This window comes from Eschscholzia californica, unplaced genomic scaffold (genome assembly GCF_041429995.1).
Source record: "Eschscholzia californica isolate CP2 unplaced genomic scaffold, dmEscCali1.0.p SCAF_3, whole genome shotgun sequence".
Classification (NCBI taxonomy): Eukaryota; Viridiplantae; Streptophyta; class Magnoliopsida; order Ranunculales; family Papaveraceae; genus Eschscholzia; species Eschscholzia californica.
The window spans coordinates 30,278,206-30,348,820 of record NW_028238420.1 but is presented as its reverse complement, the minus strand read 5'-3'; the positions used below and the strand labels follow the sequence as shown (position 1 = coordinate 30,348,820).

General features: G+C 36.3%; 7 protein-coding genes and 1 long non-coding RNA gene across 15 annotated transcripts in view; 5 read left to right on the top strand and 3 right to left on the bottom strand.

The window, feature by feature from the left end:
* The window catches only part of LOC147549459 (uncharacterized), an 8,446-nt gene extending 6,451 nt beyond the window's left edge, over positions 1 to 1,995 (bottom strand). Inside the window, exons 1-3 of one of the 3 annotated variants that reach the window (XM_086665806.1) lie at positions 1,717 to 1,995; positions 983 to 1,578; positions 345 to 690 (exon numbers count right to left, since the gene is read on the bottom strand). In XM_086665806.1, the coding sequence (XP_086521932.1) occupies positions 345 to 690; positions 983 to 1,414 (778 nt within the window). In that variant the 5' untranslated portion in view covers positions 1,415 to 1,578; positions 1,717 to 1,995. The remainder of the gene's footprint in view (positions 1 to 344; positions 691 to 982; positions 1,579 to 1,716) is intronic. The other 2 variants (XM_086665807.1, XM_086665808.1) reach the window with 2 other exon arrangements.
* A 20,727-nt stretch (positions 1,996 to 22,722) lies between these two features.
* Positions 22,723 to 31,511, top strand: LOC147549458 (Beta-ketoacyl synthase). Of its 4 annotated transcripts, none has more exons than XM_086667122.1 (15): positions 22,723 to 22,927; positions 23,472 to 23,607; positions 23,686 to 23,915; positions 24,090 to 24,197; positions 24,284 to 24,355; positions 24,514 to 24,600; positions 25,239 to 25,390; positions 28,520 to 28,600; positions 28,694 to 28,727; positions 29,060 to 29,126; positions 29,210 to 29,286; positions 29,597 to 29,657; positions 29,785 to 29,864; positions 30,684 to 30,755; positions 31,022 to 31,511. In XM_086667122.1, the coding sequence occupies exons 2-15, from the start codon at positions 23,484 to 23,486 to the stop codon at positions 31,184 to 31,186; spliced, it is 1,410 nt and encodes a 469-aa protein (XP_086523248.1). In that variant the 5' UTR covers positions 22,723 to 22,927; positions 23,472 to 23,483; the 3' UTR covers positions 31,187 to 31,511. The 4 variants fall into 4 exon arrangements, 3 of the variants coding, with proteins under 3 accessions (XP_086523248.1, XP_086523246.1, XP_086523249.1); XR_015237192.1 differs by having other exon boundaries at positions 22,757 to 22,927; positions 23,364 to 23,607; positions 29,785 to 30,043; positions 30,259 to 30,755; XM_086667120.1 differs by having other exon boundaries at positions 22,757 to 22,927; positions 23,364 to 23,607.
* Positions 31,512 to 32,178: 667 nt separating this feature from the next.
* On the bottom strand, positions 32,179 to 35,197 carry CPZ (Metallo-hydrolase/oxidoreductase superfamily protein). Its single transcript, XM_086667119.1, has 8 exons — positions 34,548 to 35,197; positions 33,980 to 34,142; positions 33,829 to 33,899; positions 33,582 to 33,677; positions 33,312 to 33,425; positions 32,881 to 32,949; positions 32,616 to 32,690; positions 32,179 to 32,504 (listed from the first exon to the last, which is right to left on the bottom strand). The coding sequence occupies exons 1-8, from the start codon at positions 34,956 to 34,958 to the stop codon at positions 32,412 to 32,414; spliced, it is 1,092 nt and encodes a 363-aa protein (XP_086523245.1). The 5' UTR covers positions 34,959 to 35,197; the 3' UTR covers positions 32,179 to 32,411.
* A 2,558-nt stretch (positions 35,198 to 37,755) lies between these two features.
* LOC147549456 (uncharacterized) lies at positions 37,756 to 43,128 on the top strand. The gene is made up of 3 exons (XR_015237735.1): positions 37,756 to 38,576; positions 38,829 to 39,436; positions 39,494 to 43,128. It is a non-coding gene; the product is annotated as an uncharacterized LOC147549456 (long non-coding RNA).
* LOC147549455 (putative BPI/LBP family protein At1g04970) lies at positions 37,805 to 43,250 on the bottom strand. Of its 3 annotated transcripts, none has more exons than XM_086669635.1 (7): positions 43,200 to 43,250; positions 42,506 to 43,135; positions 41,021 to 41,160; positions 40,247 to 40,604; positions 39,657 to 39,908; positions 39,251 to 39,376; positions 37,805 to 38,446 (listed from the first exon to the last, which is right to left on the bottom strand). In XM_086669635.1, the coding sequence occupies exons 2-7, from the start codon at positions 42,929 to 42,931 to the stop codon at positions 38,240 to 38,242; spliced, it is 1,509 nt and encodes a 502-aa protein (XP_086525761.1). In that variant the 5' UTR covers positions 42,932 to 43,135; positions 43,200 to 43,250; the 3' UTR covers positions 37,805 to 38,239. The 3 variants fall into 3 exon arrangements, with proteins under 3 accessions (XP_086525761.1, XP_086525763.1, XP_086525762.1); XM_086669637.1 differs by having other exon boundaries at positions 41,021 to 41,190; positions 41,231 to 43,135; positions 43,200 to 43,238; XM_086669636.1 differs by having other exon boundaries at positions 41,021 to 41,164; positions 43,200 to 43,216.
* Positions 43,251 to 46,813: 3,563 nt separating this feature from the next.
* Positions 46,814 to 47,837, top strand: BAG5 (BCL-2-associated athanogene 5). Its single transcript, XM_086669481.1, has one exon. The coding sequence runs from the start codon at positions 47,037 to 47,039 to the stop codon at positions 47,727 to 47,729; it is 693 nt and encodes a 230-aa protein (XP_086525607.1). The 5' UTR covers positions 46,814 to 47,036; the 3' UTR covers positions 47,730 to 47,837.
* A 9,205-nt stretch (positions 47,838 to 57,042) lies between these two features.
* Positions 57,043 to 57,336, top strand: LOC147549453 (eukaryotic translation initiation factor 1A-like). Its single transcript, XM_086668304.1, has one exon. It carries the CDS (start codon positions 57,043 to 57,045, stop codon positions 57,334 to 57,336), a length of 294 nt encoding a protein of 97 aa, XP_086524430.1.
* A 5,699-nt stretch (positions 57,337 to 63,035) lies between these two features.
* Positions 63,036 to 63,816, top strand: LOC147549452 (eukaryotic translation initiation factor 1A-like). Its single transcript, XM_086670880.1, has one exon. It carries the CDS (start codon positions 63,198 to 63,200, stop codon positions 63,633 to 63,635), a length of 438 nt encoding a protein of 145 aa, XP_086527006.1. The 5' UTR covers positions 63,036 to 63,197; the 3' UTR covers positions 63,636 to 63,816.
* Positions 63,817 to 70,615: the final 6,799 nt, after the last annotated feature.

The window sequence follows — 70,615 nt, the reverse complement described above, 5'->3', positions numbered from 1 at the left end:
AACTATAAACAAAATAGAAACTAGAAAAATAGGAATTTCTGTTGAATGATAAACATGTATCGACTGCTGGTAAGGTTACACCCTACTTATGGAAGGGAAACTAACCATTTGGAGATGATTTACATCATACTTATCGTAAGGATACACCCTGCAAGTAGAACTTCTTTAGTTTCCACCTAGTATAAAACTCATTCTAAACTAACCATTTGGTCCACTGCCATGAGATCTAAAACTCCTTAGCTAAGGAGGAACAAAAGGGCACTTAAGGTTTTAGAAGCAAATGCTGATAAAATCTGCTCTCTCAACAATTTCTAACTGAAAAGAGGTAATAGAGAAATACACACCTTGAACATTGGCGCCATAAAGAGACCCATTAACTCTTCCTTCCAATCTAAAAGGTGCTCCTTCCGCTTGAGGTAAAGGCAAAGAAGAGGAATTTTTCTGCAAAGCAGCGCCGACTAATCCCCTGGAAACTGTAGCTGATTGCACTCCATTGACAGGCTTCAATGAAGGTGTTGCTGCTTGTGCAGACTCCTGAACTACTGGTGAAGCAGCTTGCAAGCCTACTATAGGGACTGCTGAAGTACTTGGCTTTTCAGAAGGATACTTCTGAGATGTGTGCAACATTGTAAGATGGCTTTGTGATGAATATGCTGCAGATTGTGCAGCAAATTTCTTGGATTCTTCCATCTAGAAAAAACAAAGCGAAAGAAAACAATCATACAAAATAGCAACGAAAAGACAAAAACAAAAACAAAAACTCAAATGATCAGAGAGGATACGAGTGATATGGTATAGCTATAAAACCGTAGCAAGTGAAACGTACATACGGAAACTGGGAAACCCCAAAAAAAGGAAACAACTTCAATGTTGAAGTTACTCTACACATAGTTATATACATGAGTACTGGAAAAAGGAAATACAATAACAGAAACAGAAATTTTTCTCTCAAAAAAAAAAGAAACAGAAATTAAACCTTTACCTTCTTCTTAGCAAGTAAGAACTTATCAGAAATTGACATTCTTGGAAGCCTAAACCCTGATCTTTGATCTTTCAACTTATTAAGTCCAAGATCCTCAATAACAACCCTAACTGCATCCCTAGATATAATATCCTCCGGAGAGAAAGCTTCACAGATTGTAGTCAGCTTCTCCCTAGCTTCAACCATAAGCCCTTTCTCGAAATCAGTAGGGTTTCTTCCACCTCTCATCTTCCCCATAGTGGATAAAACCAAAACAATCTCCGCAATCCTCTTCATATCTCCATTTGACTCATCAACTTTAACTTTCTTCTTAACCCCTAAATTTTCATCACCATCACAATCCATCTTTCTCTTATCACTAGCCACCGAAACTAAATTCTTGGATCCATCTTTTTCCAAATGATCAACAGAATCAACAGAAGCCAGATCCATCTATCAAAACTCCTCAGAAAGTACCTTCATTCACCGAAGAAACACCACGCAGTAGCTGTACGCAGGAACAACCAAAAATCAGGAGATCGGTTTCCTAAAACAGTCGCGAATGTCAATTTCTCGGTAGAAAACGACCTCAGAAGTGCAGAAAACGAGAGAGAAACCTGCAAATAAGAAGAATTAGAAGCCATGGGTAGGGAAAACCCTAATAGGAGAAGAGACGAGAGGGGAGAAGAGTAAACGAGAGAAAGAATTGGCGAAGTAAAAATATAAAACAAAGAAACGATCCGTTTTATAAATACCTTTTGGCGGGTGTTTGAATAGAATTAGAGAGAGAGCGGCCTCACTCGCGTATGAGAGAAAGAGAGATCAAAAATTTAGAGCAGAGAAGAGAGAGAGAAAGTAGTAGATAGACTTTTTGGATTAAGATCGTCCGCTTGCGCATAAACCCCGCTTATAAAGTGGTGGCTGGGTCGGTACATCCTCGAGTCACTTAGGGTTGTAAAGAGTCTATGGGTCGTGTCTATCCGTTTCTTTTTTCTTCCTTTCTTTCTTCTTTACATTCTCATTTTCCTTCTTTTGTATTCATCACCAATATTCGTGAAGATTTGACTAGTGACGGGAGGAGGATCGAGCTATTTTTGAATTTTTTCTATTATTTTTGTGCAGCTCGTCATGATATTTTGTATGTTTAGTGATTTGAAGTGGGTTGGTAAAATATGACATTTATATGTTTTTCACTAATAAGACATCTTTAGCACGTCTTAATTTTGACACGTACTTTTTTTTGTATTTCTTTGCATATTATTTTTTTGTAGCTAGCGTGTTTCTGCAATTAAATGTTCCTATAATAAGACATATATGCCTCAATTTGTTAAAGTAAATTAAATGTGTACAATTAAGTTTTCTTAATTGCATATTTTTCATAATGTTTGTTTGTGATTGTATCAGGCTATTGCTTATGTTTTATAGAATACTGCGGCGTTGTCGCGATAACAAGTTACCTGCGGTTTTTGGTTAATGCACGAGAGATTTTCTTTCTAAATTTGTGTTTAGACATCCAAGATGCTTCGGTCAGCCATGCCCTCTTTGAAGGTTATTTTTAATGTATGGAGTGGGTTCGCAGCTCATTTTCCTTAGAATCTTAAACAAACAGTTAGAAAGACAAAATCAACTTTAATAAACATTATAAGTTACAAACAAATATTTAAGTTTACATTTGAATCTTACGTGAATATATGTGAAACAACTTATTCACATAGGTAATGATTCATTTAACATTCATTAACATTGCTATGTTTTCAAAACGCCTTCTTGCAAAAGAAAAAGTCAACTCTAATCTTAATTTATAATTTATCTTCACGATCTTCCAATTCTTTTCCTTTTTCTCTACCCATTCCTTTCTATTTAATCTTCTTATCTATTTCTCCTATCTGAAAAAATCTATAAAATTTATGAGTTTCGACCACGAGAGAATTTATTTGACTGATACAGATAATAGAAATTAAGGAGAATTCTTCAATCTCTTCCGTATAGGCCAGAGAGAAAAAGAGATGCATGGGATTAACCCTTTTTCCTCGTTCTCTTTTGAGAAAATCAAAGAACACCATCTTACTAACATTGGAATCAGAGGAGATATCACTTTCTTTCCCTCTCATCAATCTAAAATGAGAAATAGATGGTTTCTGCCTCATGTCTCTTATCATTTTGAAACTCAACGATTTTCTTCGAAGAGGGTGAGAAACCCTTGCCTCTATGTAGATCTTATCAACAGAAGTCGTTCATGAAGTTAGTCAACATATTTTCTCTAGAGAGAAAGTAAAACAAGGGTCAAGTGGTCGCATTGATCACATTTGGGGGCCAATTGGGCGCGTTAATCACATTTGGAGCCCAAATAAGAATTAACGCGTTATGAATTCTCTTAGTTTAGATGTGTCATTTGTCATTACCTTTTTAATATTCTGGTATCTCTATGTCAGTTTGGCTTATGCTTCCATAACATAGTCGCCTATGAACTTAGGGCTTTAGTTATACAAGAATGTCGGTTAGAATCTTGGGAGTAACAATATCCTAGGGCAGGTTGAATAATGTATTAATTATAATATATCATGAAACGCGATGATAGTTTTCTTGTTAAAAAAGCGGATTGACTGCACTCCCGACATTTGAGGTCTTGCCTGACAGTAGTGTGTCTACTTCCAAAATCGGGAGGTCATAAAACTGATACTCTGTTGAGATAAAATTCATCATTTATTGATTCACGGTTAGTTTTAATGGCCTTTAGGGTGTATGAGTGTCATTAATGGGGGTTATTCGTTTGGAACGTTAATCAGCTCTTCAAAGTTTTGGAACTTCGAAACTTGACGTTATTATTGGTTTCAAACTTTATTTAAGAACTTCGAAATTCTGCGTTATTGGTTAAAAACTTTATTAAACACTTCGAAGTTGAACGTTATTCGTTTAGAAGTTCTTTTTAAGAACTTTGATTTTTGTGTTATTTTTTTATATATTTTTTATATATTTTTTATGGAAAGTTAAAAAACTTTTAACCCAAAACCTGCCTTAGAACTGCGGGAGACAAATTTACTCATAATTTTCTCAAATTCAAAGTTTCACCTAAACTGATGGAATTTTAAGTTCTAACTACCCACTGTGTACATTAAAAACAAATTGAGTTAAAACAACCAAAAGTCCTCTTCATCTGTGTACTAAATAATCGTTGCTAGTAGCTAAAAATATTTAGGTTTACTCTTTATATTTTATTTAAAGACTAGGTATAGCCTTAGGGCACGAGAATGTGTTTGGAGCATTGAGGCATGTCCTATAAACAATGTTATTGTTGATATCCACGATGATTCCTCATCTGAACTTTTGTCTCTCAACTTGGAAAACTTGCCTAGAGGATCACAGGATATATGAAGTAAATAATAGACTTTTGTCTCTCAATTACATATAAAAAAAATATTATAAGAGATTCAATAATGCCTATTCATTCCTCTATCACAACCTCCATTACATCAAAGGAAATAATCATCTTAAAATCATCATGCAGTTCCATTTGTTAAATTCTCTTATAAACAAGAAACCAATAGAAAACTCTAATTTAATCCTGAAATATTGATAAAAAGATTCAATAATACCAACATTAAAAGGCATGTTGAATGAAGGGTTCCAACATCAAAAATTAAAAAATCCATGTTGGACTCTTCCAACTGCTGAGAACAAAATCAATGTCAATACATTCACACCTAAAATAAGAGCAATTCGATTATTGGATTTAGCGACTATGAAGAATTATCACCCAAACCATTCTTGTTAATAGAAGAGCAATCTTTATGCACTAAATGAAACTTTTCGGAACCTAAAGATGTTTCAATGGTGACACATTTATCGTTGAAACGACCCCAATTATATCGACAAAAGAATTAGGTTGCATGGTTACAATCTGACTAATGAGTTGAAACTTAAATTTATACGTAAGTATGTTGTCATCGTTCTCTAAACACAATTGAACTGTGGAATACCTTTCTAGATACATTTCGTAGTCATTATTTAGGTGATTAAAGCTCTTTGAGGTTGGTTTCATGATGTCATTAGATATCATTTACACTTTCCCGATCTCAGCGCCATCATAGAATTTGTCAACTAACTCGTTGACATGTCACATACATTTCTCCACCCTCGGAGTCAAGAATATCGAATGAAAATAATTTACATGCCCCCTTTGAATTTGTGTAGGTTATAATAGTATTTTTTTTAGTCACCATGACTTTAATTGTCCATCTTTTTAGGTACAGACTCAGAGCCTTAGTAGGTATTTCTTTGACAACAATATTTCTTTTAGAATTAGTCAACTTATTGTTTTGGATTAAACAACTTTTCTTCTTCATTTTGTTGCATAATATTTGATACAAGTAATTATTAAAAGAAACCAGGAAACATAAAGGTATGCCTAAAATCAACACTAATTTATCAAATATGGAAATGAACATCCCACCATGATAAACTACACACTAAAATGGGAGATTTGCTGTTTGAACCCCCTTTCATATAATCCACTTGCTGTTTGGACTCCCTTTTTCCAGAGTTGCATTTTGGACTCCCTTTTTCAAATAAATAGTTATATATAACTGTTTAAAAATATTTTGGACATGAAAATCCTATTTTACCCTAAGTATAAGAGAAATACTATTTTACCCTTTACATAACCTAACCCAACCTGTGTTTTAACCCACAAGTTAACTGATCCTAAACAGCAAACCCGCGAGTCAAACCCTAGTAGATTGAACCCAATTCCCATCAATTCTAAAAATCGATTTGGGAGTGAAAAGAGCAAAACTGAGTGGCAGACATCTCCATCTTCTTCGAATCTGTCTCTCTCTAACAGTTAACAAAAACCGAGTGGCAGCCATCTAAAAATCGATTTGGGAGAGAAGTGAGTTACAAATGTTCTTCATCTTCTCCATCTACCTTCATCTTCTTCAATTCTAAAATTTTAGGGTTTTTATTGCAGGCATCGATTGGGCTCTAAATTTTAGGGTTTTTGTTGCAGTAATCGATTGGAATACATGTATTACAAGTTCTACTAAGCTGTAAGTTTTTTTTAGCTTTACCTTTCTACAAGTTATGATCTTCATACAATTTTATGTTCAAATATTTAGGTTTTCTGAAATGGAGATTTTTAAATTAGGTTTGTTCTAATATTAGAGTTCTTAAAATTGGGAGAAACCTTCAATTGGGGGTTTGATTTTGTTGTATAGAATGTTATGATAGAATAATACTGAATATACATTAATTTCATTTTTCTTGTTCACGCAAGGAAAACGTCGACACTAAATTCGACATTAAAACAGGTTCAAATATGGTGTATACTCAAGGGAAACACAGCTACCACCTATGGAGAGCAGTACACCACCACCAATGTCTACTCAAAGTTCATGTGAGTATATTAAGTATGCAGTAAGTTATTTTTTATTTGATGAATTATTACTTGTTTCAAATTTCTCTATATTTTTCTAGGCGGAGACATGGAATTACCCTCCTTTAACTTGCCAGCTTATCCCGGTATCCCCTCATTTGATTTGGGATTTGAATTTGATGGTGTCGATCCTGAAAAAGTTATTCCCAAATTTTATGAGCCAGAGCCTGATCCAGAAGACAACACACGACTCAATTTAGATGGGATTCCTACTAACGATGAAAGCGAGGATGAAGAATTGCTTTATAAATCTAGGTTTGGGTTTGATGACGATGAAGAGATGGAGCAAGTGTCAGAGGATGAGGATGAAAATGATGAAATTGAAATAGATGAAGCATCAGATGAAGGTGGAGAGGATGAAACCAATGCATATGGAAGTGAACTTGTTGTCGATGAAGAAGAAAAAAAATATGGTCAATTTGAGAATGAAACAAGGGAACTGTAGGAAGTAGACATTGGGAGGGAGTTTCAAGCTGAAAGCGTGGTTAAAGTGAATGGTTTTGAAGCAGGTATGTTATTTGAGAATACTAGACATCTGAGACAGTGTATCAGAGCATATGCCATCTATAATAAGAACCATTTCCTATACTATCAGGATTTCCTATACTAACAAGAACCATTCTAGATAATAAAAGAGATACAATTTTCGTCGAGTTTCCTATAATATATGGTATTAAACCAGTAAAATTATTAGTACTAAGATATAAAGTTTATGAATTCTGATTTTGCAAGAAACATGTACATGGTCTGTGCCCTAATTTTGTAATCGTTGGAAAGTGTTAATCTGAAAATTAACTGGAAAAACAAAACCCTAACATATCAAGAATATAATTCCTTACTTTTGGTTGAGATTAAGAGACATGTAGATAGAGAAAGAGAGAGAGAGAGAGAGAGAGTTGCAACAAAAACCCTAATTTTATTTGGGACTAACATACATGTAAATAGAGAGACAGGGAGATTCTTCAAGTTAACTGGAAAGTATTAATCTGAAAATTAACTGGAAAAACAAAACCCTAACATAACAAGAATATAATTCCTTACTTTTGTTTGAGATTAAGAGATATGTAGATAGAGAGAGAGAGAGAGAGAAAGAGAGAGTTGCAACAAAAACCCTAATTTTATTTGGGACTAGCATACATGTAGATAGAGAGACAGAGAGATTCTTCAAGTTACCTGAGTATGCTTTGGCCTCCTAACTCGAGCAATACCACTAACTCTTGATCCACAATCTTCAGCCATCTTCTTGATTCAGTGATTAAGGTTGTAATGGAGTATATGAGCTTTAGTATGAAACTCACGATGGAAGTAGCAATACCCTTAACTGGGATTTCACGACCAACCTGGTAGAGTCGGGCCAGACTTGTCTATGGTCTAATTTTTTGGACCCATCATATCCGTACACGTGGCAGTCATCTAGTTGTTGAGTTAAATAAACTAGGGAGTCCAAATTGCAATATGGATTATGTGAGGGTAATTTAGGCATTATATAAACTGCAACTTCATATACGGAATATTCTCTTTTGATTCTGTCAAAAGGGAATCCAAAATGCAACTTTGGAAAAAGGGAGTCCAAACAGCAAGTGGATTATATGAAAGGGGGTCCAAACAGCAAATCTCCCCACTAAAATCAACATTAAGCTATCAATAAAAACCCACCATGACAAATTACTTACTAAAAAACAAAACAGGTTATAATAGTGTTGATTTTATACACCTAGAAGAAAAATCAAACTCGATCTAGATTTGTCTCTTTTTTTATGCTCTTATACTGGCAAGAACAACAACATGGTGTAAGTATAGGAGATAGAGGACGACTCACGAGGTTAATCTAGTATTCAAAGACATATAACAAAAGGTAGATTAACCTAGTGTAGCTTTTATCTAGGAACAAATCAATAATGATTCAACATCTCAAAATTAATTAATAAATGAGATTTGGATAGATTTCTAACCTGTAAGAAGAATACAATCCGATGTATGAGTAACGTGAGTTCCCTTCTGCAATAAATAAGAATAAATGTTAAATCTGAAAAAGAAAAGGAAAATACAATGAGAGAGATGCCATCAGATTCATTCATAAGAAGGTCACACTACTTCTAGACTGATTGAGGACTTTCATCGAACAACAGGAGATCACAATTTTATGAAATAGAAAATAAAATAGCGACCATATTTTGGTTCTGTTAATTAGTCTATTTTATAGACTTAGGTTCGATTAATTAGTCTATTTTGTTGCAAGATCAAATCCGATAAAGGTTAACAAATCTTTTTGGAACTTATTAATGATTGAAATGGATAATAAGGTGACAAAGATATAAACATGGAGTAATAGAACTTTCAAAAATGTTTACTCAGATGAATTTGTGAATTATAATCTACTGATTTGAGCTTGATTTATAAAATATAATATACTGATTTAAGATTTTGTACAGAAATTAGAGAACTTACAAAATGTATACTCAGATGGAATTGAAAGTCGAATCGTCCCAAGATGTTGTAAGAGAATTTGAAACCCTAGAAAGACTTTGCTGGTTTTATAGAAGAGTCTGGGTAACGGAAATTGTGTTATTTATGACAATCAGAACATTGAAGAGTATCAAGAAACCCTCAATTGATGATAATTATTGAGTATTTTCCACCAGGGTATGGCGAAAATGAAAAGTTCAGTCTGAATTGAAATAATACCTTCAATCTTTGGTGCCACATCTCCAAGAGGCAATTTGTTAAATTTCAGTGACGTTATTCCAAGAGGTCGATAGTCTTCCAATGGTGGCTGAACAGAGTCTCTAGTGATCATTGGGCTAACAAATATGTGGATAGGCAGAGAACCCTTGTCATGTAGAATTTCTAATTTTCGTCTTAACGTTGAGAAAGTAACCTTCCAATGGTTCTTGAACTGCTCATGTAGCAGTCTAAGTTGGGCACAAAGGAAGGGAGCTTTGATGTTCTCAATTGCAAACTTCTTCCCAGCATTGATAAGTTGTGGAACAAATGGAAGAAATTCTATCTTCTTAATCAAAGCTTGAATTGTATGATCTAATGGAGCATCATGGATATCGATATGTACCTTGAAACCTATATATGGTGCAGTAAAAAGACTTCTGAACGCCAAAATAGTTGTTAAACCGGCTTCAGAACCAGGACCTAGGGCCTTGAGTACATCTCTACATTTTCTAAAGTACGAAATTTTCTTCTTTCTCCTTAGTTGTTCATGGGGTTGCATAGAATCCTAAATCTCATCTTCATTCTTTTGTCGGTAAGTCCAGAAAGTGGTTCTACAATCATCTTGTAACGCATATAAACATTTATCCACATTCCCATTCATACTTGAAAGAAAATACCCACATGGTTTAATGGAGGAGGATTCGAAATCCATCAAATCGAAATAAGCAAGGTTCTTGCTCAGACCATATCCCAACACAACAGAACTACTAAAATCGATTATTCTAATCATAGATGAAGATAACAGAAACGAAAGATTCTAAATGTCGGCCATAGAAACATACCTATAAGCTTCGATCATATGCAAATAGTTTATATTTGTAAACTGAAAATGAAATTGGGGCAAACTTAACTTCAAAATCATAATATAAACACTAAAAAATGAGCATTTAACTAACATGAGAGTTGATTGAAAGTCAACAAAAGAGAAAATAACCCTAGTACAAGTTTAAATGATATGGAAACATAACAAACAACAATTTCTCTTAGGACTAATCAATTTTAAAACAATACATAATATCAACATACACAAACCATAAATCATAAACCCTATACTCTAAACCCAACATTGAGCAAGGAATAACTTGTTAGAAACACATAAACCCTAGTCAACCTCAAGTACCAAATTTTACAATAGAGTTAAAACTCAGATTAGCAACTCTAAGATAAAATTCATTCATTATTTCAAGGAAATACATATAAACGGGGTAGAGTAACAATGTAAACGATTAAAAACTTCAAAAATAAAGGATGGGTGCACTATCCATGACGCCATTTGGAAGCAGCCGAACCTGAAACTACCGTCGAAAAGTAGATAAATTTGCTAGTAATGACATTGACACCCAGCAAAGTGAATTTTCGGTGGCATGGTGCGCAATAGACTCTTAGGTACGTCATGTTAACACCTTTCACGGTTTCCGTGTCGGGACAATGTCTATGGCAACGGGGGCAATAAGGTCGTCTATAAACAGAGATATTTGGTACAGGTGCATCACATGATGATGGTGAAGGTGGACGGGCGACAGATTGCGGAGACGATGTTGATGAAGAAGGAGACGGTGGGCTATTGACAGATGGGAAGAACAGACGATTGACGGATCCAGATGAGGCGCACGATGATTCCGCTGATAACGACATAACAGACATGTAGAACATATTAGAAATTACAACTTGAATTTGAAATTATGAAATGGAAATTATGAAATTGATTAGAAATTAAAACATGACAATTAACCCCCAAATATGAAATTGATTTAAAATTGAAACTATGGAATATCAGATTTCACCTATAAGATTGAAGTTGTAGAGGGATGGAAAAACTTTTTTCCCGAACAATCTTTATAGAGAGGCAAACCGAAAATTTATTCGGTAAGAATAACTTACCCTATAAGATTGAAGTTTGATTCTTTCTCCTTAGTGGTTCATTGATGTGACACTAAAATGTCACATTTGGAGAGCCTAACTTAGACTAATTATTCCTTTTCGAGTGTTATCAATAATATTTTATGTGTTTTTCATGTTAGGTACCTATTTTGGAGTTAAGCATGTGATTCGGAATAAAAGGAGCGAATTATCACTATCATTTCATGTGCCGAAAATGAGAGAAAAAGACTTCAAGCAAATCAAATAACAAGTATAGTCAATGACGAGTCCGACGGTGAAAACGGTATTCAATTCGGAGTTCGGACGGGGAAGATGTGGAAGAAAGAAGTCCGAGGGTATTCTAGTCCTTTGTAAGAATTTGAAGATGTAGAGACAAGGATGAAGGCACTCTCTTGGTTTCTAAATCAAATCCCAAAACCAAGTCCAAGCCCAAGAAATATTAAGAGAAGAAGAATTGGGTAGAGATTTTATAGGCACCCATTTGTGGTCTAAAGACTTAGTCAAGTTTGACTAAGTCTAGGGTTTGACTCAAGTTAGAGTAAGGGGTCAAAATCTACTATTCATCTTCTTCTTGAATCATCTTCAACCTTGGAACCAAGAAAGGAGAGAGAGAAAGAGGCAAGAGGGTTAGGGTTCTTCATCAACAAGTAGAGCTTGAGAGAGAGAAAAAGAGAAGAAGGAGAAGGAGGAGTGCCGGCCAAGGCAAGGCCGGCCTAGCCTTGGCCGGCAGCAGCTCGGGCTGCACGGCAGCAGCTCGAGCTGCTCGAGAAAGCATGGCAGCCGGCACGGGACTGCAAGCACGGCAGGAGCAGCCCTCATGCTCGGGACGCTGCTGCAGGCGCGACCTGCAGCAGCTGCTGTGCGCGACCTGCAGTAGCGCACAGCAGCAACAGTGCACGGCCATGGAAGCTTCCAGCACGGGCAGCAGCTGCTCGGCAGCAGCTATGGAGGATGCGGCTGCTTGCTAGAGACGCGCACACTCTCACGGGACGCGACTGCAAGGCTCGGGACAGCACCCTTTGGCCGGATCTAGGGATTTGGCCGGATTTCTTCACTCTTTGACCGGATTTTTATGAGTTTTCCGGCAACCTTCTTGATCCGAAACCATGGGGCTTTTACTTCTCATGTCCTTGGCTAGCTTTCCATGTGGTTTGATTTGGTTTTGGGTTAGAAATTTCTAGAGAGAGAAAGCTAGGGTTAGATTTAATGGAGGTTGTGTTCTAAATGGAGAAGATGATGGTGGTCGCTATGGGGAACCCAGAAATTTGCTAAGGGGAGATCGGCTGGAATTAAAGACTAATATTTTCCGACGAACTTAGCCTCGAGCCATCATCGAAAAAGGGGGGATTCTCTCACCATTTCCTTTCCATTTCTTATTCGATCACCATATTTATCTAACTTTAGTGTGTCGATTATATGAGATGAAATGTGATGAATTCGTGATTATGTTTAATATGATTTGACGTTTTGATTATAAATTGATGTTCATTTATTTCGATTATCGTTTTGATCGTATTTTCATGTGTCTTGTCAAGCACTTCGCATAGTTAATAGACGAAACGAAGTATTCGATACCGATCGTAGTCTAAGTCATAATTTCATGTGTCTTGTCATGCACTTCACATAGTTAGGCGACTAGACGACACTTTCGATGACTCGGGATTAACCTATTTAGACGTTTGTTTGACTAAGTATGATCTCCGGATATACATAGTACTTAGAGACATCTACTTTAGGAGTCGAATATCGATTGTACCTCGACACATCAAATCGGACTACACATAGTCGTAGGTTTATCATTATGGATTCCCGGACTTCGACACCTCTCTCACTTATTTGTTACCCGAATCGAGTCTTACCGTCTTCCGACTCTTGTTCCTTCGACTCTTCTCTCGAATCTCTCTCGCCCGTTTACTTTTATTGTTTAGTTTAGTTATTTTACTTGTTTGTTTTATTCTCTTATCACCTTATTCGATCAAACCCTCATTTATCTTTGTTTCCTTTCCTTTGTAGTCTAAGTTAGCTAGTGATACCTAGACCGAGGGACAAGACCCTTCGATATCCAAATCACCTTCCTATCCTTGGATCGACTCCAGTTTTACCGGTTACTACTTGATACCTCCGCTTGGGTGTGCAACCTTTTCGGGTGCATCATTCATCGGGTTGTATAGAAGCCTAAATCTCATCTTCATTCTTTTGTCGGTAATGTAACATTCCATGTTTTTAAGGTTAGTTTAGGGATTATTTGGCATTTGGGTCAAGTCAAAAAGGGGTTAAATCAGCAAAGAGCACAATTTAGGGGTTATTTTGCAATCCAGCAAATTCAGGGACCAAATAAGAATTTCGTGAAATTGGATAAGAATAAGAAAATCAGATTTCTTTATCTCTTGTTCGATTTTTTTTCAGCAGGGTTAGGGTTTGGAAGGAGAGAAAATACTCAACCAAAGAGAGGATTTGATTGGATTTTGAAGGAAACCCTTGTTTTGTTGAATTCAAGCTTCAAGAAAGTGATCTACCATGGTTTTTAATGGAAATTTAGTAAGTGAACATTGTTTTCTCTCTCTAAACCGAATTTATGTTGTATTTGGTTTTAATGGGTCTTTTTGCTGCAAATTTGTAGTGGATTGAGAAGATACTATGAAGATACAATTCAAAGATAACTAAGTAAGGTATAAATTATGTGTTTGATGCATTAATTTGACTTATTTCGACTACTATACTGCTGGTACTGTTTTAGTGTTTTACCTAGTCATAAATGTTTCAAAAGCTTATAGAGTCTGCTACTAACTTGTAACTTGTCTCGAGACGATTCCGAAAATGTATGGTACAAGTCGTTTCGTTATCGGATGAGAGAGTTACGACTGTTTTAACGAACAACGCGCTATTCAGCAAACCTGAAAGATGCCTACTGTTTTACTATTTTAGCTAGTCATCGAGATATGTGATGTTGTTTGGGTGATTAAATTTGTAAAATATAGGGTGGGTAATAGATCAAAGGGTGTGGATCTCATCAAAATCCCAACGAACGACCGGATTTATCTTTCGACTTGTCCCAGTCAACACAAAACATTGTATTTTGTTATATAGACTAGGGTATAGCCCGTTCCTCCGGCACAGAGAACATCATATTTAAATAAATATATGAAAATAAGATCAAGAAAAATAAAAGTTCACCTTCATGAACAATGGACACATCCCCTTAATTATCATAATAGTAATTCAAAAAATTGAACTCTTATTAACTAAACATGAATTTCCATCACCAAAATCATTGTAATGTGAGGAACATTACCACTCAATTTGGTCGAGCTACGTTAGCTTTCTAGAACAATAAAAAAATATTCGGCAAAGATGGCTATAACAATTTCAATTGTCTGTAGCTACATAAAAACATTGTCAATATTTCTCAACTAATATATATAAATAAGAGGGATCAACGTCTTAGCTTGATGAGGTTGCTTCACCACATTAGAGTAGGGGTTTCTACCTAGTTCATGCTTTAAACCTTTTAATTTGGTTTGAAACATATTTGAATTGAGCAAAAGGTTAAACTATTGAAGCATCAAATGATTTAGAACGAAAGTTTTGGTTTTTGTATGTAATGATGGGAAAACACTCGAACGGGGTAAGATTCGAATTCTAGCTGCCCCATCCGAGAGACACATATATTAACATAGTACTAAACTCTTTATTTGTATATAGCTCAAACATAGTACTAAACTCTTTATTTGTATATAGCTCCAAAATAAACACATCGATCTTCTAATTTATATCAGAAATCATGATTCAAAGTTCAGTCATTTCTTCACTGATAAAAAAACATGCCAGAAGGTCCATCATCTGGTAAAGAGCCAACCTTACCTGAAATTTTTCACCTTCTTCAACAATCAAAATTCCAATATTGAAGTTAATATCTGTAGTAACATAACCAGAATAAACCGAATTCACCTGAAAAGAAGGAATTCTTAGCTAAAATCAGAGCCGTGCCTGAGAAATCGGAGGCCCCGTGCGAAATCTGAATCTGGGCCTTTCGTACGATAAAAAAATAAAAAGCAAAAATTGAACATGATGCTAGATAATTGATCAGTAGTTTGATGAAAATCATAGATGAACCCAAATGTATTTTGAAAATAGTAGTGATCATAGGAAAAACTTTCAAATTTAAAATTTCATATTCATTGAAAATCTAGTCGAAGAATCCCAATTTCTTGTGAGCAAAAAAAATATGTTATTATATCTTTAAATTATAAGTTTATAACTACAAATGAATCCATGTAATGTAGACCTTTATATAATATCATATTTCTTCGTAGAATGCATAATTTAGAATATAAAAGCGATTTGTGGTATATTTTGTATCACAATATACACATATATTTTACACGTTCTTGGAATTATTTTTCAATTTTTAGGTCTTTCTTACTTAAAGCACTTCAAAATATTTATTTATTTTTGTTGAAATCAGCACTTTGAAATATGAAAGATAATGTTTCAAAAAGACACAGTAATTAAGAAAAGTGTAATAGAGCAAAAACAAAGATGTATTTAACAATTATGTCTTAAAAACAAAAAAAAAAACAAAAACAAGTTAAGGGTTTCGAACTGGGTCACCTGAATAAATTTAACGCACCTTACCAGCTGAGCTAAGTGAAAGTTTATGAATAGTTATACATGTATACTATATATTAAAAAACTAGGGACTTTTATTAATAGTAGGCCCTTAGTGGTGGGGGGCCCAGTGCGGGCGCCCTGCCCGCACCCCCCACCACACGGCCCTGGCTAAAATCATTGTATATCCATTCAGAGCTACTTTTGAATATGTATATGCAGACATTACAGACCATCGTTTGCTTTCTAACAAATTTTCCTTTAAAACCTTCAAAAATAAATTCAAAACTTCATCGATTCTCTCTTCTGCTAAACCTTCAGCATCACCAAGTATCTCCTTAGCCACTTTGTTGTGAATATTCTGAAAAAAAACCATATGTTAGCGGACCTTAAACCATTGAAGCATCTAACGATTTGGATCAGTTTTGGTTTCTGTATGTGATGGAAAAACACCCAAACGGGGCTGTAGAGTTCATGTTCATCCGTTGAAGAAAGTGATTATCTAACAAATGCCCACCAACATGAAGCGAGTTCGTGTTTGATGGGCACAATTATAGGGTCTTAGTTAGTGATTACCGTGAAGTGAACATTTGGGCAAGGGCATAGCGAGTGTATCCACAGAAGTAACACTTTCTTGAATTCGTAGGATGCTAATTCATTTTCAACATAAACGAGTCATAGCCATAGCTCTTTAAATTAGATTAATCTAAAATTTATGTTTGTAGTAATAGCATCACTGTTTTATGACCAAACATATCGAACAAATGATATCCAACATGAGAAGAAATGTCACATTACTTCACTACCCAAATAAACAACCAAAGAGCGAAAAGCCAATTACCAACAAACATATTAAATTCATATTCGCATTAAGATATCTACAACTCAACAACATAAACCAATAAAATTATAAGAAATGAACAAACTATTCGCACATCAATAGATAGACTAAAGAAAAATGACTGACCTCCTCGGATAAAAGCTCAAAGTAGGAAGGTAAGCCAAAATTGATAGTAAGATGATAAGAACTACTTTTTTTTAAGCATCAATGAAAGCTTAATTTGTTGATTGTTTGGAAGAATAATCAGTCTTGTGTCCAAGAGTGATCCCATTCATCAAAATGTCTAACCTCCTTGTATCCTCGTAAATCAATAACTCCAATCATCAAAAACATGAAAAATATAACACATGAAAAATAAACCAAAGTTCATACTTTGCTTCTTAAAATTTTAAGGACAGTTTTATATCCAAGAGTGATCCCATCCTTCAATCAACTAAAAATAAAGAGCGAGAGATAGAAGGACTTATATGTTAGAGATGTTAGATGGATAGTCCCACATGGACTAAGTTAATATTTTTTTGAACCAGGACTAAGTTAATATTGTAATTCTCTTATAGAGCCTATATAACGGGCTCAAGATGTAATAGTTAGTGATCTCAATTAATACTCTTCTTCTTCTTTATATTACTTCGATCATGGTATCAAGAGCATTTATACTCTAACGAGTTCGATCCTAGGGTTTCGGACTAACCGACGGCGGTAACTCCGTCAATGGCTACTGTCTGCTGGAACATCATCAGTTTAGTTTTTTTAGTCTTCTTTTTCTACCCCAAATAAATTAGGTTTATTATTTTCTTAGTCAAGCTTTAGTTTCTAAGTTTTTGATTCTTTATGTAAGTCTTCAACCATTTATTAATGGTTTTCACCATTAAAGGTTTGAAGGTTTAAAGATCAATATCTTATTCTTAGATCTATCTATCTCTACTTGTCAATAGTAGGAGATAAAGATCTAAAGAGTAAAGCAAACAACTATTTATGTTCAAACTTAGGTGGTGGTATCCTTTTCAAACCCTAATACTAACCCCCCCTCTCTCTCACACTCTTGCTTTCTTTTATCTGTGGTGGTGAGCTACTTAAATTAAGAGTAAAAAGAAAGCAGATCTAGATCCAGCTCCTCCGCCTCTTAAATCTCCAATTCTCATTCTTCTTCTTTCTCTTCCTATTCTAATTTAGTTCCAGCTTCGTTTTCGATCAAAATAATGTCTTGTGGAATCATTTTCTTTTGGATCGATAACCATGTCAAGAAGGCCAGTGAATTCTGCTCGTCACTTTGGTGAGAGTGGAAGTATACCATTTGTAGGTTCCTTGAACCAAAAGTCACACTCTTCTCCGTTGCTATCTGTCGACCTAATAATTGTGGGTGCACTCCTTCTTATTGGTTATACATATAGTGGCTCAGGTGGACATATTAACAGAGAAGCTGCTAGTAAAGTTGAAGGTGGTCTTTCATGCACATTAGAAGTTCAAACAACAATACCAAAGAAAGCCTATGGTGATAGCATGGTAAAGTTTTGCATGTAGACATTTGTTCAGTAGTTTGTAAGTTACTTAAAGTAGAGGATGAGAAATAACGTGAATACATAAGAGAGGAGGAAGAAGGTTGGTTGGGCAAACCTCCTGGTTGTCTCTGCACCCCTACCTCCTTTATCACTGAGCGGTCATTTATGGGCCTTAGCTGGTGATCCGGGTTGTTTCCCTCTCGACGATGAAGCTTATCCCCCTTGTTCTTGAAGCAGAGAAAGAAGAAGGTGAAAATGAGATCTAGGGTTTCAACTTCATTTCTTTAGTATGTGGGTGCCCTTAAGATTTCAGATGACCATGTTTAAAGTTACTGGGCTTCAAACAAAAAGAACGGTGATCTCTAGAACCTCGTGGTGCTTTAAAAAAAATCATGGGAATTGTGGTGCCTATAAACAGATGTGATGTGTGTGGTGTTCTTTTTCTTTAATTTTTTAGATTTCTCACTCTAACCTCAACTTTCTCTTTAAATCTTTACCTTCTCTATATTTCTCACAAATATTTTTCTTTAAAGCCCAAGTGGGTCAATTCTCTTCTCAAACCTAAGTGGGGCAATCTATTAAGCTTTTCTCTTTCAACCTTTTCTCTTTCAAGCCTACGTGGGGCAAGCTATTAAGCTTTTCTCTTTCAGCCCTTTCTCTTTCAAGCCCAAGTGAGCCAAGCTATTAAGCTTTTCTCTTTCAAGTCCAAGCGAGCCAAGCTATTAAACTTTTATCTTTCAACCCCAAGTGGGCCAAGCTATAGTATTACTTTCTCAAACCCAAGTAGTGTAGGGTTTTGTACGTCTCTTAGACTACTATCTAGTGTTCTAAGCGGAATCTCAAACATCATATGTTAACACTAAATTACCAGGATCATTAAGCAAGAACTAATCAATGAACTAGAAGAAGGATAAATACCTTAATCGCGTTTTTCCCTCGAACCTTTCCAATTCGCATGTGAAGATCCAGAGCTTCAAGTGTAGCTCCTCTACTCGAGACACCGAGTAGGTTAACTTGATCTCCCTTCCTTTTCTGCTAGAACTTAATGGAAGGTTGAGAAGAACCTTTTTCATTGACTAGATTGATAGAACGAAAGTCTTTTCTCTAAAACCCTCTCTCTCTAAGCTGTCTGAGAGAGATGATTTTCTCTATGAGAAAATTCCACACCTTTTCTGTTCTCTACAAGACCCTTATATAGAGAAACCCTACTTAGAATCATAATCAAATTAGGTTTCTATTTTTCGGGTCACAGAAATGATAATACCTGAAATAGCCCTTTTAGGTATTTCAGGGTTTCCCTTGTAAGTGGTCGGCCAAAGCAGCCCCCTATGGAATTGGCTTGGCCGACCCACTTAACCTGGTCGGCCATCACATGGCCGTCCCTTAGAGCCTTGCTCCGGGCACCCCTTTCGAGCCCGGTTCTTTCTATCTTGTTCCGAATCACCATTCGAACCTTTTTGGCCTATTTAGTTGGATACAATCCATCTTTAGCCTAGCCTCGTCTAGTCAAATCTCTCTCCGATCAAGTTACCACTCTTATGTGTAACCCGTTGTAGGATCCGGTCTATGTTAGCTGCGAATCACCGAATTGATTCGCCGATCGTAAGCGACTTCTAGCAAAGCATTGTGACCCCTAATTGGACCGGACTGGATGATCTTCAGGATGAGTTCATCGTTGTCCTAGCTGGAAAATTGATCGCATTGTTACCTTGGTCGAAGGACATCTCCTTCAGACCGAACTAATATATCCTTCAAGTAGGCCAAGTAATCAATGATTTTTCATATTTCCTTCTTATACTCAAGTGGGCCTAGCTATCGATGCTTCTTCTTTCTTTTTAAAGCCCAAGTGGGCAAAATTACCACTATTCTATATAATATGTCTCTCAAGCACCACAACAAACACACATCAATGCAACACCAACATTAGTAGTGAAAGAAATTGAAACATCCTCAAGGTGGTATATACACAAACTCATGGTCTTCCAGACTTGCAAGTACCATTAGTTTGAGGGGGAGTGTTATGGAGGAAGCCAAATCACCATCGACCAATAAAGTACAAGAGAAAAAGAAAAATTGTTTTGCATTTAAGTTATTTTATTTTGTTTTCAGATGTTATTGTAATGAGTAAGGATTTGTTGTAGCAAACCATTGTACCTATCAATATCTTGATAAGTACACTGGTTTGAGGGGGAGTGTTAGAGAGTATGTTAGAGATGTTAGACGAATAGTCCCACATGGACTAAGTTAATATTGTGATTCTCTTGTAGAGCCTATTAAAGGCCTCATGATGTAATAGTTAGATATGTCAATCAATATACTCTTCTTCGTCTTATATTATTATCTATTAGTATACAGGAAACTCAAAGACCCGAACTTATGAAGATTGAAGCTCACCATATTCATCACCGCGACCATTTTGCAAACTCTAGAAAGAGAAATTACCGTAAAAACCATTTTTATTAGAGAGGTTACAGGAAAAATATTATGAGGGAGATTTTATTAAACAGGAATGAAGAAATTTTCAGTCGGGAAGCCTTATAAACTTAAATAGAACTTACTTGAAATCAAAATTCCTTGAGTCGTACCTAGAACCAGAAGGAGGTGCATTGTGAAGATGGAGCAAAAACAGATCTTATAGAGGTGCCGGATCTTTTACCTGCACAAGTACATCAGAGATAAATGTGGCTACTAAGATTTCTATTCCTAATCATAATAAAGCTGAAGATCTCAGTTCTATTTGCAATCATGAAGTCGAGCAAAGGAGATAACACTCTTTCCTATATCACCTGTTAGTTTGGTTAATTTCATCCCCTAGGTTTCATGTGTTTTTCAACTTATACTTGTCGACTCATTTTCTGCTATGATGAGAATAAGAATGCCAAAAATAGGTGGATTTTCTACCAGAAAGATTAAAGATGATTGAGTTTATTTTCTTTTCTATCGTTAGGTTACACGCTAAAATTTACGTACTTTTAATGATTGCTTAGTGATAAAACGTTGAAAAAGAACATAAACTACTATAATCTATAATAGGTCAATCCACATTAGGTATGAAAGATTTTACATCAAGAAAGAAAAAAAAAAATCAAAATGTTTCTGAACATCCAATTATGTGTCATAGAGACATTTTAACAAACACTTAATATACACATATTGTTAGATGATTATTGACAAACTAATCAGAAGTCTTAAAAAGTGAATGTCATTTAAAATCAAGATATTCTCATTCAAGAGTGGTGTGAACAAGTCAAGCAAAATCACATTCTGGGATTTGCGATTCAGTTAGCTAATCCAATTATAATAGCTTTGGAACTTGGTAAATGAAATAGAAATGAGAAAACAAACCGATTTGCAATGTTTAACAGAAGTATCTGGTTCATGTCATACAATCTGCAACAATAGAGACAAAGTGATAAAAACAAATCACAAAGATTCTCAAAACAAAAAAAAAAACAAATCACACAGATAGATGATGAAGCTATTAAAAAAAGAAGAAGAAGAAGGAAGAAGAAATGTAGGGCTTTGGCGTTTGGAAATCGGATTTTCTTTTGTCTATGTAACTCCTTTTCTCTATCATTAACTTTGTTTTAAGGTGTTTGGCCGTTTGGGCGTTTCAGAGATGACGAGTAATGTATGTAGTAAATGGGGAGAGAGAGATATATTAATCTAGGCGTTTCAGAGATGACGAGTAATGTATGTAGTAAATGGGCAGAGACGGTGTAGATTAAAACATGGGGGGGGGGGGGGGTATTGACATTCTCTCATTGAGTGGGTGATTAAATTTTCATTTTCTTAGGTAGGTAATAGATCTAAAGGTCTAGACTTGAGAGAAAACGGAACGAACAAATGGATTTGTCTTTCAGTTTGTCACAGTGAGCACAAAACATTGTGTTTTGTTATATAGAAGGATCTAAACACAATTATACAAGGATCAAACTAAAAAGACAAGGAGCACAAACGAGAACCAACAATTTCTCTTCCTTTCTACATGCTTTCGTTTTCTCTATTCCTCCCATCATCTCTCTTTTTCCTTCCCCCATCATCTCTCTTTTTCCTTCCCCCATCTCCATCTTCCTCCACCTCATTACCTTTCTTCCCTCATTCGTCGGGAAGACGAAAGGAAAACCTTCGCCTTGTTTCTAGATTCGAACACAAGCTCTTCATCTTGGTTCGAAAACCAAGCGAATGCACTCCTTTTTCTGGTCTAAAATTAGATAAAGAGGTTCCATTGTCTGGTCTAAAACTGATTGAAGGGTTTCACGTTGGACCTAAACTAAATAAAGAAAACCATCCATCTAAACGAAGGAACCCCTTGTTCTTCCTGAAAAAAAGGGGGAAAGGAAGGAAGGGGGACAAAGTGGGAGATAATTGGGATTTTGATTGTAATTGGTAAATTGTTTAGGCTTATTATTTTAAATACTCCGTATATCTTTTTTTTTTAGAAATCGACTACGATATACGTTAGTCATTACAAGAGATTGATACATCATGAAGATGTGATAAGCACGATAACTACTTAAATTAAACAGATAATGAAAGAGGCCTAAACCCCAACTAAACGTTGTCTAAAAGTCTGACAAATTTTATTACATTATTTATACCTTAATAACCCAAGTTCAATAAACCATGAAATCTACCTCTTCTAGGAATCGAACCTGAGACCTCCAGAATTTTGGAATTCATATCAACATTATTGGTTACTTGGACAACCAAATGTCGACTAAATACATCTATAACTAGCAAAAGTATTTATCTGTAAACAAAAAGCCCATGTTTCGGAGAAATAAAAAAATTCGGGACTTCAAAAATTTAAAGAGAGAAGATTTCTTCCAAACACACCTTTCTAAAGTGGGCCGCCGAGAGCCTTCTTCATCTCTCACTCTCTCTGTCTCTTCCTCCCTCTCTCTCTCTCTCTCATATCTCTCTCTCTCTCTCTGACAAGTGAGGTCATCCTGTTATTAGACCATCTTCTCCAATCAAAGGTACTTCCATCTTCTCTCTCCATTTTCATTTCTGTATATTTGCCTCTTATCCGTGTTCTTAGAAATAGGATCAAAGAAGTTTGGGAAACACAGTTGATTAATTGCCTAACAAATAAAAAATAGCATAACTCATCAAGTTAGGATAAAAAAAAATTGTGAAACTTCAAGGACATTGTAAACACCTACTGGGTTTACTTACTGTTTGGTCAGAATCGATTTAATTCAGATAGTCATTAGAAGAGATGAACAACAATGGTGGGATACACTACTATATATCAATACATGGACCATATAATTCAGATAGGCATTACAAGATCTCTTGTCGAGTTTGCAAGTTGTGCCGGAATTTGTCCTGTTAAAATGTGTTATTATTCAGGCATTACCAGGTCCACTAACTTGAGTTCGTTAATCTGACTTCTGTTTCTCTTTGAACCAGGATGGTTATTTTGTAGGGTGTCATTTCGATTTCACTCTGAATTCGTCAGTGTGAGTTTCTGCTTTCTAGAGTTGCCCATGACGCTTCTATTGTAATTTGTCGAATCAGAGTTTTATATCCATGGCAATGAGTACTTGGAATCGTTTCCTCCGTTCAAGTTTCCAAATTAATCGATCAATATCTACTGCATCTGAGCCATTTGGTCCACCCCCATTGGTACCCCGACGAAGAGTTGTTGTTACTGGTAATCTTCTATTACCTAGTTTAACCATTGTATTGTTCTCTTTACTTCAAAGCTATGAAATCGAATTGGATATCGCAGGTCTAGGAATGGTAACCCCACTTGGATGCGGAGTAGAAACTACATGGAAGAAACTAATAGAGGGTTGTTCGGGAATTAGGGCAATTACGCAAGATGATTTGAAAATGGCCGGGTTTGATAAGGAGACACAGTTGCATACTTTTGAACAATTGACATCAAAAGTTGCTGCTGTTGTGCCTTGTGGAACCAACAAAGGTGAATTTAATGAGGAAGTATGGTTGAATTCTAAGGTATCTTCTCTCACATCTAATTCTCATTTTACCTATTTGTTCATCATCTATATAAAAACTAGTTGCTAATTTAATTAATTTTGTTAGCTTTTACTGCGTTGAAGTGGTTTTGATGTAATATGAGGCTAATGTTTTTATATCGTTTTGACCTTTTGTTTTGTGTTTTCTTCATAGGATCATAGATCCATTGCGAGATTTATTGCCTATGCAATGTGTTCCACTGACGAGGCTTTGAGAGATGCCAACTGGATCCCAACTGAACAGGAAAAGCAAGAAAGGACGGTAGTAATTAACTCTTCTTATTATCGTTACGATGGTTTCAGCTCCATCGTTTTTTCGCGGTATTTTTCTAACTTGAAGGACACCAGGGAGTTTCCATTGGCGGAGGCACAGGAAGCATCAGTGATATTCTGGATGCAGCACAACTGATCTGTGAGAAGGTTTCTTTTTTCATACTATATTTATGTTGGATGAACAATAGTGTCTTACTTTTTTTTTTGATGTGGTGCATATTTTCTCTTGGTCGTAAATATAGGCATGTATATGAGCTACATGGCTTGGCAACAATGTAATGTGATTACTCTCCTTTTTATCACAGCGTTTACGCAGGCTTAGTCCGTTTTTCATTCCTCGGATTTTGATCAATATGGCTGCAGGTCATGTGAGCATGAAATACGGTTTCAAGGTGATTGAGTTACTCCCAATAGTACATTTTATATTTACTTTATTTTCGAAACAAAATTTCTAAGAGGAAATCTAACAAGTGAAAATTGTCTACAATTTTTTTGACCCCTCTATTTTTTTTCTATTATGTCTGCCAAACAATCTGAAACTAGAGACCTGAAACCGTATTAGAAAATATTCAAGAGATGATCTAAATTAAAGTAAGAAATACTTTAAATGAAACTGAGAAGGTACACCTTGTTGTTAGGCTACTTAGTCGATTTGATGAACAAGCCAAAAGACCACCAACCCTTATAACTATTATGATCCACGCACTTTAGGACACGATTTTGACCTCCTACACCATGACTCCTTGGACCTTGACTACAACAAAATGATACTTAGATTTCATTTAACCCGATGGGTTCTTAGATTTCTCAATAACTTTTTGTACTTCCTCAATTGATTTCACTTTACCAACTAACATAATAGTGAATCTTTGGACTAGATTCATTGACTCCTGAAAATCCAAAATCCCAGAACATTCCAACAAAATGTGCAGGTCAGCAACTGTAAAATAGATGTCATAAATTGTTTAAGCCGGTTTGCATAATGTCGAAGTCTATGGAAATTTTTGCAAACTTTGACATTTGAATCTAGGGTCCAAATCATGCTGCTGTAACAGCTTGTGCTACCGGGGCACATTCCATTGGAGATGCCGTACGGATGATTTCATTTGGAGATGCAGAAGTAATGGTAGCTGGAGGAACAGAATCCAGTATTGATGCTCTATCAATTGCAGGATTTTCTAGGTAATGATCTTCTATTTCATAACTCTCTTACATCTTGGTGCCTTCATATTGTAGCACTATTCCTATGAGCTATTTTTCCTTTCCACTTATATAATTCTCTCGGTGAAGTTCATTATATTAACAGCCAAAGTTCATATATAAATAAAATTAAAGCAGCAAATTCTGATAATACCTTCGTATTTCCTTGGTTTTAAAATTCCTTTTGTCGACTCGCCTGAATTCATTTCTTCAAGTGTCTCTTCCTCTTGTCCAGATAGGTGAAGCGTCGACCACATGTTTAGGTTCTGACTTTTGCCATCAGTTATTAAACGTGCATTTTTGGTTTAGATGTTTTCTTGCTGCTACTCCAGTACTAATCCATTTATCAACATCATGCATTATGTTATTTCTTTGTCCTTTTTATTTCTTTTCTTTTGGTTGGTTTATACTTTATACTTCATACTTTTATAAGAATTCGTACTATATCATTCCAAGGGTGAAAATTCCTGTTTTATTGGTATGTAAATATAAGTACCTTTTAAGGTCAAAACGTTTTTGATCATTTTGCCATCAGTTATCGAATGTCAGTGGAATTCTTGCTCGAATGCCCATTTGACAGCATTGGGTCTTGAATCTTATCTTATCTTTGGTCTTTATTATTTCTACTACATGTGTAGCACATTAGTCAGGTATAGTAGGCGTAGCCAGGAATTTGCCTAGGGACGAGTTGAAAAATAATATCAATGAAAAGCAACTATTATTTCTATGTTCAGGAGTTTACAAGAAAATGATCAATTTTTATATAATACCTAATACTTTTAATAGTTAAAATTAATCCATACAATTAAGCAATGTCATGTAAAAAAAATAATTGCATAACAGATCAAAGTGGTAAGAATTGCAAATCATAGTTACCCTTCACATCTAGTAATTATTTTTCTGAGATACAATTATAAGCTGATGATAAAAAATCCATATCTCTCCCATGATATGCCATATGAAATTTATCTGTTCTGTTCAATCTATTAGCCGATGCTTTCCTTAAAATTAGACATTAATTGTGGTTTGCAGTTCAAGAAATTGAGAATTTTAATGTAAGAGAAAATTGAACCCCTGGCATCCTTAACACAGATGAATGTTCAGGATGAACCAAAATTTGCAAAGAACTTTATGGGTGTTCGGTCTGGATGGGTATCATGAATCAGTTTGCTAATTCGGACAGGACTACCAAAAGGAGAGTTTGGAACAAATAACAAACTAGTTTCTGGTCTGATTAATGGTATACTAATCAGCCTCTCAAGGAAGTACTTCCCCACTATTTTCAGCATTTCTTCTTTGAAGGAGAGCACAGTGGCTCAAACTTGCATAATTGATAATGGTACTGTCAGTTGGAACCTATCTCTAGGGAGAGGTTTGAAGAATGGGAGATGGAGGAATGCCTTTTTCTTCTGAATGCTTTAGACGATGTAGCTCTCACAGACTCTAGGGACCAGGCAGGGTGGTTTGGAGATGATAAAGGTCCTCTTAATGTGAACCAGGGCTACAAGCGCATAATCGCCCTGCTAATGGACACAGACCAAAAAACGGAGTGCGTATGGAGCAAGCTTGTGCCATCTGGAATCTCTTTCACAATTTTGGCTTAGGAAGTCTAAATTTCCCACGGTATATATGAGAAGAGGTATTCTGGGCCTCAGGCTGGTGCACAATGTGCAGCAAGAGGAAGGAAGTAACCAGCACCTTCTTCTCCATTCTAAGGCGGGAGACTGCTGTGTGAGATTTTTTGCTACTTACATGTATCTTAGATGGGCTATGCCAGCGACTCTATATGGGCGCTTAGCTCAGTGTAGAGGTCTCAAGCTTTTTAAGAAAGAGAGAGACCTTTGGGGTCTTATCACTAACACTATTGTTTGGGTAATTTGGAAGGACATAAACAAAATTTTCTTTGGGAACAAGGTGAGCGATATCAATGATACCGTTCGCAATGTCTAGAGCACCCTTTTCCATTGTAGACAGGCGTAGTGGACCAGGAACTTGTCGTTCATGGATTGTATTCTAAAGTGGGAGGCTATGATCATAACATTGTAGTGTTTGCTTTCCTGGCAGACTTTGTCTGCATCTAAGAGTCCACCTTTTGTAGGATCCTGCAATCTTTTATATCCTTTCCCCCTTCAATTGATTCAAACTTTTCAAAAAAAAAAAAAGATGAATGTCATTCTCAACTACATGGGACATTGTTTATGAAATGCTTTAAGGCACTCAAAGAAGGTTTTTTGGTATAAAAGTATTGAATGCTTGAGTAGGGGATTGAACACGTCATCTCCTCCACGACGTCTTACGATCTCAGCTGAACTGAACACGAAGTCATAGCTTCTTTGAAGTATTAGGTGTTTTGACCCTGGCTGTAGCCCACATTGGTCCACCCAAGGGCGGAGTCAGCTATGGGTGTGACTTGGCTTTAGTCAGGGGTCAAATATTGGTTATAAAGGTTTTATATGGACGCAATGCAAGACAGCCAACTTTTCCATGATGGTCGTTTACTTCGTTGGCCGCCCAGTATGTCCTGAGTTCGACTCCCGTCGAGTTCCTTATTCCTTTTTTTGTTTAATTCTTCTTTGACCCTGTATATTTTGTACACTTTGGTGCTTCACCCTTAACTTTGCCCCAGTTTCATTTTGGCCCCTTACCTTCTACCCCCTAATTCTTTTAATCAGATTCATTTTGGCACTCCACTTTTTAGGTTACTGCACCCTGACTTAAAATCCTAGCTCCGCCTTTGGGTCCAGTAGCTCGAACCTCTAACATTCACACTTTTGGGCGCATCATGAAGTTGCTTTTAGTAGTAGAATTTAGATGTGCTATTGGATATGCAAGTTAACAAGGTATTACCATAATTTAAGCATTATCATTCTATCTGTATTTGGAGTGAAAGATAGATTTAAGTAGATTAAATCACTTGCACAACTTTCTGAAAAGCTGATCATAGGTGCAAACTATTGTGTTATCCTTATTTGAATTTTATACTACCAAATTGTGAACATACTTTTTTTAATACGTTAAATCCGTCATTCTGAAGTCTTACATTTTGCTGTTGCTCTTTCTTGTTCTAATGGGTCACATCTAATTGGCGGGGTGTTTCTACTGGATATGCAGGTCAAGGGCTTTGAGTACAAAGTATAATTCTGTACCGCAAGAAGCTTCTCGACCATTTGATTGTGGCAGGGATGGATTTGTGTAAGATAACATTCTTATAGAAGAATTATTTTCTGTGCAAACATTTCCTTTTGATGAGCTAAACATTCTATTCATTTGATACTGAAATTGCAGGATAGGCGAAGGTTCTGGTGTAATGGTGTTGGAGGTAAGTCACGGGCATGTTTTTCATTCACATTTTTCTCAACCTATTTGGTCCTTTTATATAAATGGGACCGAGTGCAGCCTCTGAATTTTCAATCCTACAGTGCCCAAGTGAGACATTGCGATGACTTATTTTGTTCGTATCTCTTAGATTATCTATACTTGCTTAATTTTTTTTTCAGAACTTGCTTTTGTGATTTAAAATTATCTTAATATGGCTCTCGTCCATGTATAGTTTGTCCCCTAGGGGACCTAGTAGTTCTAGGTCTGGTGTCCTTAATTGGAGAAACATTCTTCAATGCTAATTCACCCTGACAGTTCATTTCTGACTTGTAGGAGCTTGATCATGCAAAAGAACGAGGAGCAAAAATTTATGCTGAGGTTCGAGGATATGGGATGTCAGGTCTTCGTATGGGATATATTATGGTCCACAATTGTTTATTTTAACCTCTACTTGATTCTGAATGAAATATTGGAATGTTTTAGGTGATGCTCACCATATTACTCAACCACACTCTGATGGAAGAGGTGCTATTTTGGCCATGTCACGTGCACTAAAACAGGTTGGAAAACACTGGTGCTCTGAACTTGTTATCAATAATCACTGAAGACCCCAGAGATAACCGACCACTATCTAACTGGCTATCTGGTCAAAGCGCAGCATAGTATATGTTCTCGGGTCTAATTGTGACTCCGGTTGGTTCATTTTGTTCCACGTAAACAGACGAAGACCAAAGCTTACATATGCTTATATAGTCATAAGTTTGGCTGTGAAGATTTGCAAATGTTACACGACCACGATATATTAAGTAAAGCCCACCCCGTGATTTTTGTTCTGATAAAGTAGGTTACCTTTGTTTCTACGTCTTGCAGTCTGGCCTGCGTCCTGATCAAGTGGATTACGTAAACGCACATGCTACATCAACTCCTCTGGGTAAAATTTTGGATACTCTCCAACTGTTACTTATGAGATATCAATTCAGATGGCCGTGGCAGTACTGTCGGGGAGGGAAAAAATTAGTAAGGTGTGACTAATGGTTCGATGCTGGTGTATTTTGTAGGTGATGCTATAGAAGCCAATGCTATCAAATCTGTATTCTCTAAGCATGCTCCAGGTGCTTTGGCGCTGTCATCAACTAAGGTATGATTCATGTGCTTGATACTTTTTAAGAGCAGGAGTATTTCTTATTGCTCTTTTCTACTACCAGATGGAAATGGGTAGATATTTGACCAATCATCACTCTTACAAGAAAATCTATCACAAAAGATTTGATTACAACATCTAGTATATGTCAGTGAAGTAGGGAAATACCTTCAATTGTTCAAAAATAGTTCTTGCTTTTGGGCTGAGGAGAAACTAGAGTCAATTACCTGATAGTTGATGTAAATCACTCATGCCCAAGAACATAATTGGTCACAACGAACCAGGGTTCTGCAGGCTGCATTTTTTCAAAAAATTGCAAACAAGCAATAATTCCATGCTCAAGTGATCAAGTCATCTATTGAAACACTTTCAGATGACATATCTTCTTGAGTCTTGACTGCTCCCAGCTGATGCTATAGCTAGGTTTGTTGCATTGCATCTACACAAAGGAGGAATCTGCCTAACAAGATCAGGTTTAATGCCTTTAACAAGAACGGCTTGATTTATGTTCATCTTTGTAAATACTAAATCCCGAACTACTCCACTCACCACTCCAGTTAAGGTCAGAACTCAATAGCATAATCTGCCACGTGATTTTGTACACTGGCAGAGAATTCAATCTACTACAGAGTGTCATTTTACTGGTCTGAACTCTGATGCAAGACATGGTGGTCCTTTAAAGAATGGACTGGAAGTGTTTTGAGTTTCTGTTTCGACTTCGAATGGTTATTATAATGTTTTTCATTTGCGGATTGATTTGTTAGTAGGCTAGAGGCTGTACTGTATGATTGAAAAGTTGAAAATTGTGTTTGTCAGGGAGCTACAGGTCATCTGCTTGGGGCAGCTGGAGCTGTTGAAGCAATCTTTGCCGTTTTAGCTACATACCATGTAAGCACATTTACTATACCTGAATTTCGTTAATTTTATCTAGCAAGCAGTTCTACAAATCATTCTCTATGCATCGATTTTCTGATATATGATCGGTATTTTCATAAACATGTTTTGCTTCAACATTTGCACGACATACTTCTGATCGGTTCTTGCATATCTATGTCACTGTTCAGTATTAATTTGAACTCTAATGTAAATCTTGTATAGCACACTGGCCCTTGAGTTAAAAAAAAAATTGTTTGTGTTTTTGTGGTTTCGTGTAGGGAATTGCTCCATTGACACTAAATCTGAAGCAGCCAGATCCAGTCTTTGAAAATGGTTTCATGCCCTTAACGGAGTCAAAGGAAATGTCGATTAGAGCTGCCATCTCAAATTCTTTCGGTTTTGGAGGAACAAATGCATCCCTTTTATTCGCTTCTGCTCCGTGACCTCAGAAGCCCAAAGACTCACAACAATCGTCGGCACTGAAATCTGTCTGAATCCAAATATGAATGGAGTTCCCGGACGACTCGTAGCGATTTAAGCAATTATTTTATAATGTTTTCAGATGGAGAAAATCCACTGAGAATGTGTCTCACTGCATGTTCATTAGTTAGTTACAAACTTACGATATGGTTGAGAAATTTACATTTTTGCAATAATTTAACGAATATTTTAGCCAGATTTTTCTCATGATTTACTAGACTTTTGCTTCATAACCTGTGTAATTTTAGGACCAAAGATAATGATGCTATTGTCAGTTGCTTCTCTTCACTCTCTCCCTCTCTGAAATTAGTCCACCTTATAAGTAATTTACATTACATTGAATAGTTGTTGGCTTGTTGCAAGTCAATTCCAGCTGCAACAATCTCGTATGCAACTTTGTTGATGTTTAATGTTATTGCAGCTTATTTAAAAAAAAAAAATAGTTGTTGCCGCTCACACCAACTACCCTCAATAAAAGAAAAAGAAGAGAGAAAAAAGAGTGGAAGGAAGAGAACAGAGGCTTTGCAGGCTTCACAGCCTAATGGTGGATGGATGCTTTTTTGGCGGAACCGATAACTAGATATTGATTTTGAGATAATGCACCGAAAAGTGCAAGATGTAAATACTCGCAGGATTTCACCGGTCAGAACCTTTTGAGTGTGGAACTCAATCACTTCATTGCACATTTTTGCAGTGAACCCCGCAAAATCACCCACACGACTATAGGTCTATAGCCCAAGGTCTCGGTTTTTTGTAGCGCTCAGTATAATAAGGGTGACTAAAGGTCTATAGCCCAAGGTCTCGGTTGTTCTAGTGCTCAAAGTATAAGCCGGTGCCGGACAGAGATGCCAACTTAATATATATGGACAGTACAGCAACAAACCATGTACTAGATACCGAAAAATATGGTTATATAAAATAACTACTAATTCATTGGAGTGAGTAAGAAAAGCGGTAAATCAAAATATAAGTTTTAAATCTAAACTATGTACCGATGTCTTCCAGTGTTCCCTTCGGACTTCAAGTCTCCTTTAATACAAGTTTGGCTTTCATGGTGGAATTTGGTTATATATATATATATAAAGTTCCAATTCTTTTATGAAAGAGAAAATCGTACAAATACAAGGCCTAAACTAGTATGACCAATAAACCGACTGATATACCTCAAAATACCTAAATACATTTTGCTTAGGAAGAATACATTGACTTGAAGCCCTCCGTCAAAGCAACCACCTTCCCTGATACCTTTGGTTGCAACTTTGAAACAGCTTCTTGGATGTCCTACAGTTTAGAGAATCAAATAGCACGAGCTTAATTAAAGAATTCGTTACGGTGAAGTTTCTTGATTTATACAATTAACAATACCATAAAAGATACGAGTTTGACATTCACCTCCATCTTGTACCGAGATGAAAAATGTGTGAGCAAAATTGCTTTGTTCCGGAACCACTGTGCATGTTCGATCATCTATGTTGGTTCAAAAATTTCATGATTTAGCATAAAAAATAAAGTACCAAACTTAGGAAACACAAACAGGAGTTTACTAGTTGTGATATCTTGGGAAAAAGGACTTCAAATAATGTAAGTTTCTGCAATACAATACAATAAGATCTGTATAAAACCAAAAAGAGATAAGATGAAGTCATAATTTACATACCTCATATAAATGAGTATGACCATGTTCTCGGGCATGCTCCACACTAACCGCTTCATCTAGGAAGGTCGCCTGCCCAAAAGAAAAGCCAAATGAGTTGAGGCCACTAGATGCATAGATGCAGCATTATTTGTATATTAATCCAACGGAATATGAATGTATTACGACCTATAGTTGATCTCAAGCCAAAAGGCTCGGTATATTGCACTTAGCCCCACATTGCCTAGGATGAGACCTTAGGTTATAACAAGCAGTTCCTGTCATTATACTGGCCAGGAATTTTGGTAAGCTTGACGTCTATGCTGGAGAGATGAGCCTAGGGTGGTCTAGGGTAGGCACATGCCACAAAATACCCAGTATCATGTGGAACTGGGTTAAGTGGGTCGAGTGGTGTCTAGATCATCACAGATGTACATGCTTTCAAAGACTTTTACCTCAGTAATTAAAATTTTCGCCCTCAAGGCATCAGCGCTTCGTGGATTAAGCAGGAATTCTGATGTAGTATCTCCTGTAAAAGCCACTTCCGGAGATAATATAATGTCTGTAATCTACAAAATAAGCTTCAAAAGTCAATAATCATGTTCGGGAACGTAGAGGTTCACTCCAATAACTAGTAAAATACCATCAATTAAAAAAAAAACTAGTAAAATACCTTGATTACAAAAAAGATTCGCTACAAATAACATGTTTGTAAAATTACGAACCTCTGCTCCTGAATATTTTAATTTCTCGATTTGTTTTCCTTTTAAATGAGTATACTGCTTCTTCAGCTTCTTCCTAACCGAATAAACAACATACCCCTGTTTTGAAAAAGGAAATCACACGAATTGGATGAGGATGTTGAAACAATAAGCAGAAACCTGCTAAATGAACTACCAGATAAAAAACATGGAACAGTTAAATGCGAATGGAAGGAAATTTGAAGTCAAAAGTAAAAGTTTTAAACCATACCTGGCTGGGAATAACGTGGTTCGTTTTAAATGGTCTTACGACTAAATCATTCCGTATCTCGTAGGTATCACCTGAAGGCCAATGTGAGAATCAGCTTTGAAATAGAGAGAAATTCTACTAACGGAATCATAATTCTTGGTAAATTACGTACCCACGTCAAGAGCAACAAGATCAAGTTCTAAATCCACTTGACTCATCTTCCTGTGAAGGTCAAATAGCTTTTCAACATCCTCTTTGATGCATGGAGGTACAAATATTGTTGGTGGTTTTAAGCTGTAAAGACCACGAGTTGCAACATACATAGGAAGCCCGCCCTACAAACACGAGGCTGATTACATTCAGTCAAGTTTTAAATTCGACAATCAAAAATAGATGCTCAAAAATGTTCTTCGCGTTGTTTCAAGAATTGTACTACAAATGTTGTTTATTTCATTTCTAGAACTTCAAAACGCATCAAAATTTGCAAAAAGAGTGGTTCTTTTTCAACGGGGAATTTAGTTCTTTCGGGCATATGAGCACCTGGGTTGGGGGAAATCTTCCAGCGTTATCTAATTTTTAGGAGAAATTTTACCATCTGAGTGCAAGCGAAACCCATTTGAACGATAAACATACATAATTTTGCTTCAATGAGTTAAAGTTCTAAACTTAAGAACCCTAATTCTAAAACAAATTCAAGACCAAAGTTAATATATGTATAAATCAAATGGAAAAGAGCTTACAATGTGATCAAGATGAGCATGAGTAATGAATAGGAAATCTTGATGAACTGCCCTAGAAGGACACCTTCCAATATCAAAAGCAGCATTTAGTCTAGGAACAACAACACAAGTTTCATGTCCTCCAATTGAAATACCCTCAATCAAATAACCTTCTAGGTCAATCCCTTGTCTTTTAACTTGTGCCCTAGCTTTCCTATACTCTTCTTCTTCAATAGCTCTATCAATTGCAGAAAGAAACCCAGAACCTTTTATAGCAGATAAGGCAAGTTCATGGGTACTTACTGAAATTTTCTGGCTTCCTAATCTTTGAAATGAAGGGAAATGGATTTTGGATGAAGATTCTGATGTGGGTTCGTGAGGTTGATGAAAGTAAGGTACGTTTGAATTTGAAATGCTTAAAGATATCTGCATCACTTTTCTTCTTCTTCTTCCTAATTCTTAGTGTGGGTTTTTCTTTAACATATGTAGAGAGAGGAAGTGAGCTGCCTGCAGAGGGTTTAGGGGATTGAGGGTTTTGTTTGAGTTGATAATGGCGGGTAAGTTTTTATCTATTTTTTATTAGATAAATCGATTTCTGTAGAACTTATCTGGTTTTTGCCTTTGTTTTGCCAATTTTTTTGGTTTAAGGTCCAAGAAATGGGCCTTAATACACCATAAGTCCAATATCGACACACGACTTTTAACAAGTCCAAAACTTTTACAGATTTAATTTTAAATTTTTTATGTAAAAAAACAAGTTATATTTTGTGTGGTTAAAAATCACGTATTTGTATTTTGTTTGGTTAAAGATCCAATTTTTTTTTTGAGAAATCGATTACGATCTACGTTAATCGTTACAAGACATTATTGATACATCATGAAGATGTAATAAGCACGATAACAGCCTAACTTAAACTAATAATGAAAGGCCTAAAACCCAACAACATGAAAGAGACCTGAAGCCCGACAAATTCATATGTAATAACCCAAATTCATAACCACAGATTCCACCTCTTCTGAGAATCGAACATGTGACCTAAGGGGGTTTGGAGTTTTTGTCAATACTATCAACCACTTGAGCAACCCTTTTGCAAGTTGTTATAACCTTCTTAAGTTTTTGTAAACCTATCGCTAGTTGTTACAAACCTCTTGCAAGTTGTTGCAACTTGCGAAAATACCCAGTGAGCTGAAGACTATGAAAAATTGAGTGATCATTTTTCACCAAAATAAAAAATTTATATGGAGTTTTGACCAAATTTCTCTTGAAAATTTTGAGATTCACGAAACAAATCATTGTTTCCATGATTATTACTTAATTTCATGCAACTGAGTTTGTGTTACGTAAAAAACAAACCCGTGCCTACACATATTTACACCTTCACTAAAAATTAACATATTAGTCAGGGGCGAGCCCACATAGGGGCCTGTGGGGGCCCATGCCCCCGCAGGCCCAAATGTGAGCTCAATTAGGTTCTAAAGTGGTGCCTTTAGTGTCCCGTTTTGAATGCCCAAATGAAGCTTGCCGACCAACCCAACTAACTCTAGCCCAATAATATTAAATTCACCAACCCAATTAATAATTCTCCATCTAGGGATCTACCCAATAATAACTACCCATTTAATTATCCAGCACAATTATACAATTATGACTGTAAAAAAAAGACAGTAAAGACAACTATAACATTGCAACTACTGAAAAGTTAATTTATTTAATCCTAAAGCAAATCTTCTCTCGGCTATCACAGAGAAAGCGGTGTAAGAAACAAATTCTTAGTTATCCAAACTAGTTCTAATTGAAACTCATCCTTTAATTGTTTCTATTTGAATCCAATTTCAACTGAATAAGAAACCGTCAATACTTGGTCCTAACTGGTTCGAAGTGTTACACATAACTTCCAAAAATTGGAGGGGGGGGGGGGGGGGGGGGTCCTAGGTTCGATTCCCACGGTTCCATGGAACACATATAGTGTTATTGAACTTGTGTTTGTCGAGAGACATTTTAACCGAAAAGTTATGGACGAATAGTTTCGCAATTTAAGAACGTTCGTAATAATTCCCAGGACCAGAACAAAGACGAAAATTTGAAAGAAAATCGTGAATTTTTATTTCATTTGAGTTAAATGTGCCTCAACCGAAAAGTTATGGACGAATCATTTCACAATTTAAGATTCTTTGTAATAATTCACAAGACCAGAACAAAGACGAGAATTTGGAAGAAAATCGTAAATTTTTATTTCATTTGACTTAAATGTGCCCCCACATCAAAAAATCCCTGGCCTCGCCACTGATATTAGTGATGCATTTGAGTATTTGCACGTTCAAAAAATAGAACATGAACTTTTCACCTATTTTTATTACATTTGGACCTTAAGCCTAATACATTTTTTATTGTGGTTCTATAGCGCGAAAGTGCTCAAAACTACTTTCGCATTGAGATAAAACAAAAGGTTGTTGTTTCGAGGTTTTGATGTTTCAGTACCAAGCATGTAAACTGTTTCGTGAACGACTGACCAAATGACATCTTGTGGTCAATTTCGTGGTTGGCCACGAAACCCTCGAGGCCCTGGATGGTTTTAGAATTTTAACTTAAACCTCGTCCTTTAGTCTGAGAAGGTGTCTCCTTTCTCAAGCAAAAGGGTTTCGGCCAAGGGAACCATCATCTTTGCGAGAATAATGAGAAAAATGAGGAAGATTTCTTTATGAGAGAGACAGTGTTGGTGCAAAGAGAGAGAGAAGAGAAAGGGCGATGGTGGTCCGAGGTGGCGGGGCTGAAGATATATCTTTCTCTCCATCTTCTTCACCACTACCACCACCGGGGCTGAAGATATATCTTTCTCTCCATCTTCTTCACCACTACCACCACCGGGGCTGAAGATATATCTTTCTCTCCATCTCCTTCACCACTACCACCACCTTCTTCACCACTACCACCACCCCCACCCTCTTCAGCAAAGGGCATAGATGAGAGAAAGAGGGAGATAAGAGAAAGGAAAGTGTGAGATGGTGGTGGAGAAGATGAGAAGGAACTGGCAAGCAGTACCTCTGCATTCGGTGGTCCGAACACACATTTATCAGCCAATGGGTGACCATTTATCTAAGAACCAAGCTAGAGCGACATGCTTGAACACATGCAATTCAGACCGGAGATGGAGAGAGGACTTGGTCCCGTCCAATGAAGAGCAGAAGGATTTACTGTTTTACGTTCCTATCGTCGTATGAAGTCATGAAATTGTACAATCTTTTCTCATCTAGTACAATTTTTAAATAGCAAACCTTAAGACAATGAAATAGATACCAGAATATATTATAGTTTCTGTTTTTAGATCATTATATACTTGAAAACACATTCATTAGTACATAAGTGTTCAACTTTCTATGTCAGGTATAGGAAGAGGGTTTTTGATTCTTGAAAGACATGCTTCCGTTGTTGCTCTCATAAAGAGAGAAGAGAGAAGAGAGCTTCCCTTGTTCAACTTTCTCCATTAATGTATATCTTCATCTTCCAAGAAACCAAAACTGAGTGGAAATGAGCTACCAATAACTACAATACTCCTACTCTATACCAGTACACTTTTTAATGGACTAAATCCTTACATTTTGATTATATATGTATAATAGATATTAACAATATTACCTTCGATTTTCAGCGTTGATGCATTTGAACTCTTTGTTTGCGACGATGATCCTAAAAGCAGGTAGTGTAAAACTGCAGATCAGAAACTGTATCTTGGAAGCTGTTTAAGATCATCATATGCATCTGTATACACCACATCACTACATATCACAATCCTTGAATTGGTCAACAGTATCTCAGCATCTTGAAGGGTGAATCCTTGAAGAATTGGCAACGGTAACCCTTCTCTCAATCTCAAGTTTATAAATGGCAAAGCGATCACTCTAAGGAAAGTCCGCATCACTGACTGCACAAGTTTTCAGAAACATATTAGTTTGATTCACAAAACTATGAACACAAGAATGACCAATATCTAGTGCTATCCAGTAATACTTAAATTACAGAGTTTAATACTACAAATAAATGAGGCAACTCCTGTCCATGGCCCACAAGAGCTCGTAGACTCATGTATGTTTAACTTAGTCACATAGTGCTTATGAAGGCCTTCCAGACATGGTAATAAGATAAAACATTATCTTACATTTATGCTAGGCCTTTTAGGCTGGATGGGCGCCTATGTTTCTTTTTGCAAGACGGGGAAGCCTAAGGTGGTGTAGATAGCTCATGCCTAGAAAAACTTTGTTCCATGTGGAACTGGTTTGAGTGAACCAGAATGATGCGTGAATAAGAGACAATGTGACCGGTACTGAGATAGGGTGTTCCGTCACTTAAGATGTGACGTCAACGAGATGCATTGATACTGTGTCAGAAAAACGAACACTGGTTATGAATGGTTCCCTCTGAACGGAAAGATTATCACCGGGGCAGTGTGGTTAAGATACCTGAATTAAAAATTTATGAAAATGAGTATAATTCTAACTCATTTTTAGAAGCAAGTTTGGCCTTTGGGCCTCGGATACCGATCTAGTCACCTAGACTAGTAGAATTTTAATGGAAGTACTCACTTAAGTGGTTGATGATACTTATAACATATAATTTGAAATAAAAATGACTATTCCGGAACTTAATGTTTCATTTAAGAATCATCTTAAATAAGAGAGACAGAATTCCACCTAGAATCGAGTAATAAAAGAATGAAAATCAAGTATACCTGAATTAGAAACATGTGGAAATTACCAATTTCACTCCATTTCAGCGCCATGGTAAACTCATCTAGTTTAACATTACCAGCTAGATTGTTCCCATTGATATTCACCAAAATGGATCCATTAACAACCTATTACAGGAAGCACGATTGTTCATTAAGAACTCAAGGACAGGTCTCCATTCGGATCATGTAAGAAGGATTTCATATAGATGAACGAATAGGGAAAATAAGAGAAAATTAGACTAGCAAAATACATTTTCTATCCATAACATGTAATAAGAAACCTTGTTTCATTAGTATTTGGGCAGTGTTCAGTGTTCAAAGTCTTCTGACTTAGAAACATGAGACTGCTATTTGGACCCTACAAGTTCTCTTTCACGTTTAAGCGTATCTCTGAGATTGAACTCACCAGTGAGATACATGCAACTGGTAATGTTTCATTATCAACCAAAACGCTGAGTATCACATCTGAGAAAATGGTCGTATCAATATCATTGGTCAATGAAATCTTTAGGAGTGGAGGAGAAGTCAAAGAAATATTCAAACACATGTCTCTGTCAGGATATTGTCGGTACAGTTTAGGAATAATATATTTCCAGGCAGCCGTGTTTAATAGAGCCTGATCTGGTACTTCATCCACAACCCAATGTAGAAGTCCTGCCTGACAACAAAGAAAATATTAGTACATAATTCAGAAGGAGATTGAGCAAAATAAGTGAAGTTGTAGATCGTCCAACTTGTTTGTAATTATCTCCTCGGAACAATATCTCCCTCACTCCCTTTGGGTTTGAGGGACTGGTTCTGTACCCTATGTCTCTATGCTAATCGATGGATTTACCCAGAATACCTAGCTTAATATACAAAAATAAATAACTTGCTACGCATTTAAGTTATTTTCGGGTTGGCCAACTAGTGGTTCCGCTGTTGCTCAGTACTTACAACTATACATAAAGAAACACTCCATCAAACTCATCAAGATTCACTAAACTAAGCACTTACCTTGAAGTATAAGAGAGATCCAGAGTTAAATACAGACTCGTCTAGTGAAATCTCAAGCATCTTTGATGAACCAGTACAGGAAGTTGAGGTTTGCGACACTGACTTCTTACTGTAATAGTTTGAGATTGTAGTGTTATCAGCAGCAGTGAATAGACCACTGATGTCAAGTCCTATATAAGACTCACTTAATATGGGTTGGTTTACAAAAGTAATATTTAGAGCAGCAATATTATCGATTGGAATTTCTTTTGGAAGAGTTTTCAGTGAAGCATCTAACTTCGATATTCCATCTTTCATTTTCTTGACAATTGAGCTTTCCACATTGGACCTAATTTGGTCTGCGAAAGCATCCACAAACCTGAAAAAACACAAATATTTTAAATTGTATCAGAAGGTCAGAATGCTGTTTTGAGTAGTGTGGTGTTCTTCATCAGACAAACAAACCTATTTTTGTCCATGCAGGCCAAGAGTTCGCTAATGAACAACATGTATTTGGGTTAGAATAAGGAGATTTGGATCAAAATTAACCAGTCCATTTATACATGTCGATTTGTAGATTATGTGAGACTTTTTCAGCTACTCTGAGTGAGGAACTTTAGGAAAGATCCCTGGTCGACTTCAATAGATCCTTCAGAGTAAGGAGCATTAAACATAAATTTCTTACACTATCAAAACTAGTATACATAAATTTATTTTTCAGTAACAAAGTCTTGAAAGCAACAGATGAATGAAATACATTAAATCAGTCGTCAAACGTACGGAGAAAGATCATACCCTTGATACAACCAAGATGCTCCGCCATCCAAAGTTATAGAAATATCTTCAACATTACAACCAGAGTTCAAGAGAGAAAGCTCAAGAGTTCCTTCTCGATTCTCCAATCCAAGAGTCAGTCCTACTTCCATTCCCTCAACCTTACTAAGAAGCAGCACTCGTCAATTTTCCTTTGTTGAAAAACACATTAATGATGACTAAAACAATAACCAAAAAAATAAACAAGTGGGGAAAATCTCAAAGCTATGAGGTTCACCTAGAACCTTACGAAAATCAAAATACCGAAAATATTGATAGTCTCATATCCATATTAGGTAGAAATTGAGGTTTGCTAGTCTATATACCCGAAGTCATGTCACAATACATCAATGAAACAGATGACCACTTCACTAATTTAAGCTATCTGTTTGCTCTGAAATAAAGTTCATTCATGACAAAGTTTCAAAAAACACTGCCTAATATAACCAATTTGAAATGTATTGCTAAAGCAATCACCACACAAATTAATACGGATACCAGCACTCAGAGATTGTTCTTTAGTCCCAGCAAAGCATACCTTCGGAGAATAGGTTATTTCTGAAACATTTATTTTATTATAGCAGACATGATAATTATCAGGACATAATCTTATCAGCTAGTCTACCCCTGCTTACTGCTAACCAGAATCCTCTTATCAGCTACATCTTCCACCTCAAATTTTTTTGTGATAATTTGCAGGATTAACTTGATTTTTTTTAGGTGAAACTTGGCACATGGAATTGTATACCTAGCTTGCCGCAAACTGACTCACGTGTAATAGTGGCTTGCCGCATAACAGCAACTTACTATGAGAATAGTCTCACATGCCAGAAGGGCGATCTAGCAACAAATACTATAATGTCTAGATCCTCTCCACTCATTGCCAATTAGTTTTGAGTTGGATGATCACAAACTTAACATGGTATCAGAGATACGCCTACACGAGATAGGCTTAAAAGCCTTAAAGCCACACGTGCTCCACGTTACCCGAATAGAAAAAAAGAAACGTCATCCGAAAAGAAAAAGGAAAAACACGTGTTAGGCTCAAAGAACGTCACACGGTGAGGGGGCGTGTGAGAATAGTCCCACATGGGAGAAAGGCGATCTAGCAACCAAGAATGTAATGTCTAGGTCCTCTCTACTCATTGTTCATTGGTTTTGAGTTGTAAGACCACAAACTTAACACTTACCATGTTTCAAACAAAAATCGCAGAACTATTACTTAGATGTGAACATATAGAAATAACCAAAACCCAAATCATATAAACCTAAATTAGTACATCTTGGTACATCTACAAAGATGTATTAACTATCAAGTTCTTAATTTGGTAAATTGTTGATGTGATATTGCTGTACTTGATAATTCTTCAACCAACACATATAAATACATAATCAAACAATTGCTTGAACTGGAACTAACTAAAGTGAAAAGCTTGTAGACATATATCTATATATCTATATATATACCTGAACAGAAGCAGACCCATTATCAGAGATTTCTACAAACCAACTACTATATGAATAACTCCAATTCATACTCAAATTGGCTGTAGCACCTGAAGCTACGATTGTGATACCCAAATCACCTGGCTTAACAATAGAGGAAGGGACATCTACATGATAAAGTGTGATGTTTGAAAGAATGAAATCAACATCACCAACAAGAGGGATTTTCTTTGATTTTTCAATTTGGGGCAACTGAAGTGGTGTAAGAGAAGAAATTGCCTGATTAGTCAAAATATTCTTAGCAAAATCAAGACCTTTTGCAGAGATGAGCATAGATATGGAGGCTTTTTCATTGGATTGAATCTGGGTAGTTGTAGGAATCATGAAAAGGGTTATAAGAATGTAGAAAATAAAGGGTGCCATGAAATTTTGGGGAGAAAAAACCATTCCAGAAGGGAAATGAAATGCTTAGAAGAAGAGATCTTGATTTTGGTGAGAAACCCAGATAAAGAAACTCAGGAAAGATGATGGTGATGAGATTGGAACTGAGATTGAAGTGAAATTGAATGTTTTTTATGGATTAATCACAAAGGTATTTCCTCTTAACACCAACTGTCACTCTTCTCATCCTCTGAGCACCAACTGTCCCTCCTTCGGTCCTTCCCATATATAAGCTAAGGCTGGTCGATGAAGACATGAGAGCGGCCAAAAGCACCGGGGTGATCGACCTTAGTATGATCTCCTTTGACCCCAAATACCCATTGCCAAGTTTTACAGGCAATGTCCAAACATGTTAAAGACAATGTATTTTTCTCTCACGACTAAGTTGACCAAATATGGCTAAATGATTGACTAAATTTGAGGGTGTTTATCACCTACTTCCTCTTTTCCTACCTTTCGCTGAAACGTCACTCATCGGTAAGCAACATCTGATTGATGACTTTAATTTTTGTTTCTTCTTTTTCTTTCTTCCAGATCGGAAACCCATCGAGAAGGAGGTTGTCTAGGATTTGGAAACCCTCCGTGAAGGTTAAGGGTTTCCAGGTCGAAAGCCATCCTTCACGTAGGGTTTCCGATCTAGAAACCCTTCTTCACGGAAGTATTTCCCTTCGTCGGATTCTTACCGATGAAGGGGAACTGAGAGAGAGAGAGAGAAGAAAAAGAAGAAAGAAAGAAAGAAAAAAAAAGTTCAGTTAAAGGCGCTGGTCGGCGATGACCGAAGCCAGTTGCCGACGACCTAACGGCAACTGACTTCGTTAAGTCAAACAGTAGATGAGGCTTTGCCTCCCAAACATTCATTGTCTTTAACCAAACTAACAATTGTCTTTGGTAAGATTGCATTTTACTCTCTTTCTCTCTCAAACTCCTCGTTGTCGATTGATGATGATGGTTTTAGAATCATGGTTGTTCCCATGATGTCGTGATGATGATAAGAAACAGGGGGCGGACGCCTACCCTGGCCCGTACCTGGCGGGAATAACAATTTTGTTAGGGCAAACAGGGGGTCGGGCGCCTATCCCGGGCCATACCCGGCGCGAATAACGATTTTGTTAGGTGCCTTTAGGCTGGTCCTAAAAAATTAGTAGACATTCAAAGATAAAAGATATTTCAAGACATCTTGTCTATAAACAAACAACCTTATAGCGAGTTCAAGATATTGAGTTTGTAAGCAAACGATTTTGCAGGCATTTTGAAATATTAGGCCATAGATTAAATATTTTGTAGACATAATTAAGACAGTTTGATATATTGAGTCTAAGACAAAATATGTCGTGGACATTTTATTATTACTGTTATTGGTATTATTATTGTCAAAAATATATGATATTATTATATTTTTTAATTAATAAAGACATTGGCATTTCGAAAATGTAAGATATTACTAACATTACAAACTATACGGCTTTTGTGGACATCTAGATGTTTGCGGACATTGAATGGACAATTGAATTACCTTGACTTTTTTCAAACTTCTTTTTTCTTATTACGTGTAACTTTGAGATATATAACTTCTTACATAATTGTACTCGACTTTCTTTTAGGAACAAATTTTTTCTTTGCATAAGAACATTAATGAACTAATTGATGGATTTTTATTATCATATATAATAAAATAATGATAATATTATTGTCATTAGAGTTATTTCCTTTTTGGTCCTCTAGTTTATGATCAACTTCCTCATGGTTGAATCTCGCACATACTATTATTAGAGTTATTTCCGTTTTGGTCTCCTGATTTTCAGAAATTCAATAATGATCTTCTTTTTATAAAATCGCCAGTAGATTTTAATACCTGATTTTGTTTGTTTCCTTTATTACTCCTTCTCTAAAATTAATTATGATTTACTCTATTTATTATTCTTCTTTCTTTTTCATTCATCTTTTTTACAAATTTACAAATCTAATACATAATCAAACCACAAAACAAGATATGTTGGGAAAGATGAAGACGAGGAGTTGTGGGTGTTTTTTCTTTCTTTTATTGTCCTCTCTCGTGTTCTCTCTCAAAATCTGTCTATCTATTTGTCCATCATTTTGTGCATTTTCTTCGGTCTTTTCTTTACTAAGGCAATTATGATATCTCAAGAATATATGGAATTTTACACAAAATGGTGAACCTCTCCATTGGGACGACTCAAGGGGATGTGAGAAAGGGTTACATTTTGTACCCACTTCTAACGTGCAATTATTGTTGCAGCCATTACATGAAGAGGTTGTTTTATCGTGAAAGAACCAAGGAAGATCTGAGCATCCTCTTCCTATTTACCGTATCTCTATTCGAGGTTTTAAGTATGTGTTTGGTAATTAGAGCATCTCCAATGCAATACTCAACCTTAGAAACTCCGCGTACAACATTGATTTTTAGAGTTTTTTCTTAAAAACTCTCTCCAATGCAACACTCTATTTGGGTCTCTAAGATGACGTGTCGAGGGTGGAATAGAGATATCTCTAGAAGGCACTCTATTTCTAGAGTGTCCTCTTGAGATATCTCTAATCGTCCAACTCATCAATATTTGATTTTCAATCAATAGAAACCGAGTCTTCAATATTTTCTAAATAACTAATTATTTATTTACAAAAATAACTATGCCACATAAGTAAATAAGATAAGTTTAGAGTTTTGCATTAGAGACAACAAAAATTTGAGGGTCTCTATTTTCGCCACTTAAGAGTGAGAATTTCAATTGGAACTTGACACATAGGATGAATAGAGATTTTTTTAAGTTTTGCATTGGAGATGCTTTTAGGGTTATTTGGCCCCTAATTTGTGACAAGCCTCGAAAAGGGAAATGATATAGTGGCTTAGAATTTGGTACTTAGAACGATGACATGTTTCCTCATTTGGAAACAAAAACGGTCCCCACCGTAGTGAATTGCACGTCATTATGTCATCCTTTAAGTAACTCTAGCATCTCCCTTCGGATAAAACAACAAATAAAACAATTAATGTTGGTATCCTCTTTTCAAAAGAAAAACTCCGTATTATTATTTTTTCATATGAAATACTTTAACATATTTTACTAATATTTCAAAAATATAATTTGGACTTTCGTGGACGTCTCACAGTTTAATGGAGAATTTGTGGATATTTATTATAATTGTAATATTATTATTATTATTATTATCTCATCACATGAGATAAGATATTTTGACTGATATTTCAAAAACAATATTTTTGGACTTTCTTGAACATCTGAATATTCGTGGAAATCGGTAGACAGTTAGTGAATATTTGTTGCTATAATATTACTATTATTATATATTACCTTATCATATGAAATAATATATCTTTACTGATTTAAAAAAAAATTAAACTTTCGTATACATTTATCTGTTGACACTGAATGTCAATTGATTATATATATTTATTCTTATTTAGTGCTATTACTATATTAAACTAATACAATAACCATAACAATTGTAAGAGTAATAATATAATATTATAAAATAATATAATATTATAATAATATAGTATAATTTTATGATGATATGTTAAAATATCATTATTAACAAATTAGTTTCTTATATATTCTTTATTAAAATGTCCATAAATGTCTTCAATATTTTGTAAAACTTTTGCTCTGAAAAAAACTCCTTAAATTCACAATAACATGCCCACCCATATCCGTGAAATCAAAATCTCTTAAAATATATGTCATTTTATGTTACAAACAAATAATAGAAACTTTGAGTACACTTGAAGATATTTTGAGACATTTGAAATATCCTAAGTAATTAACACAACTAGTACGAGACATTTTCAACAAAAAAAAAGAACTATTATGAGACATACTACTTCCTTCAACAAAAAAACTAGTATGAGACACACTTTAACAAAAAAGAAAATTATCAATAATACAAAAATGGGTGGACATTGTCATGTCCAATTTCCACACTGTGGTGCCTCTAAACGTTCTCCACCATGGTCTAGAGTCTAGACCTTAACTTTATTAGCTAAAAAGACAACATCTTGTATGACTTCCATCCTCCCTCATCTCCTTCTTCCCAAACTCACACACATTCTCTCTCTCTCTCTCTCTCTCTCTCTCATATGAAATCCTCCCGGAATAGAAGATCTCGCTTCTCTTCCTTCAATTCTACCTCTACAATCACTTACATCAACAAAAATGACCTTAATACCCCTCCCCTTGAACTCCAAACCACTGAAATTCCCATCCAATCCTCCACCGAACTAATCACCCCAATTCCCATCACCGTCAACACACCACCACCACAACCACCAGTTCACTCACCTGATGAAATATCATCAATTATTAAGATACAATCATCCTACCGATCTTACCTAGTACGCACCATGATTAAAAAGATCTCAACCGTTAAAAAAGAAGCGGATCGATTAGAACAAATGATCCAACGGCAGGAAACAGTGGACGCAATCAGAAATAATGAAAGAGAGAAAGTAAGGATGAACGAGGCATTGATGTCGCTACTGTTGAAGTTAGATTCAGTACCTGGTGTTTATGAATCGGTTCGGGAGTTAAGGAAAAAAGTTAGTCGTCGGATTGTTGGGTTACAAGAGATATTAGATGCTATATCGGATCAACGAGTTAGTGACTCGGACGAGTTGTTGATGAGTTGGGAAGAGATGTTTGCCGACATTGAAGGACGAGTTTGTGAGGACCTAGTTGGAAGAAGAGATGAAGAAGAAAGAGAAATAATGGGAAGATATTGTGCAGAGAATTTGGGGTTTAGGTGTTTAGAGAGGTTTCTCAGAGGGGGTTGAATCGTTAAGAGTTTTTGCTTCTTTTTTTTTCCCTTTAATTAAGAGTCTGTATCTGTAAAAATGTACGTCAATGTGTTGCATTTCTTTTCCGATAGCAAGTGATATTGTATTCACAATAAACATCACGCTCACAATCTTTAATCCATGTTCGGAAAATTCGAGAAAGCAGAAAAGAATTCGAAGTGGTGAAATACAAGTACACAAAAAGAGAACTCAACTCCAGCGCAGACAAACTAACTAAATGGGCAAGGAAGAAGAACGCGAGTAAAGAGTGGAGGAATGTTCCTTGTTTTTTAGTTAATAAATATTGTAATAACGTTGTTATTTAATCTATACAAGCTAGTTTAACAAAAAAAAAAGTGATATTTTATTCTGAAAAATCTAGAATAAAGGTGGAGAGTTTTTTGCCCACAATTTACTCTCTTCTTCGATCACTAACAAATTTATTTGGATTGTAGAAAAGTCCGTATTCATTGGACACAAATAATATTCTTGTAAATGATATTTGACATCTAATAAATTTTGAGTTGTCTACCACCTCAAGGAATCAAGGTGCATCAGTTGAACACTCACTTGGCAATTTGGATGCCCCAAGTTTGATTATGGTTGTTAAGTTAGCAATGGTTACAAAATTACTAGAGAGATATTTGGTGGAAATTATTGTGTTCGTAACTTGTTCATGCCTTCCAGGTCTTTTCTCTAGTCAATTGTTGTTGTTGTTGTGTGTTGTGGCGATGGTAGAAAACGTTGGGTTTATGTGGTTATGAAGCGTAGGTCACTCACTCATTGTGTCCATTCAGTTCAAGCTCTTTTGCACAACTACGGCTTTTGTATGGGAAATTGTTATCACCGATTTGGATATTTTCCTCATCTTGGATGTTAGTTCAACTATATTTCACGTTGTTTTGTTATCTTCTAGTTTCAAGTAGTCCGTAAATGGTGTGTGTTTATTTACTTCTCCACTACGTACATACACAAGCATGTTGTCTATCTAAGCAGAGGCGGAACTAGGATTTGTAGTATGGGCGAACTGGAAAATGATGTAAAAAAAAAATCATATATTTTATTAATAAGAAAATGAAAAATTATTTTTTTTAGAATTAATTGAAAATTGACGCATTTGGTCATAATTGCAAAGAGAAATCATTCAAACTAAAACAAACGAATCGAAGATGTTAGATGCCTGTCTTTGTTGGAACTCCAAATATGTTCATAGCGAGAGAACTTTTTAAATTTTGGTATAAGAAAAACTGAAATAAAAATGAAAGATTCGAAAACCTCCATTTAGCGCACCCCCTATGTTCATAGTAAGTTTCTTATTATTAAAAAACAAAAGACGGAAGGGAGTTCAACATGTGACCACCACTTACACTAACCGGTATTTCAGCATTTGGTCAATCAAATTACATAGAGTGTAGCAGATTTCCTTGTAGATATTAGTGGGTTGATCCGGGCTGCAACTCGGGTTAGCCCACGAAAAGATCCGCCCTTGTATCTAAGTATTTATATTTTTGTGGTTGTCCAAATTAGATTTATTGACTCACCGTATCCTGTAACTAGTGGCATAATCTAATTTTCCAAACTTTTTGTATATTATTAAAAACAGAAGGATAACAGAAGGTTAGAGTACAAAAGAAAAAAAATCTATAGAGACTTTACCCAAACCCAATTTCCAATAACTTTGCACATGAAGACAGAGGTACATGCCATAATAAATGGCTTTCTTCATCGAGAAGCGCCTACAACATAAAATGTGCGTGAACAGGTACTATGACGCTGCGTATATATTCAGTTTGTAGTAATTGAAGAGGACACTTGCCCAATTTGCACTCCAGCACTAATTGCTTCCAGATTCTTCTAGTAATTTATACTTTTTCGTCGGATACTTTAGTAACTTCACACAGTATGGGGTGTCCTTAATTTTAATTCCTCTTTCTCTTGATGGACTACTTCTTAAACAAGAACAAGAGGTGGAGGCCAAGATAAATAAAGAGAGTAAAGTAAAGACACAAGAAACAAAGTTAATAGAAGATCCTCGTCTGGATTTACGGTTAGGGTTTCCCAACCAATTTATCACCAAGCAAGAGGAGGAGCAGGAAGAGAAAGTGAATCGAAGATGATGAAAAACGAGAATTAGTTTTCAAAGAAGATGGTCAAGAATACGCTCAAGTTAGTCGTATGTTAGGTGACAGGTCCAGGAGTTTTAGGCCCAAAATAATATCTAAAAAGAGAATAGGATCCAATCTTCCCAGAAAATAGGATTTTAGTCTTTTCCCCTTTTGGAAGAAACATCTATATAATAAAATAGGTGGATGGGTGCTGACTGGGACAAACCCTTGGATAAATCTAGCCGTCCGATCCACATCAGCGTTAGTTTAAACGGTCGGATTCAGTAAAACTCTACTTCCTCCCCTCCTTTCTCAACCAATACATCTTCTCCGTTCTCAATCAACACATCTTCTCGTTTCTCAATTTATCCCCCTCCTTCCTTTTTTTAGTCTTCCGTCAGAGGTGTTTCAATGGCGAAGATCTATATAATAAAATAGGTGGATGGGTGCTGACTGGGACAAACCCTTGGATAAATCCAGCCGTCCGATCCACATCAGCGTTGGTTTAAACGGTCGGATTCCGTAAAACTCTACTTCCTCCCCTCCTTTCTCAACCAATACATCTTCTCCGTTCTCAATCAACACATTCTTCTCATTTCTCAATTTATCCCCCTCCTTCCTTTTTTTAGTCTTCCGTCAGAGGTGTTTCAATGGCGAAGATTAATGAAACAAAGTTAACAATTGCTCAAATGATCAAAATACCTATTCCTCAATCTTCAGCCCCTTTATCATTACCTGTTCCTCTCAAGTAGAGCTGAGGGCTAGGGCGTTTTTTTATGGTCAGACTCAGAATTAGTTAGTGTCTTTTTCACAACATCGATTGAGGTTTGAATATCTTAATTGCGATTTGGTAGGTGACTCCACAAACAATCTTCTTCAAGGTTTTACTGAGTAGTTAGTGAAGGAATTTGATTATGGTTTTGAATTTCGTTCTTATTTTTGTCCGACTTCCTTTATAATGAGAATTTCCTGAGAAGTAACTGGATACACCTAAGGTGTTTGAGAAAATGTTTGTGAGGGAATTTGTTAAAAGTTAATTTGTGTATTGTTTAACATTCCATATGCAGAGGGAGGATGACAGATGAATGATTGAATTTCGTAAGCAGACTCAGGTAACATTCTAATGCTTGGCTGAAATGTGAGTGATTTTGCTTCTTTACATGGTTAAAGGATAATATAAATGTTTGTTAGATTTTCCAGTTCCAATGTTCCACCACTTCCATGTATTTGAATATCATTAATCATGTACATTGGTAGTTGATTTTGTTTTTTCAGTCTGCATATCTTACTATACAGGTATATATAACGATAACCAAAAATCTAACCCAAGAAGGGTAAAACATTTGCTAGAATAAATTAACGAAATATACGACATTCTTATAGAAGTTGTATAGCATCATGAGGGGTTTACTTGATGGTCATGCAAAGTTATCTCCGTATCAAGTTTCAACTATTAATCGGAGACGCCACGATTATGTGTCTTTTTTATGGAACATCACTATTATCATCATCTCATTCGTAGGCAAAGAGGCGTTCTAAGAAATACATATGAGGTTTTCGATTCATGAGCTGTTGTGAGAAACTGGGTTTAGCTTGAATGACTATTTGATTATGCAGGTAATAGTAGTGATGTCTTCTAGAGGTTTTGGTAGTTTTCGGATTTGGTGGTCTTCGCAACCTGTCACTCGTTCTTCGCCATCATCATGTGATGCTTCTGTACCAAATATGCACGCCAGAACCACACCACCAATCCCTGTTTATAGGGCCCTTATTGCTCCCGTTGCATAGACATTGTCCCAAAATCGAAAGCGTGGAACTCAATATAGTGCGACTTCCAGTTGTTCGATAAAATGTTCTAATTGGTGTCTTCCAGGATATCAAGTTGTTTTACTTTTTGTTTGAATTTCTTGATATTGAATACTTGTGAAGCTTATTTTTCAAGAAAAATACTTGTGAAGCTTCTTATGGATTCTGCAGTGGCTTATTATTAACTTGATGGGAACATACCAAATTTCATTAGTGGCTCACAGCATGAGTAAACCAGGTTATGTTGCTGCTCAAAGCTATAAGGTTCGTAAATGAAATTTTAATTATTTATTATGATTAAATCATATTTGGGATGTATATCAACTTTCTTTAAAATTTTGAAGGCATACATTAATAAGAAGAAAGGATGTCAATCCACATGAACAGTGTAACGGTCGACTTCAGTATTATTGTTATTAAGCCTTGTGACGGGGAAGTTAGAGTACTAAACTTCACCATCCCTAGCCAATCTGTTGTTGTATCACAGAATGTTGTGTTTTTTGTTCATTTTGTTTATCAATTGACAAATTGTTGGGGAAAACATGTTTTTGTGGAGTACGTGATGGATAAAGTTGCAGGTTTATCTAATTGGTTGTAAGATGGGTAGAGTGTAATCTAGAGTATGCAATCAAACTTGAGGTTCCTGTTAGTATACATATGTACCTTGACTTCGAAGAGTCGTAAACATAAATGGTTATTTATTTCAAACATAGACACCATACTTCTTCTTCCCTTCTCGAAGGAATTCGTGGTAATTCTTCTTTTGCATTTCAGGTTGGCTGCAACTATCAACAATCTCTATTTGTTCTGCTGGCTTCTCAATGGTAAATCATTTCCAATTATCCTTTGATCTAAGTTTGTTAGTTAAATTGCTTTCTCCTTTTATCTCTAACCTAATATTTTCTTAGAAAATTGTTTGAACAAATTTGAAAGTGAAGTTCAAATTGTGTCACATAGTAAATTTCTTCATGATTTTTGTTATTGTTGGTTGAAAAAAGTTTGAATTAATGTCAAGGTAAAAATGAAAAATCGATTATGTTTTTAACTTGACCAATCAGAATTGAGGAGTCCACTAATGAGTTAGCTGCACCGAGTCAGTGACGTCTTCTTTCAGTATCAAAGAATCGCCTATACAAGACTTCCATAGCCATACAAGTGATGCCTTAGATCTTAATTGGTGTAACTCTAATGTGAGTAACACTTCCACATTATTATGTCTTCATTATTGTTAAGCTAATGTAGTATTCTGAATCGTAGGTTTTGTCCGACTCTTGGCATTGCTTCATCTTTGAAAGGTATAATTCTTTGTTTCTCTCTTATAGTTGGTGCCTCTAAGTGGGGGATGTCTGATTATTATGATTTTACATTCTGTTTTTTTTTTCTTGATGTGATTGACTATAAGTTGAGTCGATAACGTCAATTACTCAATCTTATTGGGCTTATAAATTTTGCGTTTGACGCTCAGATTCACAACTTGAACTCTTTTCGGTTCATATTATTAGTTCTTATGATGAGTTTCTTGATCCATTTTCATGTTTAATTAGCTAGGAATATGATTTTTCCCTATGAGAATGATTTTTTCTTGACTTGCAGTCTGAGACTAATTTCTTATTAACGGACATCTTCGATTCCACATAAATTACACATAAACTTATCCAAGCAGGCTAATGGCACAACAACGGTTGTTCTCCTTAAAGTTATCCATATAACTTCAAGGAGATAAAATAGTACTTCACTGTTTCCTTTACATATTTTGAATTTGCTTTGAGTAGTAAAATCATCTTCATTACTTTGGCAGAACAAGTCCACGGATTTGCGAAGTTCTTTTGGATAATTTTTTTACTCCTTTGATTCTGTTTGCTCCTACTGGTTGCTCCTTTGGTACTCAGCTTTCATAAATTCTATGGATGCTATTGCCATTTTTGCATATATATCTGATGGTTATTATGATTCAGTAGAAATTTGTTTAATGCTGTCATGTAAGTGTTTGATGAAATGTCTAATAGAAAAAATGCACCTTAATCATACACTCCACAAACAAAGGTTTCACAGCAGTTCAGACTTATCTTTTTCGAACACCAATATAGCTGCAAGATAAGGCATTACATAGTTTGATAGATAGAAGCAAGCTTACTATAACACTGTACTATAGTAGTGATTAAAGTTACGTAACGGATCCGTTCATAACTTAATTGGATGATAGATGAGCAACCATAACAATCTTTCTCAAAGCGAAATAAACGTGAGAAGCCGTGTCAGTCCTAGACCTTAATAACAGTTAGAGAAATGGAGGGAGGTCACACATGTTTAAGTTTAGAAGATTTTTATGCTACAATACACAGGAATTATATAAACGTAGTATAAACATAGAGATAAATCTGGTCGTCCGTCCCAGATCAGAACTAATATCAACCTTTAGGTTTTATTAAATAGATAATATAATACATGTTACCATAAATTGTTTTCCCTCAATGGTTTTATTTATTTAGTTACTATATCTGTATCCTCATTGAAACTCGTCTCTAAATTGCATTTAAATATGCTCTGGAGATACCCAAACAGATGAAACCCTCATTTGGTTTATCTGGACGACTTCACGAGCGAGATTTTTTTCCTGTCTTCATTTGATTATTTTTTTTTTAATATTTTTCTCTAAAAATCACTTTCATCCTTCTGAGTGGTATGATGTAATTCAATATCTCCACAATCAAGCTCCTTTTTTTTCAGTTCTTTTACTTATTTGTCTAATTTTTTTCTGGAAACCTAAATCTCTTCCTTAATAGTTAAAATCATTTATGCTTTAAGCCCTCTCTTTTTCTTCGATTCTTCTCTATAATCTTTCTTCTTTTCCCTTTTGTTGTTTTCATCATTTATGCAATTATGCTATGTTACGCATCAAAGATCAAAGTTTGCACATTGCATAGCTTTTCCTTATAAGACATTAAATTTGTATAAATTTATTTATTCCATTAATTTTGTTGCTATTAGTGTTCCGCCGGCTGAACTTTAGCACAAGACCTTCGATTTAAAAACATGCCACGTCATATTTCACATGTATGCAGTTTTGGTTGAAGAAATAATTTATTAGCAACAATATTTTTCAGGACCAGGCTCGCAATCACACTGGTGATGTTGAGATAGAAGCTGCTTGTGAAAGAGAAGAAGATCCTGGGTTGGCTTTGGTAGCTGCATTTTTATGCTTAACTTTCACATATCATTGCTCATATAGAACTTCATTATACTTCAGGGAAAAAAATTGTAGAATTTAAGTTTTCTGTTTAGATGGATTTAAGACATAGGGATAGAGACGTAGTTGAGGACTTCAGATTGTTTTCCTCCTCCGTGTGTGCACTTCCTACTAAGCGACACTTTGGCTCTTTCCGTCATGGAGCTTAATTACATAATATTTGCAGGTCACGAAGGGGTACAATTACATTACATTAAAAAATATGGACATAAGTCGAAGTTAATGGCAATAACTGTTCTAAACAAGCAGGACTCCTTCAACGTTCTGGGGTAAGATAAGACCTTCGATATCTCCTTGGGACCAGTTGGTTACTTGATTTAACATGACTGAGATCCTTTTTATTATGTTTAAAGGGTTGATTACATTATTAGGTTGGTTTCAAACGCGGCATACTTCATCTTCTTTTGTTGAATTCTATGAAATTTGCAAACTAAGTCTTAGTGGTGTTTGTCTTTTGTTGAATTAAATCTTGGAACCTCTCTGCTCAATCATATTTCAGAATATAGATGGATATCTGGCTCGCTAATCTGATTTTAGTTCACTGGTTCAGACCTAAAATAAGTTTATAATAAACTCAACTGAGTATTGTGACCCTGCAACAAGTCTGTCTCAAGCAATTTAGCTTCAAACAGAGAAAGAAAAATAACACCATAATTGTGTTTGATAATTGTTTTACTTTTGGGCAATTTTTGCTCATCTGTTTTACAGCTTGTGAAGTGGGACTCGTTGAAGTTTGCAGCAACTATGGGACCAACAGCCGAAGAACTCCTGCCTTCTGGTCTGGATGGGTATGTTAATCAAACAAAGCGGCTTGAGGAGTTGTTTGGAAAGATCTCTGGCCACCCCCTAATGTTTGAACTACTAGCCCTTTATATTCTAGGCTATTAGCTTAACAAATAGAGGTTCGTAGGCCTTCCTGAAAAAATATGGTGTTTGTGTTTGTTGATCCAAAGAACTTGTGTCAAACTGTTCATCTTCCAATTGTGGATTTGACATAGCCATCTGGTTTGATGTTCTGATCTTTTTTAATCCAAGTACTTCACCTTTATCTTTTAATAAAATACATTGCTTTCCGTTACGTATGCGTATAACTTGTGGTTTCCGTTAATCTTGGTGAAGGTTATTCTTTTAGATGAAAAGGAAAATGAGAAACAATTAGTACGAACTTGGGGTGCTTCTAAAGGCGTCCCACTGAAGGCAATGGCTATGGTAGTTTGGTTGACTAATGCTGGTTGTAAGAGTGTGTTGGCACAGGACTCTTAACGGAGATATATAAGCTCTATGTGTTTTGTCAAACATCTTTCTACTTGAGCACCTCAACGCACCCGTTAACCGTCGTTACCATGGTAACCTAACATTCACCAGCGATTGGTCATTTTGAATTTGACATCTACATTTTATTGTTTTATTTATATCTAGACAAGAAATAACCATCATCCCTCATTTGACATCCCCATTGTATTGTTTTATTTCGTGTTTAAACAAGAGAAAAATTGAAATCTACATTTTTTTTTGTAATACCTTTCTATTTTCTTGGTCATGTAAGTTACTGTTTTGTTGATTTTATTTAAAGAAATGGTAGCAACTTGGTAAATGCTCCACAAAAGGCTCAGTGCCGAAGGCACGGGCTATAGCCTAGTTATTGATACATAATGTGTTAGGTAGGACACATATAAAAAAATGAAATAAAGTATGAAACTTTAACAATAAATAACACGTTATTTATGAAACAAAATAAGAACCAATAAAAAGAAAAACACTGTAACTTTGACATCTAGACATACTTTAACTATACTAAATGTGATTTGTTGTAGAAATATACGTAATTGATACTACATAACGTGTATATTGCGAAACAGATAGTAAATTTGAAATCAATCGAAAAAATCTAAGAAAAAAAAGTGAATTTTGGGATTGTTTTTCAAAAGTGAGATTATCTTATATAAAATGTTATAATGGGTATTATGATTAAATAGAAATGATAGAGATTTATTTTTCTATAGAGATAGGTCAATTTGGACTAAATATCCATTATAAATATTATTTTGACTTAAAATCCTATATTAATATTAGGGTGGACTAAATGTGTGTTTAGGTGTAGATTTTTGGACTAGGAACCCAAAGTTTCTTAGGTAATGGAAGATGTGAAGCCATGTGTATTGATGGAACGAAAAGTCTTTCTCATATCAGAGGAAAGATGCACAAAAAAGTATATGTCGTTGCTGGTGATATCGTACTTGTTGGTCTTCTTGATTATAAAGATGATAAAGCTGATGTGATTTTAAAATATATGCCTGATGAAACTAGATTATTGAAAGCTTATGGTGAACTTCCTGAAAATACTCGTCTTAATGGAGGAATTGCTTGTGGTATTGATGATGAAGATGATGGAACTGGTGAGGGTGGTTATATTGAATTTGAAGATGAAGATATTGACAAGATCTAGGGTTTGCGTTTGGGTTTGGCTTTGACATCACATGAGATAACATATTTTGATTGATATTTGTTGATATATATTATAATTGTATTATTATTATTATTATTATTATTATTTTCTCATCACATTACATGACATATTTTGATTGATATTTAGTTTTTCTGACATCTCGATATTCGTGGAAATTGGTAGATACTTCGTTGATATTTATTGTTATAATTTTACTATTATTATTATCTTATCATATGATATACCACATTTTTATTGATTTAAAAAAAAAAATTATAAACTTTCGTATACATTTGGATATCTGTTAACATTGATTTGCAATTGGTAGATATTTATTCCTATTTAGTATAATTATGATTTTAAAGTAATATAATAATCAGGGGCGGGTCCACATAGGGGCACGTGGGAACGCAGGGCCCCCAACCCAAATGTGAGTCCCTCCTGTAGTAGTAATAGAACAAGGGGTGCCTATTAATTTGCGCCCCCACGACCTAAATGTGAGTCCCTCCTGTAGTAGTAATAGAACAAGGTGGTGCCTATTAATTTACAACCGAGTAAGTAGTAACCAATGCAAAAGACCATCCCGCCCCCACGACCTAAATGTGAGTACGTCCTGTAGTAGTAATAGAACAAGTGCCTATTAATTTACAACCAAGTAAGTGGTAACCAATGCAAAAGACCATCCCAACTTTATTGGTTACTATTTTCTTTGAACAAAAAAGTCAATGACCCACCACCAACATTTAATTCCATTAAAAAAAGGGTTATTTCCCATATGACCCCCAACTTTATGACCAGCTTCCTGCCTGACCCCTACTTTAGCAATAATTTCCGTATGAGTACAGAGCGTAAATATCCGTAGGAGTGGTAACTCATATCACGGGAGGAAACTTTGCGCAGAGTTCCATTACTATTAATGGTTGGCTCCGCAATTTTTTATGAGCACATGCATCCCAGGTAATTCAGTCTTATGGTTCTTCATTATCTGCATATGGCCTTTTTTTCCTAGGTGCTCATTTTGTCTGGGCTTTCAGTTTAATGTTTCTATTCAGCAGCCGTGGTCTGACCGTGTACTGGTGTATTTACCAATAACCCTACTTATTTCCGTAACCATTAAATATTATTTTCCTTAGGCCTAATTTCTTTCTGTTTTGGAAAAAATCTTATACTCCGTAATTCTTTATAGTTAGCCACTTCTTTTTTACTTAAATTCTAAATTATTTCAATTAAAATTAAGGTTCAAATATACCATCTACATAATAAAATGGAAGGAAAAACGATGACTGGGACAAACATTTTTTTTAATAAAGGACATTGTCTATAAGGCCTTCTCAAAATTTAAAATATAGTCCTTCGTAAAAATAAAGTTACCTATTTAAAAAACAATAATCGTTTCCTTCTTAGAAATAAAATAACTAATTTAAGAAAAAGAGAAACAAAATAAATTTCAAGGGTTAAAAAAAGAAATTAAAATTTCCCTCTCTCTCAATGAAATGATAACTAATTTATGATAAATGAAACAAAAAAAATAATACAAAAAAATAGTAACTAATAAAAATCTCTCCCTCTTTCTCTCAATAAAATATTACAATAAATTTCGTAACATATGATTGATACAAGTGTTTGTGCCCTAGGGCACGGGATATACCTTACTTATATACTAATTCTAATTCTAATCAAATTAGAAACAAACAAAGACATAGAATTAATAAATTTCGGTACTCAGGTTCTCTTTCAAAATCGTATTCTCATCTTTTCTTTTGTCGTGACATCAAAAGAAGACAGGTATCTGATTTTTCTTTTCTATTCTTATATGATTTAAATTAAACTTTTTTATAGTCAATAAGTTTATTAAAGTCCGTAAACTAATTATGCTTTATATGATTTAAATTAAATTTTTTATATTCAATAAGTTTATTAAAGTACGTAATACTCAAGAAATCACAGTTATGCATCATTATCGTGTTAGAGCTTTTTTATGTCGTTGATATGCAACTTCAGGAGTTAAATAATCGATTCAATGAGGTGAACACTAAGTTGCTTATTTGTCTAGCTATTATGAATTTAGTCGACTCATTTGCAGCATTTGATAAGAAAAATTGATCTGCTTTGTTGAATTTTACCCACAAGATTTTTCTAATACAGATCTAATGGTGTTTGAAGACAAACTTCAAAATTATATAATTGATATGAAGTCTAGCGATGAGTTCATAAGATTGAAAAGGATCGCTGATCTTGCAAAACAAATGGTAGAGAAAAGTAAGATAAAGTGTACCCGCTTGTTTACTTGCTATTGACATTGGCATTAACACTTCCAGTTGCAACTGCTACAGTAGAACGAGTGTTCTCTGGTATGAGTATTGTGAAAACAGATTACGAAATCGAATGGGAGACGAATGGATGAATGATATTTTACTTGCGTACAATGAAAAAGATGTATTTGATACCATTAGTAATGAAGTTATTATGCAACGATATCACAAGCTGAAAACTCGCCGAGGACAACTATAAATATGTAAATAGGTAAAATGTTATGAATCAATAAAAGTCATTTTCTTATAGCATATGAATTGTTATTTCTTTTGACTTAAGTGTGCCCCCACATCGAAAAATTCCTGGCTTCGCCACTGATAGTAATCATATCATTGTAGTAATAACAATAATAAAATAATAGTATAAAATAAAATAATATGATAATAATATAGTATGACGGTATGATGATATGTTATAATCTTTATTAAACATGTCCATATTTTGTGAAACTTGTGATCTCAAAGAACTCTCTAAATTCCTTAAAAAAAAGAGCTCTCTAAATTCAGAATAACATGTCTACCAAAATCTACGAAATTAAAATTTTTTTCAGGTGGTTTTGTGTTACAAACAAATAATAGAAATTCCCAGATACAATTGAATACATTTGAAATATCCCAAATAACTAACACAGATACTATGAGTATAAGACATTTCGAACATCGCCATCCAATAATACAATAATTGGTGGACATTGCCATGTCCAATATCCACAACCCCTACCACGGCTAATAGTTTGTTGTGCCCCTAAAAGTCCCATCATGATCTAGAGTCTTGACCTTATACGGGGGTAGTGGATTGGGACTTTCCCATACATTGCAATTCAGATTTTGCATATGAAAAACAAAAAGCAAACAACACGTACATCTTTCAATTTATCTCTACGGATTGAGATTGTAGGAAAGTCTGTGTTCCTTGGACACAAATAATACCCTCGTAAATGATAATTGACATCTAATAAATTTTGACTTATCTATCATCAAGGAGTCAAGATGCATGAGTTGAACACGCATTTCGAAATTAGGATGTCCCAAGTTTGATTATATGATTGTTAAGATAGTAATGTTTACGAAATTGCTAGACAGAGATATTTGGTGGAAATTATTGGCTTCGTACTTTGTTCATGCCTTCCAGGTCCTTGCTCTAGTCGATTTTTGTTGTTGTTGTGTGTTGTGGCGATGGTAGAAAACGTTGAGTTTATGTGATTACGAAGCGTATGTTACTCATTGTGTCGACTCAGTTCAAACTCTTTTTCACAACTATGACTTTTGGCATTGGAAATTGTTAGATCATCGGCTTGGATATTTTCCTCATCTTGGATGTTATTAGGTTCAACTATATTTTACGTTGTTTTGTTATATGTTAGTTTCAAGTGGTATGTAAATGTTGTGTGTTTATTTGTTTCTCCAGTACGTACATAGACAAGCATACTACACAGTACTTTGTCTGTCCATGTATTTATATTTTTTGTGGTTTTTCAAATTATATTTATTGAGTTGTCGTTTCTTTCAACTAGTGTCATAATCTAATTTTACAACTTTTTTTGTATATTATTAAAAACACTTGGTTATCATAGAAAAATAAAAACTAATGGAGGATTTACTCAACTAAATTTCCAATAAATCCGTGCATGAGGACATAGCTATATGCCACAAGGAAGAAGTTTTCTTCGTGGAAAAACACCTCAAACATGAAGACTTTTTGTGAATGCTTACCAGTGACGTTGCGTAAAGATTCAAGGGACAATAACTAAAAAGGTCAAAATAACATTGAAAATGAGTGGAAAAGCACAAAACATTTGATAATTATTATTCAGGTAAAAAAACATACAAAGTCTAAAATACCCTTTTGTCATTTTGTGTAACTAATTCTTTTATTCTTATTTTAACTTTAAATTCATATAACTTTTTCTTGAAATGTCGGGAAATTTATATATTTGGAAAAGATTTTTCATTATCTTTTTTAACAAAATCTACTTTCGATACTATTATCTAAAAAATAACTACAAAAAAGCCACTGTTTCTATTTTCCTGCAAACTGGCGTTTGCAAAATGTAAACTGCAAACTGGCATTTGCAAAATGTAAACTGCAAACTGGCGTTTACAGAATGTAAATTGCAAACTGGATTTGCAAGCTTAACAGAATGCAATCTCGGGTTCAGATTTTGCAAACTCGATTTGCAAATCGATAACATTAAATCTAAAAAAATTCATCTTCATCATCATCAGATAAATTAGGGGTTCGGATTTAAGAGAACACGTCATCTTCAACATCAAATTCATCGTCAACATCATATTCATTATCATCATCATTAATATAAGGGGTTCAGATCTAAGAGAGAGATAAACAGAAGAAGTTTTGAAGAAGAAGAGATTCGAAGAACAAGAAGAGTCGAAGAAGAAGAGATTCGGAGAAGAAGAAGATCGAAGAAAAAGAGATTCGAAGAAGAGGATTTGAAGAAGGAGAAGAAAGAAGCAAAACCCAAAAAAAAAATTTAGGTTTCTTGAGAGAGAAAGTGATTTTTAACGGGTAAGGGTATTTGAGGAACCAAACAATTAGAAAATGACCTGAATAGTAATTATCAAAATTATTTCAAACTATTATTAAACATAATATTTTGGTAAATTCTAGAAAAGATTTTTTTAGTTATTATGATAATTTTGTAAACCCAAATAGTCATTTTCCCTATATTGAATTGGGCTCTATTGAATTCTTAGTAGGGTTATTTCCCTAATGGCCCTCAACTTTGTGACCAGCTTCCCGCCTGACCCCCTACTTTACGAGAAATACCCATATGGCCCCCTTCCGTTATAACACCGTTACTATCTCTCCTCCATCATGTTTTCTTTCTCTGCCAACTCACGCCACATCACCTGTTACGCCACCTCATCACCTTCTCCGGCAGAAGTCGCCGGCCAGAAATTTGGCCGCCCGGCGACCTAGCTCCGAGATTTGAAGGTCGTCTGGGGTTTGAGAAAATAATTTTTTTTTTTAATATATGAAGGTCGCCGACCAGAAATTTGGCCGCCCGGCGACCTCTGCCGGAGAAGGTGATGAGGTGGCGTAACAGATGATGTGGCGTGAGTTGGCAGAGAGAGAAAACACGATGGAGGAGAGAGAGTGACGGTGTTATAACAGAAGGGGGCCATATGGGTATTTCTCGTAAAGTAGGGGGTCAGGCGGGAAGCTGGTCACAAAGTTGGGGGCCATTAGGGAAATAACCCTTCTTAGTAATTGAAGAAGACACTTGCCCTCCAGCCACTAATTGCTTGGAGATTCTTTTACATTTTCCATTGGATATTTTAGTAACTTAACTACCGGATATTTTAGTAACTTAACTACCGGATGTCCTTAATATTAATTCCTCTATCTCTTGAAGGACTACTTCTTAACTAAGAACGAAAGGCGGAGGGAGGCTAAGATAAAGACGGTGAAGTAAAGACACAAGAAATAAGTTCCTCGTCTGGATTTAGGGTTAGGGTTTCTCCACCGACTTTCCCTTTGCATATATATCAACAGCAAGAGGAGCAGGAAGAGAAAGTGAATCGAAGATGCCGAAGAACAAGGGAAAAGGAGGAAAGAACAGAAAGAGAGGAAAGAACGAAGCAGATGATGAAAAAAGAGAATTAGTTTTCAAAGAAGATGGACAAGAATACGCTCAAGTTAGTCGTATGTTAGGTAATGGAAGATGTGAAGCTATGTGTATCGATGGAACGAAACGTCTTTGTCATATCAGAGGAAAAATGCACAAAAAAGTATGGATCGCTGCTGGTGATATCGTTCTTGTTGGTCTTCGTGATTATCAAGATGATAAAGCTGATGTGATTTTGAAATATATGCCTGATGAAGCTAGATTATTGAAAGCTTATGGTGAACTTCCTGAAAATACTCGTCTTAATGAAGGAGTTGCTGGTGGTATGGATGACGATGATAGTGGTGTTGATGATAATTATATTGAATTTGAAGATGAAGATATTGACAAGATCTAGGGCTTGCGTTTTGGGTTTTGGTTTGCCTCTCTCTCTCTCTCTCTTTCTCTGCATATTTTCATAAAAGAAAAAAGTTTAATCTTGTTGGTTGTTGATTTTTTTTTTTGTTATTGTAGAAAATTGAGTTAAGACAATTATATGATGAATTGATGATGGTAATCATATGAATGTTTCTGGTTTATGGTGGTTTTCTTTGTTCTGTTAGTGGCACTTTGAATTTGATTTCCTTCATTATCATGATTGTTCTTGCCGAGCTTAGTATCTGAATTAGGGTTTTGTTATTATTGAAATAGTAGCTATTAAGTTCAAGCAAAATAGATACAGGATTCAGTCCCAATAGCATTTAGTTACTCATCTCATAAGAAACAACTTTGTGGTACCCCTATTGATGCAATAATGGATGTTTTGATGTTATTTGTTCTTATGTTATTAAGATAGGGTTATTTAGAGATGAGTGATGGTCCCTCTTGGCTATTTGTCGACCAAGAGTTTTAGTCTGCCCGGCCACATTCCCGGCTGAACCCCGGCCACAATGCCGGCTGAACCCCGGCCACAATCCCGGCTGAAGAGGGTTATTTAGAGAAGGGTGATAGTTCCTTCTGGTTATTTGGTTGGACCAAGAGTGATAGTCTGCCTGGCCATAATCCCGGCTGAACTACGTCTGGGGTATGTTGCCTGACAGGATTTAGAGAGAGAAGTTTTCTCTTTCTAAATCCTGTCAGGCAACATATCCCAGCTCGGATTCTGGACGTGCCAGTGTTAATTTGGATGGGGCTTCGTCGTGGACAGCACACTGTTTCCTTTAGGTTTTCTGTTGAACTAACCTAGGATTTGGCAACCCAGAGCTATGTTGTCAAAGGCGCGCTGATGCGTCGATTAAGCGCCCAAAGCGCCGGGTGATAACGATGATCGCCTTACTCCAAGTCGATTTCCCCTGGTTTCTCCGGGTGTCGACTTGAGGCGCCAAGGCGATCGCCTTTGCTCGACTTGGAGAGATGAAGGCGACCTTGAGGCGTTTCCAAAAAAATCAGAAGAGAAAAATAAAACTGCAACTCCATTTTTAGGGTTTTTGAGGAGAAGAAGAGGAGTTTTGTTGAAGAAGACGACTCTGGTTGAAGAAGAAGAGGCGGTGGTGATATTAGGGTTTTAAAACTTTCAAGTGGGAGAAAAAAAGTGACGTGGCCAAATTCTGGCCAAGTCAAGAAATACCAATTTAATATGGTGGACGTGAGGAGTACCATGTGCCCTTTTTCTTTGTTCTAAAACTTTAAAGTGGGAGGACAGAAAACCCTATTAAAGAAGGAGGACAATAACAATAAATAGAAAAAAGTTTGACCAATCTCAGCCTTTGATATAAATCCAACGGCTACAACTAAAACTCTTTAGGTTTTCTTCTCCCTTCACCTTCTTCAGCGGTTCTTCTTCTTCTTTGTAACTAAAAACTCTGCAACTTTTTCAACTCTTCTCTTCTTCACCCTAACTTCTTTGTAACTAAACCTCTTTAGGTTTTCTTCTCTCCTTGTACATGAGGCGACCGCCAAGGCGCGTGGAAGCGTGAGAGGCGCAGGCGAGAACCTCATCGCCTCGCCTCGCCTTGCGCCTCAAACAACATAGAGTCCCAGAGTCATCATAACGCAGCCTGAAGTTTATATCGGTTATCTTAACCAAATACATATGATATGTGGCGATTCAGGCTTATTCTATAAGCTTTGGATAAACAAGTTGTATTTTTATTTCCAGTTTAGAAACCATAAGCTCTGCTCACTTAAGCCCAATTGACTGGCCTACTTGGTGCTTACGAGTTAAGTACCAGGGACCAAACTTAGGGTCAACAGGTTGACCCTCTGTCATGGCAGTTTGTGAGTTAGCAGTTTTAGCTTCCCAATTTACAAGAACAAAGTCATATGTCAAGGTAGAAGTGAAACCCTCTGTCATGGCAGACGGAGGTCAGATTACAATCCCAATATTTTCTCAACAGTCAGAAAGCCTCTTATGTGTGTTTTTTTCGAAGTCGGATCTATTCGAGGTTAATACTTGCTCGAGTCGTATTTCAGAATGTATGTTATTGTCGGCCTCATGATATCCAGCTTGTCATGAAAACTGATTTGAAGAAGACGAAGGGGAAAGCACCTTTGTCTTAGCAGCAGGGCAGCAATGGTGCTGCCACGATTTCCTTCATGATCATGATTGTTCTTGCCAAGCTCAGTTTCTGAATTAGGTTTTTATTATTACCAAAATAGTAGCTATTAAGTTCAAGCAAGATAGATACAGGATTCAGTCCCATTAGCATCTGCTTACTGATTTCATTAGAAACAACTTTGTGGTACCCCTATTGATGCAGTAATGGATGTTTCGGTGTTATTTCTTCTTAGTGTTTTTATCTTATTAAGATAGGGCTATTTAGAGATGGGTGATAGTTCATCCTGGCTATTTTGTCAACCAAGAGTTACAGTCTGCCTGGCCACAGTCCCGGCTGAACCCCAGTCGGGGTACGTTGCTTCTGTCTCTAAATCCTGTCAGGCAACATATCCCAGCCCGGATTCTGGCAGGGCAGGTCCCATTTTCCCATGTCGGCTTGTCATTTTCTTTTCAGAAGGATAACGGCTAGACATGGCATTGTTACTTTAGACGGGGCTTTGTCGTGGACAGAGCAAGTTTTCCTTTAGGTTTTCTGTTGAATTGAGCAAGGATTTGGCAACCCAGAGTCATCATAATGCAGCCTGAAGTTCATATCGGTTATCTTAACCAAAGACGTATTATATGTGGTGATTCAGGCTTATTATGTAAGCTTTGGATAAACAAGGTGTACTTTAATTTCCAGCTTAGAAACCATAAGCTCTGCTCACTAAGCCCAATTGACTGGCCTACTTGGTGCTTATGAGTTAAGTACCATGGACCAAACTTAGGGTCAACAGATTGACAACCATCTATGGGGATTTCGTGACTTGCTCGTGTAGAATTTTAGAATGTACGTTTTTATCGGCCTCATGATTTCTGGCTTGTCCTAAAACCTGATTTGAGAAGTCTGATTTGAAGAAGACGAAGGGGAAAGTACCTTCAGCTTAGAAGCAGCGGAGCAAGGAGAAAGAATAGGAGCGGGAGAGAAAAATAGCTACCTGAGTTCCCTTGGTCTTTTTTTTTTGTTGAAGGAAGAAAAACAACACAAAACAACGAACACGAACCAAACCAAACCAATTACATCTTCACCTCACGCCTCATTCTCTCCTTCGAGTGCCACGTACGACTGGCCTCATGTTTCCTCCGCCACTTAGCTAAAGCATCCGCTAGATTATTAATCGTTCTCGGGCCGTACTGAATTGTATTTGATCGAAGTTAGTGCAGAGAGCTCTGATGTTTTCCATGTGATGTAGAGATTGCCAGTTGATATCCTTGTTTTTATTATGTAGGTGGTTGATCAAATTGTTGTTGTCACTTTCAATCATAAGATGAGAAATATTAAGCTCAGCTGCCCATTGAACTGCTCTCAGGATAGCCAGACATTCGCATTCCTCCGCAGTTTGTCCCCTAATGGTCTCCGCCTTAGCTATAATAAAGCCTCCATTCTCATCGTGAATAATACAACCTATGCCTGCGGGATCTATGTAATTACTGAAGGAGGTATCGACATTTATTTTGAGGAATGATTGAGGCGGCGGCTGCCACATTGGAGAAGAGGCCGTGCTTTTGGGAGTCTGTTCTTCATGGATGCTCGTTGTGTAACTTTGAATCATCCTAATAACGTGCATGGGCAAAATATCTTTCTTTCCAAAGCATTGTTCACATCTTGCTTTCCAAATAAACCACATTATTTTGGACAGGAACGCCATAGTTGTTTCATCCACAGTATGCCAAAGCATAATCCACTCCATCACCGAAGTAAAGCTATCGGTTCTAATGTTGAAATGAAGCCAAATGGCTCTCGCAAAGTTGCAATGAAGTAACACATGAGACAAAGTTTCCCGATCCTCGCAGAACGCACATCGATAACTGTTTCCGATGTATTTACCAATTTTGTCTTTAACAGGGTGACAGTTAGTGCAGCACTTCCAGAGGAAAAGTTTAATCCTCGAGATGGTTCTAATATTCCAGATAAAATGCCAGTTAATAGTATCAGAATCACGAGTGTCATTACTCAAAAACCTGTACATAGATTTAATAGTGAAATTGCCCGATTTGGTCAGAGACCATACCATTGCGTCCTTCGCCGACGGGTGAAGGTTGATACTAAGGATAGCCTTGCTAACCTCCTCATTAAAGTATATCTGAAGCAGATCCGTGTTCCAGGAATTGTTTAAAATCAAATGGTCCACCGTATTGAAGGGAATTATTCAAATTATGTATAGGTGGTTTATGGTTAGGGATCCAGAAGTCATCCCAAATGTTTATTTTAGTGCCCTTGTTGACATCCCAAAAGATAAGATTGTTGGTTTTGCCGATAGGAGCAGCCAGCGATTTCCAGACCCATGAGTGGTTTTGTTTAGGCGAAGTGGGTTTGGCCGATTTCGGGAAATATTTGGCTTTGAGCAGTTGAGCCCAGGGCGCGTCAGGGAATTTAAGAAGACGCCAACCCAGTTTACATAGAAAAGCTTCATTATCAAGGAGAGGATTTCGAAGACCAAGACCTCCGAACTTTCGTGGACGACAAATAGCATCCTAGTTGATGGTGTGAATGGATTTAGTTTTTCCCCACCAGAATGACCGTTGAATGGTCTCTATGCGGTTGCTAATGCCCTTCGGAATGGCAAATCATTGCATCTGGTATCGGGGAACCGCCGCGGTAATAGTTGATATGACTACGGTGCGGCCCGCTTGTGAGAGAAGATTTGACTGCCACTTAGAGAGTTTATTCTGAATTTGGTCAATTAGCGACTCAAAAGCCTAATTTTTCTTAGCTCAAATGAAAAGTTTCGTACCCAGATACTTGTCAAGAGAAGAAGCCTGGTGCACTTTGAGGGATTTGGTGATCAAACGTTTGAACTTGGGGTGAGTGTTTTTGGAGAAGAAAATGGTGGATTTGTTATAGTTAATGATTTAGCCCGATTCCGACCTAAATAAAGTAAGAATGTTGATGAGATTGGTGATGTTATCAAGAGTGTTCCGACCAAATATGATACAGTCATCGGCAAACAACAAATGGTTAATAGAGAAGGAGGAACGAGGAATAGAGAAGTCGGTGAATTTGTGAGGGCTATTAGGGGAGTCAAGCAAACGACTCAGGCCTTCCATGGCTAAAGCGAAAAGGAACGGAGATAGGGGGTCTCCTTGTCTTAAACCTCTAGAGACATTAAAGGAAGGGCCTGGTCTTCCGTTGATAAGCACAACCATCGAAGAAGAAGAGATACATGAATGAATCAGCTTGATCTAATGGTTATCATAACCTAGACTAACCATGATGCCTTCTAGGTAAGGCCATTCCACCCGATCAAAAGCTTTAGACATATCAAGTTTTAAACCAAAAGAAGCTTTTAGAGCCACGCTTATTTTTGAAAGAGTGAGATATTTCCTGGCTAATGATAATATTGTCAGTTATTTGACGACCCGGAACATAAGCAGCTTGAAAAGGTGAAATAATATCCAGCAGAGTAGTTTTAAGACGATTAGCCAGGATTTTGGTAATAATTTTGTACGTGGTGTTAAGCAGACTAATCGGTCTGAAGTCAGCAGTGGATTGAGGGGACTTGGATTTGGGAATCAGACAGATATGAGTGTGATTAGTGGAGGGGGGAAGAAGGGAGGATTGAAAGAAGGAACTCACCATCTGGATAATGTCTGGTTTCACCGTCTCCCAGTTAGATTGGTAAAAGAACGGGGGATATCCGTCCGGCCCGGGAGCGGCCTCAGGTTTAAGGGAGAAAGTGGCCGTGCGAATTTCATCATCGTTGGGGACAGCAGTGAGAATGGTATTTTGAGAATCAGAAATCTGGGTTTTGAACAGGTTTTTAATGATGCGCGGGGAAACTGGGGAAGTGGAAGAGGAGATATTACGTAAAGTGAAAGTGAAGATATGGGATATTTCAGAGGTGTCAGAACACCAGGAGTTGTCGTCTCTTTTAATCGACGAGATGTGGTTTTTCTGATTTCTGGTAATTGCCTTGGCATGAAAGAATTTAGTATTCCTGTCACCCAGCTGGACATGAGCCACCCTGGATTTTTCTTCCAGATACTCTCTTGAAGATTATAAACCTCTTCCAACTGGGACGTGAGATTAAGCAAGGTGTCAGGATTTTGCGTGGATTGGATTAAAGCCGTAAGATTTTTTATTTTTTGCTCGACATGACCAAAGACTTTCTTGTTCCATTGGGACAGCTTGATAGCCAGATGATTGAGTTTATGTTGGATGAGATATGAGTTCGCGATCCAGTTATCTAGGATAAAGTTTTTGCAATCCGGGTGAGACATCCAGGTTCTAATGAATTTAAACGGTTTGGCACCCAAAGAAGAGGGGGGGGGGTTGGTAGAGAGCAAAATAGGAAGATGATCCGAACCCACCCCCTGGAGGTGTCTGATTCTGGAATGAGGAAAGGAGGAAAGCCAAGGCAAATTGGATAAGGCTCTGTCGAGACGTTCTTGGATCAAGTTACCATGAAATTGACGATTGGACCAGGTGAAAGGTGATCCACTAAATCCTAAGTCATGAAGCCCCATCTCATGGATAAAAGAAACAATCTGCTTGGCATATTTAGGGAGGGGTCTGGGAGCCCCATCTCGGATACATGATCGTGTTCAGGTCTCCTATAACCAACCACGGAGTGTTCGAGCTCGGGGAAAAGGGAAAAGGACTGGATAGTCTCCCATGGCTTAAGTTTCTCTTTGTTGTAGGGGCACCCATAAAAACAAGTCAGCAGCAAGTCCTCACCGGACCCAGCTAAGGTAAAGGTCGCGTGGATCATATGCTGGTCAACATGAAGCACTTTAAGGTCAATGTCCGGGTTCCAGAAAAGAGCCAGACCACCTCCTTTGTTGATCGGTTCAACAGTGAC

Bases quoted from the DNA above. Each gene is read 5' to 3' on its own strand.
- LOC147549458 (XM_086667122.1), top strand. From the start codon at position 23,484: ATGGCAATGAGTACTTGGAATCGTTTCCTCCGTTCAAGTTTCCAAATT. The intron at 23,608-23,685 runs GTAATCTTCTAT...TGGATATCGCAG, and splicing joins ACGAAGAGTTGTTGTTACTG to GTCTAGGAATGGTAACCCCA. The intron at 29,658-29,784 runs GTAAAATTTTGG...TGTATTTTGTAG, and splicing joins TGCTACATCAACTCCTCTGG to GTGATGCTATAGAAGCCAAT.
- CPZ (XM_086667119.1), bottom strand. From the start codon at position 34,958: ATGCAGATATCTTTAAGCATTTCAAATTCAAACGTACCTTACTTTCAT. The intron at 33,900-33,979 runs GTACGTAATTTA...ATTGGCCTTCAG, and splicing joins TCTTGTTGCTCTTGACGTGG to GTGATACCTACGAGATACGG. The intron at 33,678-33,828 runs GTATGGTTTAAA...TTTTCAAAACAG, and splicing joins ACCACGTTATTCCCAGCCAG to GGGTATGTTGTTTATTCGGT.
- LOC147549455 (XM_086669635.1), bottom strand. From the start codon at position 42,931: ATGGTTTTTTCTCCCCAAAATTTCATGGCACCCTTTATTTTCTACATT. The intron at 40,605-41,020 runs GTATGATCTTTC...GTGTTTTTTCAG, and splicing joins GCATCTTGGTTGTATCAAGG to GTTTGTGGATGCTTTCGCAG. The intron at 39,909-40,246 runs GTAAGTGCTTAG...CTTTGTTGTCAG, and splicing joins GATCTCTCTTATACTTCAAG to GCAGGACTTCTACATTGGGT.
- BAG5 (XM_086669481.1), top strand. From the start codon at position 47,037: ATGAAATCCTCCCGGAATAGAAGATCTCGCTTCTCTTCCTTCAATTCT.
- LOC147549453 (XM_086668304.1), top strand. From the start codon at position 57,043: ATGTGTATTGATGGAACGAAAAGTCTTTCTCATATCAGAGGAAAGATG.
- LOC147549452 (XM_086670880.1), top strand. From the start codon at position 63,198: ATGCCGAAGAACAAGGGAAAAGGAGGAAAGAACAGAAAGAGAGGAAAG.